Source organism: Triticum aestivum, chromosome 6A (assembly GCF_018294505.1).
Source record: "Triticum aestivum cultivar Chinese Spring chromosome 6A, IWGSC CS RefSeq v2.1, whole genome shotgun sequence".
Taxonomy (NCBI): Eukaryota; Viridiplantae; Streptophyta; class Magnoliopsida; order Poales; family Poaceae; genus Triticum; species Triticum aestivum.
Window position 1 is genome coordinate 322,730,126 of NC_057809.1, and position 72,089 is coordinate 322,802,214.

Here is a 72,089-nt window from a genome sequence, read left to right on the forward strand (position 1 = left end):
AGCTGGTCCATCATCTACCAGCAGAGCCTGCGCCGCTACCATAGTCGTAAGGTCAAGCCAAGATCATTGCAAGAGGGAGACCTTGTGCTCCGGCTAATCAAGCGAATAGCTGGCCAGCACAAGCTCTCGGACCCTTGGGAAGGCCCGTTCATCATCAGAAAAGCTTTGGGAAACAACTCCTACTACCTCATCGATGCGCAGAAGCCCAGAGCACGCAAGAGAGACGACTCCGGCAAGGAATCAGAGCACACGTGGAATGCAAATCTCCTCCAAAGATTTTACAGTTGAAAGCACTATGTACCACGCCATCTTTTGTACTAAACGCTACAACATCGGGACCCTCGAGCGGCACTCGGGGGCTACCCTCCTTATCTATATGACGAGTTATATGTCTATAAATGTGTTATTTGTTATTCTGCATGGCACCGGGTTCGACTAGTCAGCCCGGGGGCTTGCCGCCTTGTTTAGTCGGACAAGTAATGTGCCGGCACCTAAGCCCTCTCTTGCCATCAGCCGCAGCTCGCAGAGCGACTCTCTGGCTGGCAAGAGTTAAAGGCAGGAATGGGTGCCCACATGAAAATGGCTAAGGACCAAAGCATTCGCATTGGCCAAGCCGGCTCCCCACCTTCCCGACTGGCTGTCGAGCAGCCGGCTGGCCGATTTCTACAACTTAAACTTGCTACGGACTACAACGGCTAAGTACTTGCCTTCCCAAAAAACGGCCAAGTACTAGACCCAACCACAGACCGCAGAGCGGCTGGCCGGTTGGCAAGACGACAGTAAGGGAAGGCGGCCAAGGAAAAAGTAAAAAAAAGAGTAGAAGAGCAAGGCAAGCTAGAAATTGGCAAAGATAATTTACATAGCAAAAGGCCCTTGGCCAGCATTCAACGGAATTTGAATACACCCCCAGCTGGTGGAACTGCGCGAATCTAACAAGTCTGTTTGAAAGAAAATACAAAGCATGAAGAAAAAAGATAACTTGACCGCCTAGGCCAGAGGAGCAGAAGCCGGATCAGAAGGGTCAGCAGAGGTCGAGCCTCCGGATGGTGGAGTGGCCACCTGGTCAGTCTCGGTGTAATGCCCCAACACCGATGTGCCAGGTGTCCTCCAGTTATGCGCCGTCGTTGCCATGTCATTTTCTTGCGTGTTGAATCTTGCCATGTCATCATCCGCTTTGCATATACATGTTTTCAAAACTTGCACCAGTCCGGTTTCCCCCAGTTCTCTCCGTTGTCTGTTCTGAGCCCAGACACACTTGCATGCGCCCGCGGCACCTCCGAAATAGTATTTTATAAGTGGCCGGAAAATGTTCTCGGAATGGGTTGAAAGTTGATATGCGGTGTTGTTGTGTTGTTAGTAGGCCGCCTGCCAAATTTAATCGCATTCGGAGTTCATTTGATGACCCAACGGATATATATAGCAACATTTTAGCCGGTCTTTTCGTCGAACGTTTTCGGTCTCCGGAAACTGCCGTCGGGTCTCTCTCTCTCTCTCTCTTCTCTCGTGCAGCCCTCGGCCTTCTACACAGTCACAACCAGCCCACCTAGGCCTATCTATCCCCCTCTCGATCGGATCCATCGGTCGCAATCGGAGGCTCCGAAAACCCCTACTAACCCCCTTGCCTCCATGGTCTTTTGTCAGACCCCCTCTCCGCACAATTCTCAGACCCCCTCGTGCATCCGAAAACTTCCCTGAACCCGACCGGGCACTCACGACCGTTGAGTCCGGAACGTCACCCAACATCCCTAAAATGTCTTCCTTTATTTGTTGTAGTCGCCCACCCTTATTTTCTCGACCGTCTGATTTGAATCGGAGGGCCCAAATGCACCCCAAATCCACCTGCTATATACTTGAGGTCCAACCCTAAAAATTAGGAGCCTTGTCCCATCCCTCCCGTCGCCGCCGCGAGCCAACTAACCACTCCTCTTCCATGTCGGGATCCTCCTAGATCCACCTCATAGCCAGCCCGAGCTCCACCTCGTTTTCGCCACCGGACCAATCCATCGATCCACCTCCCTCCATCGATCTCCGAGCGCCCCTGCAGCCTCCCGCATCTGATCCAGGGAGATCATCACCCTCCCGAGCTACTCCACGCCGTGATCCTTCCAACGAGCCCTGTGCCCCTCCTCCAGTTCGCCTGCCGTCGTCCCCGGCGAGCAGTTCTGCCGGCAGCCACCAGCAGGTCAGGCCACCTCCCCTCATTTCTCCTTTCTCCATCCTTCTCTCTTTCTCTGATCTCTCTCTGACCAGGAACCGTGAAGGACTCCAACACCATGGCCACGCTCGATCTGCTCCAAGGCGCGCCGCTTCGCCAAGTTCCTCGCCTGTGTATTCCCGTTGAGCGCCAGGAATAACCGCAGCAAGCTCCGCCGTCGCGCCATCTTTAGGCGCTCGAGCACGAGCTCAACGGTGCCCCATCTTCCTCCATGTCGTATCCCTCGAGCAGCCGATGATTGAGATCCGCAACCTCGAGCCTCCCCACGCCTGCACGTCTCCTCCTCCCGCTGCTCCATGTCACCCTTCCGCGCCGTGCAACGCCCGAGGAGAGCCGACCTCCTCCCGATCCAAAGCTCCGCCGTCCCGCGACCCGCTTACATCGCCAAGCGCCGCCGACCTCCGTTCCATCCTGCTGTTGCCGCCAAGTTGCACCCATGCCATCCCCGTTGCCAAGATCGCCGAATCTCGCCGCCCCACCATGCTCATGGAGCCGCAGCGCCCGCTCGTCCTCAAGGTCGCCAGCGTGCATCCCGCCAAGTCGTTGCCTCGCCGGAGTTCCTCCGCTTCGCCTGTTGCCGACCCCAGCTACCTTCGCGTCGACCTGAAACTCCCCAGTCCCGCTTGCCCGTGTTGATTGCGCCGCGTCCTCAAGTGACCGTCAGGTGGGCTCCAAGGCCCAGCTTCGTACCCACTGCCCGCCTCCCTCCTCCATCAAACGGGGCGAAGCCCATGTGTGAGCTGCCCCCCAGCGCATGTTCCTGCTAGTCCCAGGAACAGTTTTGGCCCATTGCCTTTTTTTCCTGCTTCTGCATTTTTTCCTAATTAACCAGAGAGTGCAGTTTTATAGAAAAGACCGTAGTTGTAACACCCTGGATGTAACTTGGCATATTTGTAACTCCGACTCTTTCCATTTTCGGCTTTAAGTTATGAGATTCCCTTCGTGATTGGGTTTTTGTCTTCCGTTTTGCATTTTGTTCATGTCATGCATTTCATATCATGTCATCATGTGCATCACATTTGCATTCGTGTTCGTCTCATGCATCCGAGCATTTTTTCCGTTGTCCGTTTCGCAATCCGACACTCCCACATGCACCGGCGCACCCCTCTTGTCTCTTTTCATGAGCTAGTGTTAAACGTTCATGGAATGGACCGAGGTTTGCAAAGTGGCCTTGGTACACCACCGATAGACCGTCTGTCAAATTTCATTCCATTTGGAGTTCGTTTGATGCTCCAACAGTTAACCGGGTGACCACAAAAGCCCCTTGTATGTTGCAGACTAACACCCCTCCAAAACAGCCCAATAACCCATCTAGACCACTTCCATGTCCTCCATCATCGGATGACGATCGTGTGGGAAAAAACTACACCTCATTTGGACACTCCAAACTCCCTCTACCTATAAAAACGCCTCCTCCTCCGAAAATTCGGACGAACCCCTAGTGTTCCCCATCCTCCGCGCGCCGGACATGTCCGCCCGGCGCCGAACATGTACGCTGACGCCCCCTCGGCGAATCGCACGCCTCCACGTCACCGCGCCACCGCTCACCGCCGCGCGGGCCCGCCAACCCAGAGCCCTCGCGCGCCGCCCGAGCTTCCCCACGCCGCCGCCAAGCTCCTTCGCCCGCCGCCTCGCTCTGCTCCAGCTGTCGCACCGTCGCACAGCGCCTCGCCGGCCCCGGAGCTCGAACCTCCTCCCGCGCGCGCCCGGCCGTCCCCGCCGTCTTGCGCCGCTGCCGCCTCTAGACCCGGTCGTGGGAACACCTCCCCCTCCTCTCCGGCCATCTTCCACCACGCGGCGACCAACTCCGGTGAAGATCCAGCGAGCTCCCCGGCGAACCTCGTTTCGCATGCCTTGAACCCTAGATCTATTTTTTGGGAGGTGATGAAATTCTTCTAAGTCCCGAAAATCCCTAACATTTCTATGCCATGTTCATTGCATCACATCTCGGTATCCGTGACTCCGAATCATGCATATCATATGTCGAATTGTTTGTCTCGTTGAGATCTTCATGGTAGAAGCATTTCCATGGATGTTCCTATTCATTATGATGCCATTTTCATTGATGCAAGATTTCTATAAATTGTTAACTGTTGGTACTTATTAGATCATGAGGTATTGTCATTTTTGATGCATGTTGTTGCCCTCGTACCCCCCTCCGTCTGCAACTACCCTACTGCATCTTCCACAACTCCTGTTTGTTCCCGTCTAAGGCCTCGCCGTGGTTCTCCGCCTTGTTTCGCTTGATGTGCCTACCGCCACCTGGCATTGTCAACATGGTCAACAACCGAGAGGAATCAGGAGATAAATGTATGTGGAGCGGCTGACATTAGGGACCCACCAGGGTCATTGCATTACGCAAGCAGGTGCCTCGTTATTACAAGCCAAACAAATACTTCCTCCTAATTGTTTGACAACTAGGTGCCACGCCATTGTCAATGTAGTCAATAAATGAGAAAAATAGACAACGAGCAGATAACACCAGGTACCCAGCAGCTCGCCTAGTTGTTTTTTAGTTTTAGAGATGGAGCACAACTGAATGTTGTGCGGGGGTTGTGGCCTGTCTAGCCCATGCTTAGGCTTTTATTTAAGCACATGACCAGCCCAGTTGGTATCTTTTTTCTTTCTGAAAATACCTAGCCCAGTTCTTTTTTTTGGAGAATACCCAACCGAGGCCTCCTTGCTTTTCTCAGCCATGCTGAGCTGCAAATCTTTCAAGATGAGGAGGGATGTAAGTAGTAAGAAATGGGCTTCCCCAAAACATGGGCTACAAGTTGTAAGAAATGGGTTGTATAGTTTTAAACCAAAGTCAACCGACAATTACATTTGAATATTGTTTTTTCTAGATTTCTCTACCCTTATAAAAATCAGAGTTGGTGATGATGGTGTGCCTGCCATCCTGCAATATAGGTCGTCCGATCTATATCTAACGGATAGGAAGGAAACTATGACAATTTACCCGCACTCCTCTCCACATTTGCAGATATGGCCTTCCCTCGTTCATCCTTTTCTCCCACAAGCACTAGTGCAGAACCGGGCAATAGCACCGGTTCGTAAGGCCCTTTAGTGCCGGTTTAGGAACCGACACTAAAATTTCGGCACTAAAGGCCCCCCCTTTAGTACCGGTTCAGCACGAACCGGTGCTAAAGGGAAACCACGTGGCACGAGCCAGCTCCAGGGGCCGGGATCCCTTTAGTACCGGTTGGTAACACCAACTGGTACTAAAATGTTTGGGGGGTTTTTGGTTTTATGATTTCTTTTTCATTTAATTTTGTGTTTTCCATTTTAATTCTTTTTCGTTTGCTGGTATTTTACGGTACTACACATTGTACACGTTATGCATATATATATATATATATATATATATATATAGAATTTCTAGTAGAACCAATCATATATATATCATCAATGTCTCACAAACCACCATATTAATTTACACATACACACATGTATAGCTATATACAATTTCTCCTACATATGCATGTTGCCTTCGGAGCCAGTGGCATTAGCCTAATTGGTGCCTTCGGAGCACGATGACAATTGGAAGTGGTTCATGACCTGTCGATGGGGCGGTAGCGGGTAATAGTATTCTCCCTTCGGATTTATGACCTGGTCGAGCAAAAATCCCGCTATTTCCTCTTGAAGTGCTTCTACGCGCTCCGTTTCTAGGAGCTTGTCCCGCACCTCTTTGAACTGTTAAGAAGGAGATCAATATGCATGTGTATTAGTTGTGTGACTAGATATCGATAATGGTGTAAAAATTGTGAATAGTGTTCTGACAAGCGTACCCATTCCTGTCTTTGAGATCTGCTCCTTTCGGACGCCATCATGCGAATGTTCTCGCAAACGCAGAATGCACACAGATCAGTCCCCTGCGCCTGCTTCAGGGCCTTTATTACGAGAATGGAATTTAATTTGATCAGATAATAATTAATCAAGCATGATAATTAAAGAGATGGCAGCTAGCTAGCTAGCTAGTACTACTTAATTACTTACCTTGGATCGAAACCATTTCAGCTGTGGTTTCCATTCGCCTTCCGTGACGCTGATGAACCTTGCCCAAGCCCTGCCCGCCGACAAAGAAAATGAATAAAGGGGTTATTAAATAGTTCATATCATGAAATGACGAACTAAATAGGCCGAGATATATAGTTAATAATGATTGAAATTACCTGTTGACTATCCCAAACAAGATGTTATAGTCACTATTTGCTTTGAGTAGCGAGTCCAGTATTTCAACTGTTCCGGCGTCAACTTTAATGATACACAAGATCCAGTGAAATCTGCATGCACACACGTTTGCATGTCTTAATTAAGCGGGCATATGTAAGCAAAAACATGTAGCTAGCTAGTAGGCAAAAACAGAGAATTTGTAGTACAAGAAAGTGTGACTCACTGGAAGTTGTAAGGAAGTAGTATATCTTCATTGTATTTGAGGCGCTTCAAGAACTCTAGCATGCTGTCCTCTACCTGCTTTTCATAATACTTGTTCATTTTCCATGTGTATTCATTAACGGTGTTTGGGTCAATGAACCCAATGCCATAGCGTCCACCTTTTCTCATTTCATACATCTTCATCCTGCATAATACCACAGAAAAGAATATAGTGAGGATAATTACAGGTAATGATTGATCAAAAGGATCACTACAGCTAGCTTGAGACTTAAATTACAGAAAGAAATCACTTACAGACAATAGCAACTGACGATAGATTTGTCGAGTGCGTCTTGATTGTATAACTGAAACAGTTCAGAATACTCAACGGCCACAGCTTTCTCATGGTAGTAATCATCCTTCTTGACATACACCATGAGGGACTCTCGATCGGATCTCTTGGTAATGTCCATGTACCATTGATGCAATTCATACATTCTCGTTGGGAGCTTCTTGACATCTTCTGTCTCGACCAAAGGTTGGCCCCGGACATATTTCCGTTTTATTTCCTCCTCTATAATCACAGGAATGTCCTCGATCTCGAGGAGTTGTCCAACAGTGATCTTGAGTTCTTCAGCCTGCATTATATGCTCCTGGGTTATTACCACATCGCCCACCTCGGGAACGTAAACTGTTTGGCCACAATAATATTGGGCGCGCGTACTGTCACGTGTTGTTGGCGGCACAACAAGCGGGGGGATCGATTGCGCCGCCTGTTCTCCCAGCTGGGCAACGGTTTTCCCGCATTTTTGACAGCTGCTTGTTGTTTGCTCAAGCTCGAGCTCGCCTCCTTCTATAGACGTTGTCGATGTAACTTCCTGATGTGGCGCTCATAGTCTGTGTCAACAGGCTTAGGAGCTGGTGGTTGAGCCATACGAATGAAGTGGTCAACTGCTTCCACAGGCACTTTCTCCCTTGGCGGCGGTGGCGGTTTCGGTCCAAAATGGGCGTCGACATCTACCCGCACTATGGCATTGGTTTGCTCCTCAGTCCTGTCGTAAGCCCTCACAGGAAGAGGAGTAGTGAGGTTTGGACCATATTTATATCGCTTGCCTCCGCCTGTACTTCCTGTACTATGACCTCGACTGGTACCGCTACGCACCATAGCTGCGGGGTGTCTCTTCTGCGATTGCTGAGGCGGCGGAGACGGCTGACGGGGCTGAGTTGGACGAGGAGGAGTGGCCTGAAGCTGTGCCGGACTTGGAGGAGGAGTGGCCTGAGGTTGTGCCGGACTTGGAGGAGGAGTGGACGTCTGACGCTGTGTCGGACTTGGAGGAGGAGTGGCCTGACACTTTGCCGGACTTGGAGGAGGAGGAGTGGCCTCACGCGTTGGTGGACTTGGAGGAGCGGGAGTCTGCTGACTCGGTGGCGGACTTCGACGAGGAGTCGGGTGACGCGGTGTCGGTGGCCTTCGAAAAATGATGCAATCCTTTCTCCATAGGATGATACGATGTTTGGCATCTCCGAGTGTGTGCTCCTCGTCACCTCCAGGAATGTCAAGCTCTAGCCCCGAATATTGGGTCCACCACCTCATCAACCAAGACACGAGCATAGCCCGCTGGAATCGGGTTGCAATGGAAGGTTGCCTCGGGGGAATTTGAAAAAGCAACGGCGTCCGCCACCTTCATGGATATGTTCTTCATTTTGAAGTGTAGCTCGCAGTTAGTGTTCTCCGTGATGTCATCCACGGGGTATCTATCCAGCACTACTGCGTCGCCCGGGGCGGAACCCACGCTGCTTCTCGGCATGGATGGGGCGGTGGTATCCAATGCTGGATCATCCGCTAGCTGCTGCAGCTGCTGAGACCCCCTTTGCTGGCTAAGTGAGTCGATCTGCTCCTGCTGCCGCTGGAATTTAGCTGCCAATTCCGCTTGACTTGCTTCTAGGCCTTGAAGGCGTTCATAGTCCCGCTTCCTCTGCTCCTCCTCCATCTTCCTCTTCTTCTCCTCCGCAATCTTCTTTCTCGCACGGGTTCTGTAGTCGGCGTTCCAGTCCGAAAACCCCTCATACCACGGAATAGCGCCCTTGCCTCGTGTTCTTCCCGGGTGTTCAGGATTTCCCAGGGCACGCGTAAGCTCGTCGTTCTCTCTGTTGGGCTGGAACACCCCCGATCGAGCCTCTTCTATTGCAACAAGTAGCGCATCGTCGGCTCCGTTCAGACATGCCTTCGTCGAAACATTGCCTGTCTTCGGGTCCAACTCCCCCCCATGCGCATAGAACCAAGTCCTGCACCTGGGGGGCCAGCTCTTAGTAACCGGAGTGACACTTGCATCCTCCATCTCTTTCTCAGACTTATCCCACTTAGGCATTGCCACCGCGTAGCCACCTGGCCCCAGCTTATGGAACTTATCCTTTTTTCGGCATTCTTCTTGTTTATTCTCGACCGTTCCTTAGCTAATTCTGAATCCTTGAATTTCACGAAATCGTCCCAATGAGCACTTTGATTCTCTAGTATCCCCTCGAATACTGGAGTCTTCCTTCCTCCCTTGACGTACTTCTCCCACGTCGTTCTCTTGTGGTTCTTGAATGCAACCGCCATCTTCCTAAAAGCAGCGTCCTTGACTTTCCGCACATCTGCTTCTGTGAAATTATCTGGTAGGGTGAAATGTTCCATGAGAGTATCCCAAAGCAGTTTTTTTATTCTCGTCGACAAAAGTAACATTTGGACGTGGCTTTGCTGGCTTTCTCCATTCTTGAAGGGAGATCGGGAGTTGGTCCTTCACAAGAACTCCGCACTGACGAACGAACTTGTCCGCAATCTTCTTAGGCGCTAATGGTTCGCCATTAGGTTTGAATGCCTCGATATTGTACTTTACGCCCTCCTTCAACTTTTTGTTCGGGCCTCGTTTCGTCCTTTTGCCTGAAGATTTGCTCGATCCGGATGGCTGAAAGAAGAAAGATCGATTCGTTAATATATCTTCAACTCATTTAAAACATGCGATGATCACCAGATTCCTGCTTATATAAATATATATACCTCGCCGGTGTTTGTTGTTTCAGGATCAACATGTTCTTCGTCGTAGTTCATGACTTCATCTTCTCGGTCGTCGCGATCGAATATCATATCACCCTCTCCGGTGTTGTTTAGAAATTCGGAGCCGTCAAAATCTTCTTCATTCTGATCATCATCTGGCCCGCGTATGATATCGAACATGGTCTGTTCTCTCTCTCTGTCGGTATTGTCCGCCATAGCTTTTATTTAACTATGCCAAAAGAAATATAAAACAATTTAGTATAATCTCGAATAATAGATATAATCTCGAATACATCGTCTCGAATAATAGATATAATCTCGAATACATCGTCTCGAATAATAGATTTAATCTCGAATACGTCGTCTCGAATAATAGATATAATCTCGAATACATCGTCTCAAATAATATATATAATCTCGAATAAATCATCTCGAATATTATATATCGAATACATCACTAGCTAGCTAGCTAGCTAATAAAGATCGAATACTAGAGAGTAATCTAGGCGGTGGACAACCAAAGTGAAGGAACCATCACTGGATCATAGCTCGGGTGATCTCCCCAAAGAACCTGCCAGGTATTGGAGAACCTGACGTCCATAGCAGCCATGTAGCGATGGACGTGCTCGTCCTCCTCCCTGACACGGCGACGTACCACCTCCGGCGGGGCCGGCTCCCTCCGCACCGAAAGTGGCCCACGCGAATGCCACCAAAGGAGATGAGGGTCGACGACGGGACCCGGGGCCGGGTTCCTCACCAAGCGTCGCGCCCCTGAAGGTAGCACCTCCCAGTGCCAGCCCGGCGGAGCCCAGTCCCGGACATGGGTCCTCTGAAGCAGGACGTCGTCGCGAACGGGTCGACGGCGAGGATGCGGGCCGGGCATCGTCGACAACAAATACTATATGCAAATGTAACACTAATTATGCTATCATTGCATATGTCAAAATTCTATATGCTATTTCATACTAATTAAGCATCTAACACTAAAAACAGAAAAAACAACTTCTATACATCCATTAAAAACAGAAAAACAACATTATATAAAAAATTCCATACTAATTAAACACTAATTATATCCATCTAACATGCATTCATACATATATACTAGTGAAAAAATAATAATCTGAAAAATCTAAACTAATTAAACATACAAAATACGTATATACTAATTAACTTAAGGAAATGTGCGTGTGTGTGTGTTCATCATGCTTGTGTGTGTGTATGGGCTCGGGGAGGGGCGGCACCCATGGTGGCCACCGGGGGCGAGGGAGAGGGGTTAGAGGGGAGAGCTCACAGCGGGGCGACGGCGAGGCGACGGCCCGGGGCGGCGGCACGGCGACGGCGCGACGGGGACGGGCCCGGGGCGGCGATGGAGACGAGGGCGGCGACGGCGACGGGGCCGGCGACGGGGACAGGGGCGGCGACGGGGATGAGGGCGGCGACGAGGATGGGGGTGGCGACGGCAACGGCGCGCGACGGGGGCAGCGTAGGACGGGGGCGGCGACGACGTCGATCAATCGGGAAGAAACAGAGGGAGAATGAAATTTTTCGAAGTGATGTATATATAGAAGGCACCTTTAGTACCGGTTGGAGCCACCAACCGGTACTAAAGGCCTGTTTTGGCCAGGCCAAGCGGCGGGAAGCACCCCCCTTTAGTACCGGTTCGTGGAACCAACCGGTACTAAAGGCCCCCCTTTAGTACCGGTTGGTGCCACGACCCGGTACTAAAGGGTGTGCGCTGCCAGGCGAGGGGCAGAAAAGTTTAGTCCCACCTCGCTAGCCGAGGGGCACTCGCACCTGCTTATAAGCCCCGCCGTCGCTGCTGTCTCGAGCTCCTCTCTTAAGCAGGCCTTCTGGGCCTACCTCTTCTGCGATGCCCTGTTGGGCCTACTGGGCTAGCGGGCCTGCATCCTGGCCCAACTTGAATTTGGGTTTCTAGTCGTATGCAGGCCGCTGTGGCCCAGTAGGTGGGCTTTTTTTCTTATTTTTTTGCTTTATTTATTTTTGTGAATAACTTAACTTTGAAAATAGATTTTTCAGTGATTCTTTTTTCTTATGTTTAATATTAGTGTGTTTTATCATTATATTCAATTTGGTAATGCTTAGGTTATTTAAAAAATGAAATGCCTTTGTAACGGATGAGTTTTCGTCCGAAACCCTGATACTTCGAAACAGATTGTCCATTTTGTACACGAAGTGCATCCAGTTTTTGCGGTAACCCTCTCTACTTTTTTGCACATGCTATGTGGGTGAAATTATGATACCATGCCAACTTTCATCCTTTTCTGAGTTCATTTGAAATGCTTTTCAATTTCAGGGTCATTTAGCTGAAAAAATCAGTAAATGCATGAAAGAATTTGCTTGCACATAAAATTTCTTCGCGTTTCAAATGCCAAAACACATAACTAGCTACCCTAACTATTACAGAGATTCCCTCCTGGGTGTGAAACACAGAAGAAAGTGATGATAGTTAAGCCGATCACATCCCAGATCTTTGGGTGTGAAACTTTTTCTTCGCGTGTGTCCTTTTGCGTCGTAGCCATGGAAAATCTTCATCATTTAACGGGATGCTCGGGTCAATATTCACTGTGAATGGAGCAATTTCATCAAACTTTTCATAATCTTCTGACTTGTCTGTCTTGTCATCCACTCCCACGATGTTTCTCTTCCCAGAAAGAACTATGTGCCGCTTTGGCTCATCGTACGATGCATTCGCTTCCTTATCTTTTCTTTTTCTTGGCTTGGTAGACATGTCCTTCACATAGAAAACCTGTGCCACATCATTGGCTAGGACGAATGGTTCGTCTGCATACGCAAGATTGTTGAGATCCACTGTTGTCATTCCGTACTGCGGGTCTTCCGTTACCCCGCCTCGTGTCATATTGACCCATTTGCACCGAAACAAAGGGACCTTCAAACCACGTCGATAGTCAAGTTCCCATATGTCCTGTATATAACCATAATATGTTTCCTTTCCCGTCTTGGTTTCTGCATCAAAGCGGACACCACTGTTTTGGTTGGTGCTCTTCTTATCTTGGGCGATCGTGTAAAATGTATTACCATTTATCTCGTACCCTTTGAAAGTCATTATATTCGAAGATGGTAACTGGGACAGCAAGTACAGGTCATCTTCAATAGAGGTGTCATGCATGGTACGTGCTTGCAACCAGCTGGCGAAACTCCTGGTTTGTTCACGTGTAATCCAGTCATCAGACCGCTCCGGGTGTTTGGAGCGTAGCAAATTCTTGTGTTCATCCATATACGGAGCCACCAAGGCGGAATTCTGTAGAACTGTGTAGTGTGCTTCAGTGAGAGAATGTCCGTCCATACATATTATTTGTTCCCCTCCTAGCGTGCCTTTTCCATCCAGTCTGCCCTTATGCCGCGATTCAGGAACACCAATCGGCTTAAGGTCAGGAATAAAGTCAATACAAAACTCAATGACCTCCTCATTTTGACGGCCCTTGGAGATGCTTCCTTCTGGCCTAGCACGGTTATGAACATATTTCTTTAAGACTCCCATGAACCTCTCAAAGGGGAACATATTGTGTAGAAATACAGGACCCAAAACGTTAATCTCTTCGCATAGGTGAACTAGGACGTGCGTCATGATGTTGAAGAAGGATGGTGGGAACACCAACTCGAAACTGACAAGACATTGCACCAAATCATTCTGTAACCTTGGTATGATTTCTGGATCGATTACCTTCTGAGAGATTGCATTGAGAAATGCACATAGCTTCACAATGGCTAATCGAACGTTTTCCGGTAGAAGCCCCCTCAATGCAACCGGAAGCAGTTGCGTCATAATCACGTGGCAGTCATGAGACTTTAGGTTCTGGAACTTTTTCTCTGCCATGTTTATTATTCCCTTTATATTCGACGAGAAGCCAGACGGTACCTTAATACTGAGCAGGCATTCAAAGAAGATTTCCTTCTCTTCTTTGGTAAGAGCGTAGCTTGCATGACCCTGATGTATGCCGTCTTTTCCGTGCATACGTTGCTGGTCCTCCCGTGCCTCAGGTGTATCTTTTGTCTTCCCATACACGCCCAAGAAGCCAAGCAGGGTCACACAAAGATTCTTCGTCACGTGCATCACGTCGATTGCGGAGCGGACCTCGAGGTCTTTCCAATAGGGCAGGTCCCAAAATATAGATTTCTTCTTCCACATGGGTGCGCGTCCGTCAGCGTCATTCGGAACAGGTTGTCCACCAGGACCCTTTCCAAAGACCACCTTCAAATCCTTGACCATATCATGTACATCAGCACCAGTACGGTGGCGAGGCTTCGTCCGGTGATCCGCCTCACCTTTGAAATGCTTGCCTTTCTTTCTTACGGGATGCCTGCTCGGAAGAAATCGACGATGTCCCAGGTACACATTCTTATTAGCCAAATATATACTGTCGGTATCGTCCAAACAGTGCGTGCATGCGCGGTATCCCTTGTTTGTCTGTCCTGAAAGGTTACTGAGAGCAGGCCAATCATTGATGGTCACGAACAGCAACGCCTTTAGGTCAAATTCTTCCCCCATGTGCTCATCCCACGCACGTACACCTGTTCCATTCCACAGTTGTAAGAGTTCTTCAACTAATGGCCTTAGGTACACATCAATGTCGTTGCCGGGTTGCTTAGGGCCTTGGATGAGCACTGGCATCATAATGAACTTCCGCTTCATGCACAACCAAGGAGGAAGGTTATACAAACATAGAGTCACAGGCCAGGTGCTATGGTTGCTGCTCTGCTCCCCAAAAGGATTAATGCCATCTGCGCTTAGACCAAACCATACGCTCCTTGCATCATCTGCAAACTCCTTCCCGTACTTTCTTTCGATTTTTCTCCACTGCAACCTGTCAGCGGGTACTCTCAACTTTTCGTCTTTCTTATGGTCTTCTCTGTGCCATCGCATCGCCTTGGCATGCTCTTTGTTTTGGAACAAATGTTTCAACTGTGGTATTATAGGAGCATACCACATCACCTTGGCAGGAATCTTCTTCCTGGGGCACCGGCCCTCAACATCACCAGGGTCATCGCGGCTGATCTTATAGCGCAATGCACCACATACCGGCCAAGCGTTCAAATCCTCGTACTCACCGCGGTAGAGGATGCAATCATTAGGGCATGCATGTATCTTCTGCACCTCTAACCCTAGAGGGCAGACAACCTTCTTTCCTTCGTACGTACTCTCGGGCAATTCGTTATCCTTTGGAAGCATATCCTTTATCATTACCAGCAACTTTCCAAATCCCTTGTCAGATACACCATTCTCTGCCTTCCATTGCAGCAATTCCAGTGTGGTGCCCAGCTTTTTCTTGTCACCTACGCAATTCGGGTACAACAATTTTTTGTGATCTTCTAACATGCGCTGCAACTTCTTCTTCTCCAAATCACTTGCGCAGTTTCTCTTTGCATCGGCAATGGCCCGACCTAGATCATCAACGCGCTCATCTGATGCCTCTTCTTCAGCTTCTTCCCGCATTGCCGGCTCAGCTTCTTCCCGCATTACCGGCTCAGCTTCTTCCCCCATTGTTGTATCATCGTATTCAGGGAACCCATGGCCAGGATAGCTGTCGTCGTCCTCTTCTTCTTCATTGTCTTCCATCATAACCCCTCTTTCTCCGTGCTTGGTCCAAACATTATAATGGGGCATGAAACCGGACTTAAACAGGTGGACGTGAATGGTTCTTGACGTAGAGTAATTGTGACCATTCTTACAGCGAGCACATGGACAAGGCATAAAACCATCCGCCCGCTTGTTTGCCTCAGCCGCAAGCAGAAAAGTATGCACGCCCTCAACGAACTGGGGAGAGCATCGGTCATCGTACATCCATTGCCGGCTCATCTTCATTACACAACACCGAATAGACCAAATTAATACAAGTTCATACATAAAGTTCATACAACACTTAAATGCAACAAACAAATAACTCTCTAGCTAAAGCATTTAAATGCAACAACAAATACGATCAAGATCGCAACTAAGGTAACAATGGATCCAACAGCATAATGATACCAAGCCTCACTATCGATGGCATATTTTCTAATCTTTCTAATCTTCAAGCGCATTTTCTCCATCTTCATCTTGTGATCATCGACGACATCGGCAACATGCAACTCCAATTCCATCTTATCCCCCTCAATTCTTTTCAATTTTTCTTTCAAGTACTCGTTTTCTCTTTCAACTAAATTTAACCTCTCAGCAATAGGGTCGGTTGGAATTTCCGGTTCACATACCTCCTAGAAAAAATTTCTATGTCAACTTGATGGGCATAATTTGTCATAAGCACGAAATGCAACTAGTTTTAAAAGAGAATATACATACCACATCCGAATCATAACAAGGACTAGGGCCGACGGGGACGGATATCAAAACCATGGCACTATATGTATAACAAACAACGTACGGGTAAGATAATTATACGAGTCACTATATATCCAAATCACACAAACATCAATTTTTATATAAAATTTCATGAACTAGAGGCTCACCACAAGGTGGTGCCGGCGACGGGACGGTGCGGGCGATCGACGGTGGCTACGATGGAGATTTAGAAGGCACTAAGTAAACCACACCTACATATGCAAACTAAGTGTTATTTTTGACCTCAAATTGCATATAAATCAAATACTAGCACACACATATATATATATATATCCTCCCAAATTACTAAACTCACAAATTAATCACTATATAAAGCATTGCAAGAGCTAATCTAGCAATGAGAGATGAAAGGACAATTGCTAACCTTTGTGATCATTTGAATGGATGGGGGCCTTCAAATCTTGACAAATTTTGCGCAAAATGTGTGATGAGCTCGAGAGGAAGACAGGAAGAACAGAGAGGAGAGGGGAAAGGGGAAGAACAGAGCGAGCTCGGGTGGATGAAGGGTTTATGTAGGACGACCTTTAGTACCAGTTCGTGCCAAGAACCGGTACTAAAGGGGCTGGAGGGGCACCTGTCTGACAACATCCTGCCACCACTCTCATTAGTACCGGTTCGTGGCATGAACCGGTGCTAAAGGTTCACCATGAACTGGTACTAATGAAAGCGGCCCGGCTAGCCGTTGGAACCGGCACTAATGTATACATTAGTGCCGGCTCAAATACAAACCAGCACTAATGTGCTTCACGTTTGACCCTTTTTCTACTAGTGAAGATAAACTACTCATACAAATGCATCTTGATATTCCATGCAACGCACGGGCATCTTTGCTAGTCAAGATTTTAAATTTCATTATTTTTTGTGGATAATTTTTTTGAAATTTATTTTGATATATTTTTTAAAAATTATTTTTAACATAACTCAAAATTTCATGATTAAAAGAGTTCGGACCCCACCAAAATATGCAAAATTTCATTGAATTTTTTAGCAGTGCCTAGAATATGGTTTGTAATGCTAATAAAAAGAATATGGGATTCAAAATATCCTTAAGAATTAGAAAATGGGCTGTAAATTATTGAAAATAATGGCTAAAGGGATGTACGTTGTTTTCCATAGATTTGGAGGCTGACTTCTGGGCCTACTAGGTTGACAATGAGGCTGACTTCCGGGCGCACGCAAGGCTTTGTCAACTTAGTCAACATAGAGCATGACTGTTGGATGTCCATCCAATGGCCGTCGTGCTTCTTCAATCTCGGATCTTCCTGCTCCAGCCGCCCAAACCAGCGCCGGCGGGTCCACCTTCTCCCTCCTCCTGTGGCCAGTTATGCTGCCGCCAGGCCGTCCCTCTAGCCACCTGCACATCCTATTATTTTCTGGCAATGTCAGCCTCACCCCGCAGCTGACCAGTCAGCGGTCGTACTCCCCTCAATGTGGGCATCCACTACTGTGGCTTCGCCGGCTCCAGGTCATTCCCTTCCTGGGCCTCACCCTAGATCTATTTTCTGGGAGGTGATGAAATTCTTCTAAGTCCCAAAAATCCCTAACATTTCTATGCCATGTTCATTGCATCATATCTCGGTGTCCGTGACTCCGAATCATGCATATGATCTGTCGAATTGTTCATCTTGTTGAGCTCTTCACGGTAGAAACATTTCCATGCATGTTCCTGTTCATTATGATGCCATTTTCATTGATGCAAGAGTGCTATAAATTGTTAACTGGTGGTACTTATCAGATCATGACGTATTGTCATTTTTGATGCATTTGATGTGTCCATCATATGAGCTTGAGGTCTAGATGTTTCTTGAGCTACAACATGCCATCTTTATAGAGGTGCTTCTCTCGCATTTTTGTGATCTATGTGGTGACTAGAACAAGCATGCAAAGTATGCTCCACAATGTTGATGTTCTTAGGGACTTAGGATTTTGCTAAGTCACTTCCTGTTGTTATTTTGATGCCATGTAAACTTGATGCTACAGTGATATCCATGCCTATTTTGGGTTACTTCAGTAAGGATGTTTTGAACATGTGGTTATGTTCTGTCCATCCATGTCCCTGTTCGCAATTATGGAGTTGTCTAGCATGTCATTTTCTTGCTCTAGTTTTGCTATAAAATGTTCCTTGCAGAATGTTAACATGTTAATCAATTTTGCCATGGTTGTTGCCAGTGATCCATGCATCCTTTTAACTTGTTCTTGCCATGGTTAGCTTCCTGAACGTGTCATCATGATATTGGTATGCCTATTTTGGCATGAAATGCTTTTTGGTGAGTGGTATGAGCTCGCAAAGTTGCTATCATAAATCTGTTTATGCCATGCTCTGTTTTTCTGCTGTCTGAAACTATTAATAAAAATTGCTATGTTTACATGGGTGCCATCATATCTTCTATGCCTTTTTGGCTCATGTTCAGTAAGGGACTTTTGGTCTATGCATTTAGTAGAATTATGCCATGCCTTGGTTTGCTATGATATCTTCCTGTAGCATGTAGTTTGCTTGCTTTCAACTTTGCTTCCTGGTCTTGTTTTTGTCATGTTGTATTTTTCAGTCTGTGAAGCTGATATCTTTTGCACTTTTTCCATGCTTGTTTGAACCTGTTCTAGCGTGATTTAGCCAAATCTCAATGTTCATGTTTTGTCAAGCATCTCTTGTGCATCACTGCCATATGCTTTGTTTCTATGTAGGAGTGCAGTAGCTTACTTTCTCGTTGCATTCTAAGTGGCATCATGCTGTTAATCGCATAATCGTGTCATTCTTGTTTTGCTTGCCATTTGCAAACCGTGCATCCGTTTCTGGTGATCTTTATATCGATTTCAACCGAAATCATACCATCTTTCCAGCGGCACACCTAGTTTGCCAATTTGATGCCTTGTTCATTATTTCCCTTTGAGAGCACGCATATGCATTCCATATCATGTCTTGCATATCATGCCATGTATTGCATCATGTTGCTTGTGCATTGCACCGTGATTAATTGTTGGTCCTTTGCTTGTGTTCTTCCTTTGTGTAGATCCGGGAGACGAGTACGTGACCGAGGAACCTGTTGAGTACACTAACGAGGATCAAGCTTTCGACAACTCTGAGAACTTTGCAGGCAAGATGACCGTACCCTCGAAATCACTTCTATCTTTGCTTGCTAGTTGTCCGCTCTATCGCTATGTCGCGCTACCTACCACTTGCTTATCATGCCTCCCATATTGCCATGTGAATCCTCTAACCCACCTTTCCTAGCAAACCATTGTTTGGCTATGTTACTGCTTTTTCTCAGCCCCTCTTATAGCATTGCTAGTTGCGGGTGAAGTTGAAGTTTGTTCCATGTTGGAACATCGGTTTTTTTGGGATATCATTATTATATCTTATTACTTTAATGCATCTGTATACTTGGTAAAAGGTGGAAGGCTCGGCCTTATGCCTGGTGTTTTGTTCCACTCTTGCCGCCCTAGTTTCCGTCATACCCGTGTTATGTTCCTTGATTTTGCGTTCCTTATGTGGTTGGGTGTTATGGAAACCCCTTAACAGTTTGCTTTGAATAAAAATCCTCCAGAAAGGCCCAACCTTGGTTCTAACATTTTCCACCTAAGTCTTTTCCCTTTGGTTCCGCGGACTCAAGGGTCATCTTTATTTTAAACCCTCGGGCCAGTGCTTCTCTGAGTGTTGGTCCAAAACAGAGCCACATGCGGTGCCGCCCCTAGGCAACTTGGGGTATCTTTGGTTGCCGTACGTAGTGTTCATCCGGTGTGCCCTGAGAATGAGATACGTGCTACTCCTATCGGGATTTGTTGGCACATCGGGCGGCTTTGCAGGTCTTGTTTTACCATTGTCGAAATGTCTTGTAACCGGGATTCCGAGACTGACCGAGTCTTTTCGGGAGAAGGAATATCCTTCGTTGACCGTGAGAGCTTGTGATGGGCTAAGTTGGGACACCCCTACAGGGTATAAACTTTCGAGAACCGTGTCCGTGGTTATCTGGCAGATGGGAATTTGTTTAATATCCGGTTGTACATAACTTAACACTTAACTTAATTAAATTGAATGAACCACGTGTGTAGCCGTGATGGTCTCTTTTCGGCAGAGTCCGGGAAGAGAACACGGTCTTGTGTTATACTTGAACGTAAGTAGCTTCAGGATCACTTCTTGATCACTTCTAACTTCTCGACCGTGTGCTGCTTCTCTTCTCGCTCTCTTTAGCATATGTTAGCCACCATACATGCTAGTGCTTGCTGCAGCTCCACCTCACTACCTTCTCCTACCCATAAGCTTAAATAGTCTTGATCTCGCGGATGTGAGATTGCTGAGTCCTCGTACCTCACGGATACTTCCAAACAGTTTGTTGATGCTCAAAAGTGGCACGTTTATAAAGAGTGGCTTGAAGCTATGTCAAGATTAATTCAAACTTACTATTGAAAGTCATCATGAAATGGCTCTTTTCAAGAAGATGAAGATGAATATGAAGATGGTCGAAAACGGAGCTTGGATGTAAAAGTTATGACAAGTTCAGAGATCCTCATGTCGACACAAGATTAAATAATGTCCAGTAACCCAATGAATATGGCTTCAAATGGAGAAAGTATCAACAAGAACGTTGTGCGTCTCGTCGAAACGATAGATTTTGATATAAAGATCGTCCCAATCCGATGTCATATGCAAAAGTTAGAGGCCACACAGCGCGACCCTCCAATGAGCAAAATATGACGCCCGGAACCGGACACATATGTGAGTATGTCTGGTGAGCTGCGTGAATAATTGGCTGTTTTGCGCGAGCGATTTGACATTCGAGATGGCCTCTGATGAAAAAACGTTCAACATGAAAGTTGTTCCTCTCGGCGAAACGGTCAATATTTCTTTTGGGCTCATTTCCATCCGAGGTCGTTTACCACCTAAAAAAAGACCCATAATGTGCAGCAAATTTTAGACTGAACAATTTTGGAAAGTTCGGACAAAACCAATCCGAATTTGACTAGGGTTGTGCACGTGAATCCAAGCCTTTTCCTTGCATGGGAAGTCCAGCCCCCTCTTATATACCTAAGGGGTGACGGCCGATTGAACACACAATCACAAACACATCTACAACTTTTTCATCTACATATTGTCCTTCCCTCGTACTTGCTCCCTCGTTCTTCGTCGTTCTTCGTGTTGGAGAGCTGCGAATCGCGAGGCTCTAGGGGCGTCTTGGCTGACCTAGGGCAGCCAATAGCCACCGCACTCCCCGATGGGGTCCATCCCGGGAGTGTAGGGTTTCAGGTCCTCAAAAGCTCTCGCCGGTCGACTTGCGAATCGCGTTTCCGGTGAGATTCCTTCGATGTGAGCTGCGGTGCATCACCCCCGGCGTCGAGGGTACACGTGACGTGTTCGTGTGCGAACACACTTTTTGGCGACTCCGCTGGGGAAAAAGAGTAATCATCATCATCCATCATGGTCGATCTTCCCAAGCCATCTGAAGTGGATGCCGATAACATCATCAAGCCCAATTTTGAGGAATTATCGGTAGAACATCGCCAAGCTTTTGAGGAGTACAAGAAGGCACGTGAAGAGAAGGAGATGCAAGAGTTCCTTGCTAAGTTCAAAAAGTATTACCAAGGCAACATCACTTCAATTGAAGAAATCAAGTTTCCTCCTCTTCACAATGAGCAGGTAGAACCGGCTGTAAGCAAAATCTTCTCTCCTGAACAGTTGGCTGAAATTACTACTCTTATTGCTCAAAATAATGATCTTATTTACCAAGCTATCATAGACAATATTACTGCTCGAAATAATACTCCTCAGTCATATCATGGTAGTGGTAGTATGTCTGCTAGTGTGGAAAACTTTAGTCCAACTTTACCTATTTCATCGGCGCCGCCCGTGCCGTTGAATTCTTATCCTAGTCAGACAAACCAACTTGTTGCTCCACCCTTTAATCCTGCCATGAATGTACCAAGTTCAATGAATCCAACTGCATTGCTAGGTTACGGTTTGGCGAGTCCAAGTGGATTACTGCCGAACTATGGTACAACATACACACCACCATATCTTCCGACTAGCACTGTACCAACTGTTAGAAATCATATTCACCATGCGCCACAACCACACGCAATGTCAGTCAATACGAATGATATTTGGGCTAATGTCAGAGACGAAATGTCTAGGGTGTTTCGAGAGCATTGTGGGGTTGAACTACCTAAACCACGAATTTCCAGGAAACCATATCTAGAAATTTTTGATGCCGTGCCATGTCCACCCAGATATAAAGTTCCAGAGTTTGTTAAGGTTAGCAGAGAGGGAAAAAAGACTACATGGGAGCATTTTAGTCAATACTTGGCACAAGTAGGTGAGGCAAGTTCACGAGACGAGTGGAAAGTATGTTATTTTCCTTTATCTTTAACTGGTACTGCTTTCTCGTGGTTTTCTGCATTACCACCCGGTTCTATTACTACATGGTTTCAATTGGAGCAAAAGTTTCATCATCACTTCTACAGTGGTGACAATGAGCTTAAACTATCTCATCTTACATCGGTTAAGTAAAAGCATGATGAATCGGTCTCCGATTATGTCAAAAGATTTAGAGATACAAAAAACCGGTGCTATAGCTTGGTGATAACTGAGAGAGATTTGGCTGATCTTGTGCTTAGTGGGTTGAGAACTCATATTAGAGAAAGCCTAGAAGGACTTGCGTTTTTAAATATCAACCAAGTCTTGCAAAGGGTTTTGGGTCAGGAAAGCTGAAGCAAAGTCTTAAAGAGGTGCATAGATATAAAACTGATCGTCCTAAGATGAATATGGTTGAGTATGATAGTCATCAGTCGGACGATGAGGGTGATATTTATGCTGCTAAATTTGTTTGGCCATCTAAGGCCAAACTGTTTACTTGCAATGATTTAAAGCTGATTCGTAAGAATCATGATGAAGAGATGAAATTGACTTTCAACATTGCTAAGTGTGATAAAATATTTGATGCTTTGTTGCAAGCCAAGATTATTAGTATATCTCATACTTCACCGCCGTTCGAAGGGCTGAAACGGCGTGCTTATTGCAAGTATCATAATTCTTTTTCTCATGCTGCTAATGATTGTAATGTTTTTCAATGACATATACAATCGGCCATTAATGACAGACGATTGAATTTTTCTGAGATGCAAGTTGATAAGCATCCTTTCCCAGTGAACACCATGGATTTGGAGGGGAAGAAGATGTTAATTCGGCCCAACATAGCCGAATCAGCTAATAAAAATAATATTGTCATTGGTGAGCCCAGGAAAAATAAGGACAGCGACAAGGTCTTTGGGAGACAAGTTGTGCTTGACAAGCAACCCGGTGGAAAGGAGGTAATCAAGATCACCATCAAGAATCCTACACTCGGGGGGGGGCAACTACAAGTGCAAGAGAACACTCATGTCAAATTTGTTAAGCCCAAGAGTCCAGAGGTTGCCAAGTGGAAGACGAATGAAGCTAAAGTGCAGCGCAAGGGAATCAAGCCAACTTTTGATATGCTGTTGTCCAAGTATGCCAATCAAGCGGTCGGTTCTAGCTCTAACCGGGCATTAAACTTGAAGCGCTCAAGGTCACCTCCTGGGGAAGAATTTCAGCATCATGCAAGGCCAAATGGGTCATGGGCACCGGGACCATGGATGGCGCCACCCCCCTGTGTGCCATACTACATGGGACGCTACAATGGAGGATGGGGGCAGCCCCCAATGGCCCCTTATGCTTTTCATCCGGGTTGGGCTTAACCAAGGAGGCCCGTTCATGAGAGGCTTTTTTATCCCACATGAGGCCATTTGAATAACGGTGTCAATTGGCCAATGCAAGATAATCATGGAAGGGTTGGCAAGAAAGTGTGGCATGCTAAATCACTAAGTGCTGAAATTTCAGAGCCTGGCAATCAAAAGGAGAAGAATACTAGTGCTGAAACTATTATGATAGGCACTAAAGAGTTAACAATCAAAGAGTCGATTATTGGTGATAATTCTGCTGATTCTAATAAAGATGTGGTTGCTGTCCAGCAGGGTCCCATGGCTAATGATCATAAAGCTAGAACAAGCAAGGCCAAGTCGAGGGATCCAAAATATACTCAGCCTAAGTGGTGTCCTTCCGGTCTGACCAAGGCGCAAAAAAGGAGATTGCAGCGCATGAGGAGTCATGAGAAGGAGGAACAAGAAGCAGAAAAGCTAAGGGATAAATTTTTCAATGAAAGTCGTCCCATGGTACCCCCAAAACAAGTGTGGAGGCCAAAGCAAAAGGAAAACATAGCAGCTTCTGCATTGATCATAGCAACACCTACACCACCAATGGAGGACGATGCGGCTACTATTACATCGTCCACTTTGCCTACTACTTCCTCTTCCCTTGAAGATATTTTGGAGTCAGTGGACATGCTTGCGGAAGAAGATGAAATGCTTGATTATGAGTCTACACCGGTTCATGAAGGTATGGATATTAATATGGTGTATTACTTACCCGCTGAATTTCGTGCTATAGATGAAGAAGGGGAAGTAGCTCAACTAGATTTTGGTCCTAAAAATTTAATATTTGAGAAGCCAAAAGAACCGTTGACGCACTTGAAGCCATTGTTCCTTAAAGGTCATATTAATGGATCGACGGTTGCTAGAATGCTTGTCGATGGTGGTGCTGTGGTTAATCTTATGCCATATTCGGTTTTCAAAAAATTGGGGCTGCGTGATGAAGAGTTAGTAAAGATCAACATGGTGCTTAATGCATTTGAAGGCAAAGAGAAAACTGAAGCCAAAGGTGTAATGCATGTGGAGCTTACGGTGGGAAGCAAAACTTTGGCTACCGCATTCTTTGTCGCTGAGGTGCAAGGTAACTACAATGTGATATTAGGCCGCGATTGGGGTTCATGCAAACCAATGCGTGCCATCTACTATGCACCAGTTTTAATTCAATGGGTTGATGATGAAATAGAAGTCATTCATGCGGATAATTTGGCTTGTGTTGCTTTGGCTGATGCATCAGTGGATTGGCAACATCCCAATGCTACTTGCCTGGCAGGGCGCGACTTATCAGAATATGATTTTCTAAGCACCACGAAAAGTGGTTTTGTGCCCGTTTCTTTAGAGTCGGTTGGCGGTAATCGGCTCCAATGTATGATGTATTTAAATGGATCCTAACTCAGAGTGGTTACAAAAACGTCTTGTAGAATATCGGTCCGATGAGAACGATATGTATGAGTCCATAGAAGAGTTAGATGATATGGATAAACTAGGACAAGGTTTTACATTGGCCGATCCATTAGAAGAGATAGATATTGGAGATGGCTCAATTCCTAGGCCGACATTTGTAAACAAAAATTTAAGAGCCGATCATAAGGCTAAGTTGATCGAGCTATTACAAGAATATGTTTGTTGCTTTGCATGGGAATATCATGAGATGCTAGGTTTAAGCCAAGAGCTAGTGGAGCATCGGTTACCTATAAAGGCCGGTTTTAGGACATATAAGCAATCGGCCAGAAAGTTTAATCAAAAAACATAAGACCGGATCAAGGAAGAGATCGGTCGTTTGATTAAAGCTAATTTTATTAGACCTTGCAGGTATGCCGAGTGGATTTCTAACATTGTACCAGTAGAGAAGAATGGCTCCGGCAAGTTGAGGGTGTGCATTGATTTCAGAGATTTGAATAGAGCTACACCTAAAGATGAGTATCCTATGCTAATAGCCGATATGCTTATTAATGATGCTTCTGGACATAAGGTCATTAGCTTTCTTGATGGTAATGCGGGGTATAATCAGATTTTTATGGCCGAAGAGGACATGTCCAAAACAGCTTTTTGATGTCTCGGTTTGCTTGGTTTATTTGAGTGGACAGTGATGACCTTTGGATTAAAAAATGCCGGTACCACGTATCAAAGGGCTATGAATTTAAGTTTTCATGATTTACTTGGTGTTATACTTGAGGATTATATTGATGATATTGTTGTCAAATCGGATGCTTTTGAATCTCATCTAGCCGATTTGCGCTTAGCTTTTGAAAGAATGAAGAAATATGGGCTGAAAATGAATACTTTGAAGTGTCCCTTTGGTGTACTGGCCGGGAAGTTTCTGGGTTTCATTATTCATGAAGATGGCGTGGAAATTGATCCAAAAAAGATCCAAGCTATACAAAAAGTAGAGGCTCCAACATGCAAGAGAGATATGCAAAAATTCCTTGGCAAGGTCAAATATTTGAGGAGGTTCATAGCCAATCTATCAGGGAAGGTTGATGCATTTACTCCTATCCTTCGGTTAAAGAATGATGTTGATTTTACTTGGGGGGCAAAACAACAAGAGGCATTTGATATAATTACGAAATATTTGTGCACTCCTGCGGTTATGAAAGCGCTCAGGCACAGGGAGCCATTTAGACTTTACATTGCAGCAGAAGAAGGTGTTATTGATGTTGTTTTAACTCAAGAGACCGAAGGGAAGGATCATGTTATTACTTATTTAAGCAGACGCTTATTGGACGCCGAGACAATGTATACATTTATTGAGAAATTATGCTTATGCTTATATTATGCTTGTACAAAATTGAGACATTACCTAGTGCCTAGTACTTGCATTGTAGCTTGTCAAACCGATGTCATCAATTACATGTTGCATAGGCCAATTCTTAGTGGTAGAATTGGCAAGTGGGCTAATGCTTTAATTGAATATGATTTGGCTTATGAATCTCTAAAATCCATGTAAGGCCAAATAGTTGCTTATTTTATTGTTGAGCATCGGATTGATGACAAGCATGATATTGATATAAACCTTGTCTTGTTAGTACCATGGAGATTATATTTTGATGGTTCGGTTTGTAGCAATGGCCAAGGTGTTGGTATTGTTTATATATCTCCTCATGGTTGTGTTTTTGAAGCCTTGTGCCGCTTAGAATATTTTTGCACAAATAATCAAGCCGAATATGAAGCATTGTTATTCGGCTTAGAGATGTTGCTTGCCATAGGTGCTACACATATTGAGGCTTTTGGTGGTTCGTTATTAGTAGTGCATCAAATATCCAATGTTTTTCAGTGTTTTGACGAATCACTTAATGTTTATCTTGATAAGTGTCTCGATATAATTTCTACTTTGGATTATTTTAGCATTGCTCATATATCTAGACATGAAAACTAGAAAGCAAATGGGCTGGCACAACAAGCATCCGGTTATCATGTGGATCATGGAATGTTTCATATTTCTCAAAGGCCGATGTCTAGTATTGTCAACAGAGCGGAGGCCGAACAGGAGCCCACCGTTTCGGCCACTAATGAAATATTCAATGAAAGAGAAAATCAAGACTAGAGGAAACCCATTGTTGATTATTTGCGTGATCCTAGTAGAAGGGTGGACAGGGCTGTTCGGCATATGGCTTTTAAATACACAATGAGAGATCATGGTCTCTATCGCCGAACGGTTGATGATGTTCTTCTAAAGTTCTTGGACGAGGACCAAGCGAGAGTTGCTATGGGGGAGGTCCATGAAGGTATTTGTGGCACTCATCACTCGGCTCCTAAGAAGAAATGGTTGCTACGACGTGCTGGATTTTATTGGCCGACTATGATTAATGATTGCTTCAGATATTACAAACGGTGTGAAGCTTGTAATTTTTTGGTGATATTCAGTTGGCTCCCGCTTCTATGTTACATCCCATTATCAAGCCGTGGCCTTTCAGAGGATGGGGTTTAGACTTTATTGGAAAAATTCATCCGTCTTCCTCAAAGGGGCATTGGTTCGTATTGGTGGCAATCGATTATTTCACTAAATGGTCTGAAGCATTACCTCTTAAGAACATGACACATGTGGAGGTAATTAAATTCATAACCGAGCACATTATTCATAGATTCGGCATTCCTCAAACATTGACTACAGATCAAGGGTCATCTTTTATGTCACACCAAGTCAGAGAATTTGCCGAATGTTATAACATAAAGTTTCTCAATTCCTCGCCATATTATGCCCAAGCCAATGGACAGGCTGAGTCTAGCAATAAAATTTTAATCAAACTCATCAAAAAGAAGATTGAGGATAATCCAAGGAGATGGCATGAGCTACTGTCCGAAGCTTTGTGGGCGCACATAATCTCAAGGCATGGTGCTACAAAGGTAACTCCATATGAGATCGTATATGGTCAAGAGGTCGTTTTACCAGGAAGTGAATTCGAATGCTTTGAGAATAGGCAAACAGAATGATTTATTGGTGGACTTTTATAACTTGATGATGCACAATATTGATGAAGTCGCTGATAAATGTTTGGCTGCTCTAGAGGCCATAGAGAGAGATAAGTTGAGGGTGGAAAGAGCTTACAATAAAATGGTCAAGTTGAAGACTTTTCAAGTTGGCGATCTCGTGTGGAAGGTGATTCTACCAATTGGTTCGAAAGACAGAAAATTCGGGAAGTGGTCTCCAAGTTGGGAAGGTCCTTTTAGGATTACAAGAGTAGTTCCTGGAAATTCATATTTGGTGGAATCCCTACAAGGGGCATTGTTACCTCGAGCTCTCAATGGAAAATATTTAAAGAAGTACCACCCAAGTGTGTGCAAGAAGCCTAGATAGGCAACGGCCGATAAATAACTATCGCCCTTAGCATAAACATGGCCGATATATACCTATCACCCTAAGAACATATAAATGGCCGATGGAGTGTTGACATCGTCCTTAGAACAAACTAGGTACACGTTATTTTTCGGCACGCTAGCTTTGCCGAAAAACAGGGGGGCATGTGTTGATGCTCAAAAGTGGCACGTTTATAAAGAGTGGCTTGAAGCTATGTCAAGATTAATTCAAACTTACTATTGAAAGTCATCATGAAATGGCTCTTTTCGAGAAGACGGAGATGAATATGAAGATGGTATAAAACAAAGCTTGGATGTAAAAGTTATGACAAGTTCAGAGATCCTCATGTCGACACCAGATTAAAGAATGTCCAGTAACCCAATGAATATGGCTTTTGATATAAAGATCGTCCCAATCCGAGGTCTTATGCACAAGTTAGAGCACGCACAGCGCGACCCTCCAGTGAGCAAAGTATGACGCCCGGAACCAGACACATATGTGGGTATGTATGATGAGCTGCGTGAATAATTAGCTGTTTTGCACGAGCGATTTAACCTTCGAGATAACCTCTGATGAAAAAACGTTCAACACGAAAGTTGTTCCTCTCGTCGAAACGGTCAATATTGCTTTTGGGATCATTTCCATCTGAGGTCGTTTACCACCTCAAAAAAGACCCACAATATGCAGCCAATTTTAGACCGGACAGTTTTGGAAAGTTCGGACAAAACCAATCCGAATTTGACTAGGGTTTTGGACGTGAATCCAAGCCTTTTCCTTGCACGGGAAGTCCAGCCCCTCTTATAAACCTAAGGGGTGACGGCTGATTTAACACACAATCGCAAACACATCTACAGCTTTTTCATCTATGTCTTGTCGTTCCCTCGTTCTTGCTCCCTCGTTCTTCGTCGTTCTTCGTGTTGGAGAGTTGCGAATCGCGAGGCTCTAGGGATGGATTGGCCGACCTAGGGCAGCCCATAGCCACCGCACTCCCCCACGGGGTCCCTCCCGGGAGTGTAGGGTTTCGGGTCCTCAAAAGCTCTCGCCGGTCGACTTGTGAATCGCGCTTCCGGTGAGACTCCTTCGACATGAGTTGCGGTGCATCACCCTCGGCATCGAGGGTACACGTGATGTGTTCATGTGCGAACACAGTTGCAGGTGCCGAGGATACCAATGCAGGTGATGATACCGAACTGAAGTGGGAGTTGGACGAGGATTCGGGCCGTTACTATGTTTCTTTTCAGTAGTGGAGCCCAGTTGGGATGATTGGGGATCTAGCTTTTGGGGTTGTCTTCCTTTATTTTGGTTATGTAGTCGGACCTTTCTTTGGACTTCGGATGATGTATGGATTATTTATGTATTGTGTGAAGTGGCGATTGTAAGCCAACTCTTTATCCCTTTCTATTCAGTACATGGGATTGTGTGAAGATTACCCCTCCCGCGACAGACCTACCATGCGGCTATGCCACTAAGTCGTGCCCCGACACGTGGGAGATATAACCGCATTGTGGGTGTTACAAGTTGGTAATCAGAGCCTTCCCCGACTTAGGAGCCCCCTGCTTGATCGAATCGCTGACGCTGTTGAGTCTAGAACAAAATTTTTTGAGTCCTAGGATTATATATAACGGAGAGTAGGATTCTTTTTACTCCTCAGTCCCTTCGTCGCTCTGGTGAGGCCTCCTGACGTAGAAGTTTTGACTCTCCTCTCCTGAAATTTCATGAAAAAAATTTAGGATCATGCGGGTATCTTGGAATCGTTACGATAGTCTTGTGACGAGAACGTTGTTCTTGGTGCCTCCTGACATTTAGGGGTTGTGGCAGTGTCCCGGGGAGTTGAGCTCTGAGGTGTTGTCGTCACAATTTTATCGTTGCAGTTCTGGAATACCTGAGTTCGCCGAGTACTGGGGCAGTAGTTCGGGAGTATTGCCATAACTCGTATAACAGATGCTTTTCGAAGGTTGAGGTACATGATTTCCAAAGGTTTCTTGGTTATGTGTTGAAGGATGGATAGAGCTAGATGTAGGAATTGTTAGTTTGGGTGTGATCGACCTTTCGGTCTCCGTGTTCCGAGGCCACGTCTGCACATGCTAGGCTCGTCAAGTTAACCCTAAGTGTTTTCGCTGTGTAAAACTGTCTTACACCCGTTGTATGTGAACGTAAGAATCCATCACACCCGATCATCACGTGGTGCTTAGAAGCGACGAACTGTAGCAACGGTGCACAGTTAGGGGAGAACACTTCTTGAAATTTTTGTAAGGGATCATCTTATTTACTACCGTCATCCTAAGTAAACAAGATGCATAAACATAATAAACATCACATGCAATTATATAGTTGTGACATGATATGGCCAATATCATATAGCTCCATTGATCTTCATCTTCGGGGCTCCATGATCATCTTGTCACCGGCTTGACACCATGATCTCCATCATCATGATCTCCATCATCGTGTCTTCATGAAGTTGTCACGCCAACGACTACTTCTACTTCTATGACTAACGTTTAGCAATAAAGTAAAGTAGTTTACATGGCATTATTCAATGACACGCAGGTCATACAAAAAATAAAGACAACTCCTATGGCTCCTGCCGGTTGTCATACTCATCGACATGCAAGTCGTGAATCCTATTACAAAGAACATGATCTCATACATCACAATTCATCATTCATCACAACTTCTGGCCATATCACATCACATGATCAATCGCTGCAAAAACAAGTTAGACGTCCTCTAATTGTTGTTGCATCTTTTACGTGGCTGCAATTGGGTTCTAGCAAGAACGTTTTCTTACCTACGAATCACCACAACGTGATTTTTTGTCAACTTCTATTTACCCTTCATAAGGGCCCTGTTCATCGATTCCGCTCCAACTAAAGTGGGAGAGACAGACACCCGCCAGCCACCTTATGCAACTAGTGCATGTCAGTCGGTGGAACCGGTCTCACGTAAGCGTACGTGTAAGGTTGGTCCGGGCCGCTTCATCCCACAATACCGTTGAGCAAGAAAAGACTAGTAGAGGCAAGTAAGATGACAAAATCCACGCCCACAACAAAATTGTGTTCTACTCGTGCAAAGAGAACTACGCATAGACCTAGCTCATGATGCCACTGTTGGGGAACGTTGCAGAAAATTAAAATTTTTCCTACGGTTTCACCAAGATCCATCTATCAGTTCATCTAAGCAACAAGTCAAGGGAGAGAGTTTGCATCTACATACCACTTGTAGATCGCGTGCGGAAGCTTGCAAGGTGATGATGGAGTCGTACTCGACATGATTCGAATCACCGATGACCAAGTGCTGAACGGACAGCACCTCCGCGTTCAACACACGTACGGGACGGGAGACGTCTCCTCCTTCTTGATCCAGCAAGGGGAAAGGAGAGGTTGAGGAAGACAGCTCCACCGGCAGCACGACGGCGTGGTGATGGTGGAGAGGCAGTACAACGACAGGGCTTCGCCAAGCACACAACGGAGGAGGAGAGGTGTTGGGGAGGGGAGAGCTGCGCCTTAGAGGGTGGTCTGGCTGCCCTCCCCTCACCCCTCTATTTATAGGGGGAACGGAGAAGGGGGCCGGCCCCCTAGAACCCATCTAGGGGGGGTGCGGCGGCCAAGGGGAGAGGGGGAGAGGGTGGCTTGCCCCCCAAGCCAAGGGGGGCGCCCCCTCTAGGGTTCCCCCCTCAACCCTAGGCGCAAGGGCCCAAGGGAGGGGGTGCGCCCAGCCCACCAGGGGCTGGCTAACTGCCCCACGCAGCCCATGTGGCCCCCCGGGAGGGGTGGCCCCTCCCGGTGGACCCCCGGAACCCTTCCGGTGGCCCCGGTACAATACCGGTATGACCCCGAAACTTCCCGGTGTCCGTTTGACAACTTCCCATATATAAATCTTTACCTCCGGACCCTTTCGGAGCTCCTCGTGACGTCCAGGATCCCATCCGGGACTCCGAACAACATTCGGTAGTCACATACTAGTCTTCCTAATAACCCTAGCATCACCGAACCTTAAGTGTGTAGACCCTACGGGTTCGGGAGACATGCAGACATGACCGAGACGCTTTTAGGTCAATAACCAACAGCGAGATCTGGATACCCATGATGACTCCCACATGCTCCTCGATGTTGTCATCAGATGAACCACGATGTCGAGGATTCGATCAAACCCTGTACGCAATTCCCTTTGTCAATCGGTATGTTACTTGCCCGAGACTCGATCGTCGGTATCCCAATACCTTGTTCAGTCTCGTTACCGGCAAGTCACTTTACTCGTACCGTAATGCATGATCCCGTGTCCAACACCTTGGTCACATTGAGCTCATTATGATGATGCATTACCGAGTGGGCCCAGAGATACCTCTCCGTCATACGGAGTGACAAATCCCAATCTCGATCCGTGTCAACCCAACAGATACTTTCGGAGATACCTGTAATGCACCTTTATAGTCACCCAGTTACGTTGTGACGTTTGATACACCCAAGGCACTCTTACGATATCCGGGAGTTACACAATCTCATGGTCGAAGGAAGAGATACTTGACATTGGCAAAGCTCTAGCAAAACGAACTACACGATCTTTTATGCTATGCTTAGGATTGGGTCTTGTCCATCACATCATTCTCCTAATGATGTGATCCCGTTATCAACGACATCCAATGTCCATAGTCAGGAAACCATGACTATCTGTTGATCACAACGAGCTAGTCAACTAGAGGCTCACCAGGGACATATTGTGGTCTAAGTATTCACACGTGTATTACGATTTCCGGATAATACAGTTATAGCATGAATAAAAGACATTTATCATGAACATTGAAATATAATAATACTTTTATTATTGCCTCTAGGGCATATTTCCAACACCTCTCGGCCGGGACGTTTCTTGCCGGATCCCCCAGCACCTTCCTGGGCCTTCTCCTTGTCGCGCCGCTCGTATTCAGCTTTCTGTTGCTCAATAAACTGCTCGACTCTCTTACAGTTCTGGAGATCATGGCCCTTGGTGCAGTGGATCTTGCAATACTGCTTGTTGGTGCCGTCCTGCTTGTCGGCGACCGCCACCTCCGCGGCAACCTCCTTGCCGGAGTCACCAGCTTTGGCTTCCTTGGCGCCACCACCGTTGCCGGACTGCTCAACAACTAGCACCTCTTTGCCTTTCCTCCTTCTGTTGTTCCGCCGCTGGTTTTTCCTTGCCGGGGCAGCATCTTCACTGTCCGATCCCCCCGCTCCTACATTCTCTCCGGGGAGTCTTCTCCCTTCCTCAACACGTGCACATTTGTCGGCTAGTGCATATAACTCACTGACATCCCTGATCTTGCACATCGCCATTTCCTCCCGCATCCTGCGGTTCCGCACGTTTTGATGGAACGTGCTGATCACCGCGGCAGGGTGGACGTCTGGGATGTTGTGCTGCACACTGCTGAATCTCTGAATGTACTTTCGCAGGGGCTCTCCTTCCTTCTGGGCGAGCAAATGGAGATCACTCTCCTGGCCATGAGGCTTGTGTCCGCCTGTGAAGGCGCAGACAAACTGATGGCACAGATCAGCCCAAGAGGATATGGAGTTGTCCGGCAAGTGCATGAGCCAGGATCTGACGTTGGGCTTGAGCACCAGCGGGAAGTAGTTCGCAAGGATCTTGTCATCCCGTCCCCCGGCAGCCTGCACCGCGATGGTGTAGATGCTGAGGAACTCTGACGGATGCGTCTAGCCATCGTACTTCTCCGGTACATCTGGCTTGAAGTTCTTCGTGCTGGGCCACTGGACTTGCCGCAGCTCACGAGTGAACGTAGGGCAACCTACCGCGTACGGCAGATCGCCTGGTTCCCCTGGCGCGCCAAAGATGTCGGGGAAACTGATCCACGAACACCTATGGGGCCGGCGGACCGGGCCCCTTTCGGTTCGGTGGGGGGCGGAGATCGCACGAAGAGCAGATCGAGGCGAAGCACACGAGCAGTTTACCCAGCTTCGGAGCTCTCCGGAGAGATAACACTCCTACTGCTGCTTGTCTGGTTGTATTATCTTGTGTTCTTGCTCTAGAGAGAGAGCGTAGTGTTTTTCTGGGTCCCGAACTAGTCGAACCCAACCTCCTCTATGTTGCGCATGGGCCTCCTTTTATACGCTAAAGGGGTCACCAACAGGTGGCAGCGCAGGGAAGGGCACAAATGTAAAAAGTGAGGTGGTTGGTACAGTTACTTGTACAGTGCACCCTACCTAACCCTGACGGCAGGGGACAAGGGCATTAAATGCCAGTCTGAGTCGCCCAAACAGTGCAGAAAAAGGACCGTTAGGGGCGCCACCGTTCGCCATGATGGCAATCTTGTCAGCTTCGCATGCCACTGCGCACCGCTGGCTGCACAGCCTCCCGCCACGCGCGCCTGGAGAGGCCCCCAGAGCGACACGTTGGCGGATGTGCTGGAGCGTGGGCACAGAGTGGCCGCCTGTCGCGGCAAGCGCCTTGCCGCTGCTGCTATCTTGTCGGGTCCGGAAGCTTGTCGCTCACCGGGCTTCGAAGTGCCTTGGTTGGCCTTCCCGGCAAGCTCCTCTTGCCGGGGCCTTGTTGCCTTGCCAGAGCGCGTGGCGTGTCGCGGCAAGTTCCTTGAAGTTCCTTGGTTGGCCTTCCTGGCAAGCTCCTCTTGCCGGGGCCTTGTCTCCTGAGCTTAAATACTTTGTTCTTGAATGGCTCCAAGGGAACCACGGAGGATCTTGGTGTTAGCCTGGCAAGCCTTGCCGCGGGGTGCTGCAACTGCCCATGCACAAGTTCGGGGTACTAGGGTACCCCTATTCTAGTACACCGACAGTTCGTTTGCTCGACAGCTGAATTAAGGTTCTGCTTGAGAAGGCCGCTCTGTACTTCTGCTGCTAAGGCAGCTGTGTGCTCTTCTGAATAGAGGGAGTGTTCCGTTTTTCCATTCACTGTTATCATGCCACGTGGGCCGGGCATCTTAAGCTTGAGATAAGCATAGTGTGGCACTGCGTTGAATCGGGCAAATTCGGTCCATCCGAGCAGTGCGTGATAGCTGCTGCGAAAGGGGACTATGTCGAAGATTAACTCCTCGGTTCGGAAATTGTCCAGAGATCCGAAGACAACCTCGAGCGTGATTGAGCTTGTACAGCGGGCCTCTACACCTGCTTTGATTCCCTTGAAGGTAGTCTTTGTGGGTTTGATCCGTGATGGATGAATGCCCATTTTGCGCACTGTATCCTGATAGAGCAAGTTGAGGCTGCTGCCACCGTCCATCAGGACTCGCGTTAGGTGGAACCCATCAATTATTGGGTCCAGGACTAGTGCGGTTGAACCGCCGTGACGGATACTGGTCGGATGATCCCGGCGATCAAAAGTGATCGGGCATGACGACCATGGATTAAATTTTGGGGTGACGGGCTCTATCGCGTAGACGTCCCTGAGTGCGCGTTTGCGCTCCCTCTTAGGGATGTGGGTAGCGTATATCATGTTCACCGTTTTGACCTAAGGGGGAAACTTCTTCTGTCCCCCTGTGTTCGGCGGCCGGGAATCCTCGTCGTCGTCTTTGCTTTGCGATCCCTTATCCTTGTTTTCGGCAATTAACTTGCCGGCCTATTTCAAAACCCAACAATCTCTATTGGTATGATTGGGTGGTTTGTCTGGGTGCCATGAATCTGGCATTGGATGATCGAGTATGCGGTCCAAGCTAGATGGGCCCGAATTGTTCTTTTTGAACGGCTTCTTCCGCTGACCAAGCTTAGAGCCACTAAATCCGGCATTGACCGTCGTATCATCGGTGTTGTCATTGTTATATCGACGTTCGTACCTGTTACGTCAAGACTTGTCGTTGCTATTTTTAGCTTCAGGGGTGCCGGCGGCGCTTGCATTGTTTTTGCTACGGGCCAACCAACTATCCTCGCCCGCGCAAAAGCGGGTCATGAGTGCCGTGAGGGCCGCCATTGACTTTGGCTTCTCTTGGCCGAGGTGGTGGGCGAGCCATTCGTCGCGGATGTTGTGTTTGAAAGCCGCTAGGGCTTTGGCATCCGGCCAGTCGACTATCTGGTTCTTTTTAGTTAGGAACCTGGTCCAGAATTTCCTGGCGGACTCTCCGGGCTGTTGAACTATATGGCTTAAGTCATCGGCATCCGGAGGTCGAACGTATGTACCTTGGAAGTTGTCAAGGAAGGCTTCTTCCAAGTCCTCCCAGCTGCCGATGGAGTTTTCGGGCAGGCTGTCCAACCAGTGTCATGCTGGTACTTTGAGTTTCAAGGGGAGTTATTTAATGGCATGAAGGTCATCTCCGCAGGCCATATGAATGTGGAGGATGAAGTCTTCGATCCATACCGCGGGGTCTGTGGTGCCATCATATAATTCTATATTCATGGGTTTAAACCCCTCTGGGAATTCATGTTCGATGACTTCGTCGGTGAAGCAATGAGGGTGTGCGGCGCCTCTATATCGGGCTGTATCGCGACGTGGCTCTAATGGGGTCCGTCTGCGGCTTTCAGCCCACGCATGACTAGGTTTGTCACGTCCGAACAGATGGCCGTCGTCGCATGTCGGGGCACGTCCTCACGATCCGTAGATCGATCTGGTATGTCCTTCTTTATTGTTCAGGTCATGTCAAAGGTCATATGTATGACTGTGAGCTGATTTACCTCTGCCTCTGCGATGAGGCCGGGCGAGATGGTGTTCGGCTTGAGTTGCCTCTTTGTCCCGGCCATGTGGTGGTCGGTCAGCCGCATTGCGCAATGGTGGTATGTGTTCCGGTGCATCGTCATCGAACTGAGGTAGTAATTTGCGCTTCGGGTAGCTTTTGGCCGGGCTCTTGAGGCCGTATTCTTCGGCTACTAGGACGTCCGCCCATTTATTGTTGAGCAGATCTTGGTCAGCTTGAAGCTGCTGCTGCTTCTTTTTCAGGCTCCTTGCAGTGGCTATTAGCTGGCGCTTGAAGCGCTCCTGCTCAAGAGGTTCCTCAGGCACAATGAATTCCTCGGTGCTGAGGCTCACCTCATCCTTGGAGAGCGGAAGATAATTACTGTCCTCCAAGTCCTCGTGTGTGGCCTGTTTACCAGGGCTAACCTGCCCATCTTCCCGTTCATCTTGTTCGGTAGCTGCGTTAACGGGGTCTTCGTTGTCTTTAGCACCTTCCGGAGTGTTATCTTTTCCTATGCCAGCGTTGCTATCTTTGCTGTGGCGTGACTTACAGCGGCGCCGCTGACACAGTTGTTTCGATTGTATCTCAGGAGGTTTATCCTCAACTGGATCCTTTTTGTCATTGGCTTTGTTCTCCTTTGGTGCATCCACCATGTATACGCCATACGAGGAAGTGGTCATCCAGCGTCCGGTGAATGGCGGGTCATGGGCCTCTTCTTCTATTGTATCGTCGTCCATACCGTCGATGTTGTCGGAGCCATAATCGAGCATGTAAGTGAAGTCTTCGACAGTGGATATGAAGTGGGTGGTGGGTGGGGAGCGAAATTCCCTGTCATCAGCTTCTAGTTCGAACCAGATATAGTTCGGCTGTAAATCCCACACTAAGTATAGATTTTTTTAATGAGTTTAGCACGTCGCCCAAAGGCGAGTGCTGGAAGATGTCTGCAGCGCTCAATTCGAAGATTGATAAACGATCAAGTTCGGCGTCCGCGGACTCACATGGTTCGGAATTTATTGCCGGAGACGAGTCCGGAGTTCCGGTGGCACAGATATCGTGTGAGGCTAAGTCCATGTGCGGCTCCAACGCTGGGGAATCTATGGCCTTCATGGTGGGGTTGAGCCTCCGGTCCTTGGATGGCGCAGTATGCTCCGGATCTAAGGCAGAGTGGTTGCAGGAAGTATCTCCTGGATGCGGTCCGATGACAGATTTAGGTCATGTCCATCAGGGTGACCAGGAGAGGTTGCCGCGGTCTCGAATCTGGCGAAGATCATGTCTCCACGGATGTCCGCAACATAGTTCTAGCTCCCAAATCTGACCCGGTGGCCAGGGGCATAGCTATCGATCTACTCTAGATGGCCAAGCGAGTTGGGCCGCAGTGCGAAGCCGCCGGACACGAAGATCTGTCTAGGGAGGAAGGTCTCACCTTTGACAGCTTCGTTGTTGACGATTGAAGGGGCCATCAAACCTTTCGGGGATCGATGGTAACAAGAGACAGGGGACACAATGTTTTAACCAGGTTCGGGCCCTCTCTATGGAGGTAATACCCTACGTCCTGCTTGATTGATCTTGATGAATATGAGTATTACAAGATTTGATCTACCACGAGATCGTAATGACTAAACCCTAAAAGTCTAGTCTGGCTATGATTATGAGGATTCAGCCTATCTACGGACCTAGCCCTCTGGTTTATATAGACATGAGAGGGATCTAGGCTTACACATGGTCGGTTACAAAGAAAGGAATCTTCATAGTTGGTCGCCAAGCTTGCCTTCCACGCCAAGGAGAGCCCTATCCGGACACAGGTGGAGTCTTCGGTATTCATATCCTTATGGCCCATAAGTCCGGCCCATATCCAATAGATCGTACACCCGAGGACCCCTTAGTCCAGGACGCCCTCACCAAGGCCGTAGGTTGGGCGGCGTCATCAGCCGCGGGCGCGGGGTCGATGGCGAGGAACTTTTGCATCAGGGCATCCAGTTGGTCCTTCATGGCTTTGGCGGAGGCGGTGTAGTGCTCCTCGTCCACAGGCTCAAGCAGGGATCTAAAGTCGATGTTGGGGTCGCGATGATGGAGGTGGCTGAAGACACGCGTCATAGCCGTAGCGGAGAGCGCACGGCCTTCCCCCTCCAACACGGGGCTGACTCCATCAACAACGCCCTCGAGCGCCGTGACAAGCTAAGGGAGCAGCTCGGTTGGGCCTTCCCCAGCGGTCCCCAATGGCTCCTTCAACACCCTCCCGTAGAGTTCCTGCAATGCCTTGCGGGACCTCTGCTCAAGAGAGTCCAAGGAGGCATGATTGTTGGCAAGGATTTTTGCCTTGGCCTCCAGCCGGACCTTCTCCTCCTCCACCTCCTTCTTCAGCTTCTCCAAGCGATCGCACTCTACAGCCTGCTCCCCCACTAACTGCTCCAGCTTGGTGTCACCACCGATGACCGTGTCTTCTCAAGCCTTCAGCTCCACCTCCCACGCCTCGCACCGACGAGCTTCGGTGGCACGCTCGTTGTGCAAGGTCTCCAGCTCGGCCTCCGCCACCCGGAAATGCTCCTTGGCAGCCTTAGCATCCTTCAACGCCACGTTGCGGGCGGCCACTGCCAGGTCGGCAATCTGTTTATCTCCCTTGGAGGCCGCTAAGGCGTGGCTCCATGCCACCCTGATGGATGTATCTGATCGCAGTCACCCAAAGAACAACTCCAGGCGACCCGATGCCAGGCGATGTTCAGTGCCTTGAAGATCATCGCGAAGTTGGGTCAGCATGGAAAGAACCTCCTTCAAGGCACCAGGTGTCAGGACCCCGATTCCAAGTCACATCGATCTAGCCGGTAACACCTCATATCACTTTGCGGCCTCACGCACGGTATCCCCATGGGTGTCACCTTACCATGGCCCGGGACCGTTTGAGCCTTTTGGCTCACGTATATGATAGTGTCGCTAGCATCCATATGACAGAGAACCCGGGCCGACATGGCTATTCATGAACCCAAAGCGACACTAACCTATGGGGACAGGCATACATGAATCACATCGAGCATGTCGTTCAACAGCGCGTGAATCTGGGCTGTAGCACTGGGCTAACAGGACTCCAGGGAACCCGGGCTGTAGCAGGCTAGGAAAGACTCCGGATGTCACCGCGTGACATTTCCCTGAAGGGACAGACATAGGAATGGAGTGAAACACATGTCGGCCAATCAAGTGTCCTGAGCAGTAGTGCTGGGCTAGCAGGACTCCAGTGAAACGGGCTGTAGCGGACTACTATGGCTCAAGGAGGCACTAGACTACATTTCCCCATAAGAGAGGCTGCCAAGGATAAACAACTAGATTGTCGGATCCCACACATACCAAGCATTTCAATCATACACACAATATGCTCGATATGTGTAAATACAACATGGCATCAAAACAAAACTCTACAACTCAAGTACTTTATTTAAAGGCTCCGGAGAGCCATACATAACATGTTCATACAGGTAGGGGTCACATGACCCGACACTCAAGTCATACAAGCATACAAGCACATGTGGAAGCAAATGAGTATGAGTACAGACACTAGAAAGAAAGAAGGCTTGGCGAAGCTTGTCTATCTACATAGGGCCCTCCATGGCCAGAATCACCACCTGGGTGGCAAGTTACTCATCGACGTCGAGGTCTATGTAAAACCCATCGGAGGGGGTGGTGTTGTCGTCCGAAAACAGTAATTAAAGCAACATGAGTACAAAGGTAGTCAGCAAGTCTTACAACAGATCCTACTATACATGCTCATTCTCAAGAAGGTGGTGGAGTTATTGCAGCAAGCCAGCTTTGACTCATGGCTAAGCTATCCTACGAGACAACACTGTAAAATAATTTTCGCACACGAGTCCACTAATCACCAACACAATACTCCACCGGGGATCCTCCCTCGTCATCCTACGAGAGGGCCATCCTCGGTACTCACACTTATCTTGAGTTTTTAGTAGTAACCATTAACTTGTCTATGAACTGTACAGGCAACCACGTAGTCCTTTACCGCGGACGCGGCTATTCGAATAGATGATGTTAACCCTGCATGGGTGTACTTCTTCATACACGCTCTCACCACTTATCGTTGTTTACACGACATGTACTCGGCAACCTGCAAGCGGAAGCCCAACGAGGGTGTCGGCCACGGCCTACCTAAACACTCAAGTCTCTTGTCCAGGTTTATCACCTATCCAGGTTCCATCCGCAGGGAGTCCGGCCGAGGTTTCCACATACGGCCCCGAACGATGTGAACAGGGTTCCCGAGACACCAAATGGGTGACTCGGTACACCGTGCCATGGTGTATCTACCGCATGATAGCCCACCCCTAGGGTCAGTTCTACGCACGGCCGCCAACACATAACCTACAAACACCAGAAACTAGTTGCAACTCATGGACAGAGTACTAGGGTGATTAAGAAGCCGAGAGGGTCCATTGGATTCGGGCCCAATGTATGGTAGTAACTAATTCTTGAATCACACAATAAGATCTCAGTTCTTAGGGACGGCCTCAATGATACAACCCACCATGTACTCCTACATGGCCTCTCATCGATACCTTTACCAAATCATGTTCAACGCATCCCTCACATTACCGACATAATCATTTCACTCTAGCCCATGACCCAGATGAACCAGACCTGACACAACTGTAAGCATAGTAGGCATAGCAAGGTAGGAAACACATACATGGCTCAATCAACTCCTACACATGCTAGTGGGTTTCATCTAGTTACTGTGGCAATGACATGTCATGCAGAGGATAAGGGTTCAACTACCACAGTAAAAGAGAGCAGAAGCGGGAACATGGGATTGTATCGATATGATCAATGGGGTTGCTTGCCTAATGGAGTAGTAGTAGGGTACTGCCCTTCAGTTGGATACTCGGAGGCAGAACCTACCACGAAAGGCACCACAGAACACAATCATCACATGGCAATATGCAAAAATATGATGCATGCTATGACATGGCAATATGAGGTGTCCTGCCTAATGCAATGTGAAACAAGTTGGTATGGGTCCATTTGAATCAATGATTCAAATGGAAGCTTATGTTCTTAAGCATTATAAGTGTATTATCTTGTTTCACCTAAACAGCAAGGTTAAAGTGTTTTGTCATGCATGAAACCATTACATATGGAAAGATTGAATTTTCCTGATCAAATTTCATATATAAATCTTTGCATTTGGAGTTACAGATTAAAAGTTATGAATTTTTGAAGTTTGTAATATTTTCTGGAATTTCCTGTATAAGAATAATTCCAGTAATTGTGTTATTGTGTCAGGGTGATGTCAGCAGGTCAAAGGCGCCAGCCTAGGTCAAACCTGACCAGTGGGTCCCGTCTGTCAATGTAACAACTAACTAACAGAGTTAGTTAGTGTTTCGTTAGCACTAATCTAGGTCAGTTAGGGCCTGGGCCCACATGTCAGTGAGTCAACCCATTAACTAAAGTAATTAGCGTTAACTAATCTAAATCTAAATTAAATAGGGGCATGTCCCACATGTCAGTGACCCTGGGGGGTCAAACTGGGTCAGCGGAGTCAAACTCGCCTGCGTTTAGCCGCCGGCGAGGCCAGACGCGGCGGGGCAGTGCGGGTTTTGCACTCCGACGACCAAATGGACGGCGGAGACCTCCTATGCGTAGCTGGGAGCGAGCCGCGTCGAGTGGTGGCAATGGTTGGGCTCAAGGTCACCGGAAACGATGCCGGCGACGAGTGTTGCGGCTGCCGGAGTTCGGGCGAGGTCAAACTAGCCGCTAGGAGGCACGACGAGGAGCGTGCGGGGCTGCTACGGGCTCCTGCGAGTGCGGTGAAGATGATGACGTGCTCGGTTGCGAGCCAACGTGGATGTGGCCACGACAGCGACGTACGGTGGTGGCGGCGGGTGCGGCCGAGCTTGGTGCGGTCGCTGCGGTGCTCGAGAAGCCAAACATAGAGGATGGGGAGGTGGCTGAGCTCATGGTCACGTCGAGGCAGACGGCAAGGTCAGGGACGAGCTGGTGCTGCGGTGAAGGCGAAGGGGATCTCCAGCGGCCTGAGTTGGGGAAGACGGGGTCGGGGCGACTCCAGAGCGGGCGAGCGCTCGGGGCTCGGCCTGGTCGACGATGGCGGAGCTCGTGGACATGGTGATGCGGCATGGGGACGATGACGAACACGGTTACTTCGGAGGTGCGGTGGCAGGGGCGTCGGCCATGGTGGGAGAGGGCAAGGGAGAGAGGCAGAGGAGTGAGCTGGGTGTCTGCGGGGTCAGGGCGGCGATGTGGAGCTCGCCCAGGTGTCCAGGGGCGAGGGCGGCAAGCAGCTGATGCGCTGGCGAGCTCACGCACGCTGTCTTCACCTCCCTGCCTGCCTGGCGGGGATGAAGCAGCTGGCTGGCACGGGCCAGCACAGTGCTGGGCTGCCAGGTGGGCCGACAGGTGGCTTTGCCAGGTTAGTTTCCTTTCTCTCTTTTCTGTTTTCTATTTATTCTGTTTTGTGTTTTGAAATAGTAAAAATACTATTTCATTTAGGAAAACCCTGAAAATATTCAGAGGCACATTTGAAAAATTTCTCAACAGCCTAAAATTACTTTCAGGATTATTTGGGCATTTTAAAATATTTATAGGATTTAAATTGCCCAAATGCAATTAGTAATGAATTAATCCAATGACCTTATGATTTCCTAGAAAATTGTGCACCATTTTTGTCAAAGGTTTTAACCCAAAACAAAAAGGGTGGACTTTTTAGAAGGGCATTTCAGGTTCATTGAAAAAGTTTTTAGTAAACCCTAGTTGTTCCACAGGGGTGCTGGGGGTTCTGTCATCCCCATTTCAGTTTTCTGGGAAAATAAACATGATGCAACACTCTAATGCATGAACTAGCTAGGGTGTGACAACTCACCCCCCCTCAAAAGAATCTCGTCCCGAGATTTAGGATCCGTTGGGAAGAAGGTGGGGTACTCGAGTCGAAGACGATCCTCCCTTTCCCAAGTGGCATCTTTTTCAGAGTGGTGTGACCATTGAACCTTAAGAAACTTGATGTTATGGCGTCGAGTGGTACGCTCGGCTTGATCAAGGATACGAACGAGATATTCCCGATATGAGAGATTATCTTGTAGATCAAGCGTTTCGTGGTCCACTCCATGGATAGGATCTGTGAAGCAACGCCTGAGTTGAGAAACGTGGAAGACATCGTGAACTCTGGAAAGATGTGGAGGTAGTTCCAATTGGCTGGCAACTTCTCCTCATTTGGCAAGAATGCGAAAGGGTCCAATGTAACGAGGAGCCAATTTGCCTTTGATACCGAAACGATGGGTTCCCTTTAATGGAGTAACCCGAAGGTAAGACTTCTCGCCGACTTCATAAGTCATGAGCTAATGTTTACGGTCATATTGGCTCTTTTGACGCGATTGGGCTGTTTTCAATTTCTCACAAGTAACGCGAACCTGCTCTTCTGCTTCCTGAATCATATCCGGGCCAAAGAGTTGTCTTTCCCCGGTTTCTGACCAGTTAAGAGGCGTTCGACATTTTCGTCCATAGAGAACTTCGAAAGGAGCTTTGCCCAAGCTAGCTTGATAACTATTGTTATAAGCGAACTCCGCGAATGGAAGGCATTTCTCCCAATCCATTCTGAATGAGATGACAGAAGCTCGGAGCATATCCTCCAGGGTTTGATTTACTCGCTCTACTTGACCACTTGATTCGGGGTGGAAGGCGGTGCTAAAAGAGAGACGAGTTCCCATAGCATTTTGGAAACTTTCCCAAAATTGGGAGGTGAAGAGACTCCCATGGTCTGAGTTAATTTCCAATGGAACACCATGAAGAGACACTATTCAGGAAATGTATAGGTCAGCTAGCTGGCTAGCGGTGATACTCTCACGAACAGGTAGGAAGTGGGCTACTTTGGAAAGACGATCGATCACGACGAAGATAGCATTATTTCCTCTCTTGGTCCTGCGAAACCCAGTAATGAAATCCATAGTGATTTTATCCCATTTCCATTTAGGAATAGCCAAAGGTTGAAGGGTGCCAGCAGTCCGTTGATGCTCTGCTTTAACACGACGACAGACATCGCAACTAGCAATGTATTTAACAATTTCTCTCTTCATCCTAGTCCACCAAAACCTCTGGCGTAGGTCTTGATACATTTTAGTACTACCAGGATGAATTGCGAGAGGGGATTCATGAGCTTCCTTAAGGATCAGCTGCCTCAGGTTTCATGCTTTGGGAACCACCAAGCGGATTCCAAAGTATATGACACCTTGATCATCAACGGAGAAACAATTCGCGACTCCTTTCTTAATGTTTCTCTTGATACGGGAGATTCCCGGATCTACCTTCTGTGCCTTGATGATCTGATCCGAAAGGGTAGGTTTCGCCACCAGGGTTGTGACGCCCCAAGACCGGAGCTTCAGATGCTTTCCATGTTTTCGAGTGTTGTCGGGCGTTTTGTTTTGGTTCGTTGCATCATGTGCATTGCATCATGTCATCATGCCATCTTTTTCTCAAAGTCAAATAAAAACTCAAGTAAATAAATGGCATGGATCTTTGGTCCATTTAAATCGAGGGGACTCACATGGTGATGTCTCTTTATAACATATATCCTCCCACTATTATTAGGGAGCTATAAGTAATATTCCATTAACTTTGGAATCACCATAACACACTTGCAATTTAATTCCATGCCTCTTATGCTTCAAGTTGCACCTCCAAACTTTGCCAACAATTCTTTTCCCATTTTTCGAGGCTCCTCCTAAATTCTCAATATTTTTGGACCTACCGAAGGCCCACTTCTTATTCAAACTCTTTTGGATTTAAATTCAAATGAGTTCGAATCCAATCTTCATGCACACGTTCACTTCTATTTTCTTGGCCCAAGCTCATTTTTGCGAGTCCGGGAAAATATCCAAGTGCCCAAATTCCTTATCCAACCTTTTCTTTCTCTTATTTATGCCTTTGCTATTTGCTATTTTGGCAAATAAAAGGAAATGAGGAAGAGAGTAGGAGAGAGAGAGCAGCCCAGCAGGCCCCTGGCAGTTTTCCTCTCCATTTGGCCGGCCTCCCAATGCCCACTCCCCAGCTAACCCTAGAGCAGGGAGAGAGCCCATCTTCTCTCCCTCTCGATCCCATCTCTCCCTCTCGTCCTCATCCAGCGCCGCCTCCCACCTCGTCTTCTCTCCCCAATCCCCTCGTCCTCTCCCTCGTCTCTTTTCCCTGCTCTCCGCCGCCACCCACTCATACCATCGCGCACGCCTCCCTAATCCGGCGTCCTGCTTCCTCCTCCGCCGCGCCAAGTCCCTCCTCCTTCCCGAGGCCGCCACCGGCGCCCCAAGTTCCCCTCGTCCTCGACCCCCATCTCTCCCTCGACCAGGCCTGCCACCGCCATCGCGAACGTCGCGGCCCCGCGCCCTCAAGCTCCGGCGACCGTTGCCGCTCCGTGCACCCTGGACATCCTCCTGTGCCCCTCGACTCCTTCCCCTCGACCTTGAGCTCCTCTGTCAGCGTCGCGGATCTCCGCTTCCTCTTCCTCGCGTGGCATGGCTCCCTGCCGCGTGCCTTGATGCTCGCACACAAAACCCTCCCCGCGTGCCCCTGCTCCCTTCGCCTCCTCGCTGCTGGCTCCGCATGCGCGGGAGCACGCGAGCAGCAGCAGTCTGAGCCGCACCCTGCCTGCACCGTGCCATGGCCGACCAAAGACCAAGAGCCCTACTCCTCTTGGACCTTGTCAGGTCCACCCCGCTCCGGCCACAACACCGGCAAGACCACTGCTACATCTGTACACCGCATTGTTGCTCGTGGCATGTCAAGACCGTCTTCGTGGATTCACACCAAGTACCACTACCGCCAAGTACCTCTTCGCAAGGCCAAGTACCTCTCCGAATGAACGTGAACGACTGCCGTCGCAAGAACGGGACCGGAAAGTCCGAAGACCCCAAGTACCACAACACCGATGACATGAACATCTATGGAATGTGTACGACTACACGGTGTTGCGCCAAGTACCCCGATGGCCAGGGCCCTCGGATCCGTCAAGCTAATCTATGTACCGAGAACAACTACCATCTCCGAAGAACCATGTAACGGAACCGTCAAGTGCGACTATGACCCATGTACAACAACGCGGAATTCCTCGGACGCCAAGTTCAACGATGCGTCAAGTTCCTTGCCGTGACCCCAAACATCTACGGAAACTCGTGCTACGATAAACATGTACCACTACCTTCGTCAAGATCGCGAGAACCTCTACCATTGACCCTAGAGCATGCAAGAACGACTACTTCCACTACGAACGTTCCGAGAACGTCTACTTCCACTACACCGCATCGAACTCGAACCCCTCCGATAAGGCACGCTTCGAAGGTATAACCCAAGTCGACCGCCCGTGTACGAATGCATGTGTAGTTTGAGATGCATGTTCGGATGTTGTATCCTCCCGTGATCGTTAGATGTTTCCCTCGCTTGTCACCGTCGTCGACCCGTGGCAACCCGGTTACCAGGATCACCCCACCATCTTTTGCACGCTCCCGTCACTTCCATTTGCACCGGTATCCCTGTGGGCTACCGGATAACCGATATGTTTCCGTGGCATCATTTTCGTATTCGTCGCCATGGCACCCCTTTCGTTTCCGCCATGATGACAAATGCTTCTTAATGCTCTTGTCAACTTTTAATAATAATTGCATAAAACTTGTTCACGTCATCCGCATCATGATAACAACAATTAAAATGTTTAAATTGTTGTTGTAATAAATTACCGGATTTGTGTTTGTTACATCCGGCCCCATTTAAAGTGTTTAGATTGTGTACTTTTGTTTTGCTTCACCCATGCCATGCTAACCAACATTTAATATTGTTGGGTACATAAACAAGAGCGAACTAAATAATTATTGTGGTGTTCCGTTAATATGCAACCCGTTGCATATTGTGCTCCACTTAATTTGTAGGTTTTCTTGTGCACTTTGCCATGCCATGCTTCTTTAAACCGGACATGCATCATACTTGTTTGCGCATCATGCCATGATTATGTGTTGGTTGTTTACCATGTTGTGTACTTCTTTTCCGGTGTTTGCTTCTTCGGGTTGGTTCCAGTAACGTCGCGTTTGTGAGGACCCGTTCGACTACGCCCGTTTTTTCTTCTTCACGGACTTGTTCTTCTTCCTTGCGGGATTTCAGGCAAGATGATCATACCCTCGAAATCACTTCTATCTTTGCTTGCTTAGTTGCTCGCTCTTTTGCTATGCCTATGCTGCGATACCTACCACTTGCTTATCATGCCTCCTATTTTGTTCAACCAAGCCTCTAACCCACCTTGTCCTAGCAAACCGTTGATTGGCTATGTTACCGCTTTGCTCAGCCCCTCTTATAGCGTTGTTAGTTGCAGGTGAAGATCGGAGTTTGTTCCTTGTTGGAACATGGAGATGTTGTTCCTTGTTGGAACATGTTTACTTGTTGGGGTATCACTATATATCTTCCCTAATTAATGCATCTATATACTTGGTAAAGGGTGGAAGGCTCAGCCATATGCCTGGTGTTTTGTTCCACTCTTGCCGCCCTAGTTTCCGTCATATCGGTGTTATGTTCCCGGATTTTGCGTTCCTTACACGGTTGGGTAATAATGGGAACCCCTTGACAGCTCGCCTTGAGTAAAGCTCTTCCAGCAATGCCCAACATTGGTTTTACCATTCGCCACCTAGCCCCTTTTTCCCTTGGGTTTCGCGGACTCAAGGGTCATCTTTATTTTAAACCCCCCCGGGCCAGTGCTCCTCTGAGTGTTGGTCCGACTGAGTAGACTGCGGGGCCACCTTGGGGCAACTTGAGGGTTGGTTTTACTCGTAGGATGTCTCATCTGAGTGTGCCCTGAGAAGGAGATATGTGCAGCTCCTATCGGGATTTGTCGGAACATTCGGGCGGTGTTGCTGGTTTAGTTTTACCCTATCGAAATGTCTTGTTGTACCGGGATACCGAGTCTGATCGGAATGTCTCGGGAGGAGGTCTATTCCTTCGTTGACCGTGAGAGCTTGTCATGGGCTAAGTTGGGACACCCCTGCAGGGATTTGAACTTTCGAAAGCCGTGCCCGCGGTTATGGGCAGATGGGAATTTGTTAATGTTCGATTGTAGAAAACCTGAAGTTGACCTTAATTAAAATGAATCAACCGCGTGTGTTACCGTGATGGTCTCTTACCGACGGAGTCCGGGAAGTGAACACGGTGTTGGAGTTATGCTTGACGTAGGTTGTTTTAGGATCACTTCTTGATCATACTTGTATCGACCGTGCTTTGCCTTCTCTTCTCGCTCTCATTTGCGTATGTTAGCCACCATATATGCTAGTCGCTTGCTGCAGCTCCACCTCATACCTTTTACCTTACCCATAAGCTTAAATAGTCTTGATCGCGAGGGTGCGAGATTACTGAGTCCCTGTGGCTCACAGATACTTCCAAAACCAGCTTGCAGGTGCCGATGAGTCCGTGCAGATGACGCAACCAAGCTCAAGAGGAGCTCGATGAAGACCTTGTCCTTTGTGTTGTTTCGTTCTAGTTGATCAGTAGTGGAGCCCAGTTGGGGTCGATCGGGGACCTTTGTCGCATTTGGGGTTCTTCTTTTATTTTGGTTCCGTAGTCGGACCTTGATTGTATTTGGATGATGTAATGCTTTATTCATGTATTGTGTGAAGTGGCGATTGTAAGCCAACTATGTATCTTTTTCCTTATGTATTACATGGGTTGTGTGAAGATTACCTCACTTGCGACATTGCTTTCAATGCGGTTATGCCTCTAAGTCGTGCTTCGACACGTGGGAGATATAGCCGCATCGAGGGCATTACAAGGGTGGATAGGAATCCTTGAGGAACAATGTGAAGGTTAAACTTACGACATTCCTCGTGGAGAAGTGGTTAACTTTGTTGTAACATCAGGTTGTTACAATAAGATTTACGACTTAGCGCATCAGCCATGACATTGGCTTTGCCCGGGGTGTAAGTTATTCCTAAGTCGTAATCCAAGATCAACTCGACCCAACGTCTTTGCCTGAGATTCAAATCCGGTTGGGTGAAGATATATTTCAGACTTTGGTGATCAGTGAAGATCTCGCAACGATTACCGAGAAGGTAATGTCGCCAAGTTTTAAGTGCATGGACTACCGCTGCAAGATCTAGATCATGTGTGGGATAGTTTTCCTCATGGGGGTGTAATTGTCGTGAAGCATAGGCAATTACGTAACGATCTTGCATGATTATGCAACCTAGTCCTTGTCGCGAGGCGTCGCAATAGATAATGAAGTCCTTGGAGAAATCTGGTGGTACCAGTACGGGAGCAGATGTCAGGCGTCTTTTCAGTTCCTGAAAGCTAAACTCGCACTGTGGGGTCCACACGAACTTTTTATCTTTCTTGAGGAGTTCAGTTACATGTTTAGCAACCTTGGAGAAATTCTCGACGAAGTGGCGACAATAACTCGCTAAGCCATGGAAGCTCCAAACTTGCTTGACCGTCTCAGGTGGAGTCCAATCAAGGACAGCTTGAACTCGCTCGGGATTGACAGCAATACCCTTACCAGAGATTACATGGCCTAGATAGGTTACTTCTGGCAACCAAAATTCACACTTGGAGAATTTGGCATAAAGGTGATGCTCTCTAATTTTCGTTAATACCAGCCTTAGATGTTCGGCATGTTCTTCCTCTCTCTTGGAGTAGATGAGTATATCATCGAGGTATACCACGACGAATTTATCCAAATACTCCATGAAGACCGAGTTCATTAACCGAGAGAAGGTGGCTGGGGCATTGGTTAAACCGAATGACATAACGGTGTACTCGTATTGGCCATAGCGAGTAACAAATGCCATTTTGGGAATATCCCCATTTTTTATTTTGATTTGATGGTAGCCCAACCTCAAATCCATCTTGGAAAAGACTGAGGATCCAGCGAGCTGGTCATACAGATCGTTGATCCTGGGGAGCAGATACTTGTTCTTGATAGTGACCAAGTTGACAGGTCGGTAATCTACAACCCTCTGATCCGTTCCATCCTTCTTCTTGACGAAGAGGACGGGGCAAGCCCAAGGAGAAGAACTAGGACGGATGAAACCCTTTTTCAAGGACTCATCGAGTTGGTTTTTAAGCTCGGCTAGTTCTAAGGGTGCCATCTTATAGGGTCTTCTAGAAATTGGGACGGTCCCTTGAACAAGGTCTATCACGAACTCGACATCCCTGTCAGGTGGAACACCTGGCAGTTCTTTTGGGAAGACATCCGGGAAGTCTCGGACTACCGGAATATCTTGAAGGTCTGGAAGGGGGTTGGCATTTAGGGAGTAAATATGGCGCTTGGCCACTCGAGTTAAGACATTTACTGTCTTGCCCGATGGGTGAGTAAGTTGAACAGTTCTAGTAGAGCAATCAATCTTAGCATAATGGGCTGACATCCAGTACATACCCAAGATAATGTTTATGTCCGAGGACTTGAGGTCTATTAAGGATGCAAGGAAGACAAGTCTATCGACAAGGATTTCATTCCCATGGCTTACTCTAGAAGTTTGCCATTTGGAACCCGGAGTTTGAATTACCATGGAAATGGGCATGTCACAGAATGTCGTGTTATGCAATCGGTATAACTCTCAGATATGAATGAATGAGATGCTCCAGTATCGAAAAGAACAGATGCCGAATGGCAATTAACAAGGAGCGTACCAAGGACGACGTTAGGATCATCATGAGCCTCCTCAGCTAAGACATAGTTGACATGGCCACGTGTAGTGGTGGCTGGCTTGGCGTAGAATGTCTTTCCCGCTGGCTTACCACGGCCAACGGACTTTCCAGACTAATTGGGGTTGTTGTTCTAGGGACACTCTCGACTATAGTGACCCGACTCTCCACACTTGAAACATGTCACAACATTGGGGCGTGGAGCAGCATTAGCAGCGGGGCCACCATAGGGCTTAGGCGGTGCAAACTGCTGGTTGGGGCGAGGCGCCTCAAAGGATGGCCTTGGAATGAACCAGGCGCTTCTGAGATCCTGAGCCGGATGAAGAACCAAAATCACGAGAGTGCTTGCGTGAAGCGTCATAGTCAGTCTGCCCTGTCTCAGCACTGATGGCTGTATTGACCAAATTCTGGAAGGAGGTGCACTCATGCAGACGAAGATCGCAATGAAGCTCGGGGCTAAGTCCCTTGTGGAACCTTGCCTACTTCTTAGCGTCGGTGGATACCTCTTCAGGAGCATAACGTGCCAGATTCTCAAACTAACGACTACAAGCATCCACAGCCAGTCTGCCTTGGGTGAAATTGCAGAACTCTTCCCTCTTACGATCCATGAGACCTTCCGGGATGTGATGCTCAGGGAAAGCCTCACTAAATTCAGCCCAAGTAATGATTTGGCCAACCGGACGCATAGCCTCAAAGTTTTCCCACCAAAGGCTAGCAGGGCCTTCGACGTGATAGGCCGCATAGGTAACCTTATCAGCTTCGGCTACGTTGGCAGAACGTAGCTTGTGGGTGATGTGGCGAAGCCAGTCATCCGCGTCAAGGGGCTCAACGGAATGATTAAACTTTGGTGGGTACAACTTGATAAAGTCATTGATTAACACCAAGTCGTTTTGCTGATGACGTGCAGTGTTCTGCTCAATCTGCTCCAGCAAGCGGTTAGTCTCACGCTTGTTTCTTTCTGCCTCTAGCATAACTTCGGCCAGAGAAGGTGGGTGAGGCAGATTCTCACCCCTAGCTGCACTGGCTTCCCCCTGCTCCCGGGTAGCAGGGTTGCTGCGGGTGTTGACCATCGTAGGAAAAACAAGACAATGGTTTAGACAAGGATGGCACAATCTTGGCAAGGAAGTGCAGAATGTAATGGATAACATGGAATGCTGAGATGTTCATTGCACGACATGGTAATATAGAAACTACCATATATATACCATTGGTCATACACACCGTACATAGTTTAGTACAAGCCCAGGCTAGAGTACAACTATGGTGAAAGACATTACATCTCATCGGAGGCATTCCAAGCTCCTATACATTATTTTTCTACACCTCCAGAGCGTGATACACACAAAGTCGTATCCCACGGTCACGCAGGACTGTGGAGAATACAACTATTACAGTACTAGTGAAACTACTACTAGCTCAGATGGGTCCGTAGTAATCCTCATAAAAGTCACCACCAAAACCTGGAAGCGGAACATGATCATCTGGGAACAGACGGTCCTGTGGAGCTTGCGGACCATAGGGACTCGGATGTGGCCTTGGTCCCACAAACTGTGGCAGACGGGGACCACGAGGAGGGGTGATGCGTCCTACATCACGCCACACCATACAATCTGGCAATCCAGACCGCACAGGGTACAGGTCCCTCGGGTCCATGTATCCTTCCTGCACAGCAAGTGCAAACCGAGTCAAAGTGGCCCAGTGATCAGAACGAGAGTTGAAAAGCTCCATACGCAAGGCCCGATTTTCGCGGTCCTTATCCTCGAGCATCTCGGCAGTGGTGCGGAGTAGTGACTCCTCATGTGTAGAGTCATAGTACAAAGCCTGATAGTACCCCTGTGCTCCAGGGAGTGAGGCTGGCATGTAGCGGAAATCGGTGTTCTGAAGCAAGGCAGTCCTGGCTCGAATGATGGTCATCATTGAGTAAGCTGCATCCTGCACAGACATCTCAATAGTAACCCCAAGCCCATAAGAGCAGTGGAGGGGTTCAGTGGCTCCAGGATAAGAGGGATATATCCTGACGGTACAAAGGTACTAGCTCTGGTTGAAGTCTTGGAACTGCTCCTCGATGGTATATTCCGGATACCATCAATAGCTTGTCTCGACCATCACTCGAACCAACATGGCCGTGTGACCGGGTACATCGAGGCACCGGGTCAGACGAACCACTTGGTTCTGGGAACGGTTGGCCATCTGAAAGCACAGAATAATGCAAAGGCATTAGAATTTCTAGGAGAAATCGGATAGCATAATGGCTGTAAATGCTCAGAAAAAGATTTGAGACATTCACAACAGTTTGCAAAACCACTGAACAACATCATATCAAGGTTCTGGTTCAACTGACAACATACTAAAAGTAGTAGAAATTGTACTGAGGCTTGTAACAACATTCCTATAAGCTACTACGGATTAGTAACACGTGAACCTGATAGAGAGAAGAGAGCCTAGTCCTTAACCCATGTAGAATGAGAAGAGAATGACTCAGATCAGAGGGCATAAGGTAAAGGAGTAAAAGAGCCTTACGTTCCCTTCCACAATCACTTCCCCTACATATAACTAAAGCATTATTAGACTCGACATCGACCAGTTTGGCTCAACGAACCTACAGGCAGTCCGGCTCTGATGCCAGCGCTGTCAGGACCCCGATTCCAAGTCACATCGATCTAGCCGGTAACACCTCATATCAATTTGCGGCCTCACGCACGGTATACCCACGGGTGTCACCTTACCATGGCCCGAGACCGTTTGCGCCTTTTGGCTCATGTATATGATAGTGTCGCTAGCATCCATATGACAGAGAACCCGGGCCGACATGGCTAGTCGTGAACCCAAAGCGACACTAACCTATGGGGACAGGCATACATGAATCACATCGAGCATGTCGGTAAACAGCGTGTGAATCCGGGCTGTAGCACTGGGCTAACAGGACTCCAGGGAACCCGGGCTGTAGCAGGCTAGGCACGACTCCAGATGTCACCGCGTGACATTTACCTGAAGGGACAGACATAGGAATGGAGTGAAACACATGTCGGCCAATCAAGTTTCCTGAGCAGTAGTGCTGGGCTAGTAGGACTCCTGTGAACCGGGCTGTAGCGGACTACTATGGCTCAAAGAGGCACTAGACTACATTTCCCCATAAGAGAGGCTGCCAAGGATAAACAACTAGATTGTCGGATCCCACACATACCAAGCATTTCAATCATACACACAATATGCTCGATATCTGTAAATACAACATGGCATCATCACAAAACTCTACAACTCAAGTACTTTATTTAAAGGCTCCGGAGAGCCATACATAACATGTTCATACAGGTAGGGGTCACATGACCCGACACTCAAGTCATACAAGCATACAAGCACATGCGGAAGCAAATGAGTCTGAGTACAGACACTAGAAAGAAAGAAAGCTTGACGAAGCCTGTCTATCTACATAGGGCCCTCGATGGCCATAATCACCACCTGGGTGGCAAGTTACTCATTGACGTCGAGGTCTACGTAAAAGCCATCGGAGGGGGCGATGTTGTCGTTTGAAAACAGTAATTCAAGCAACATGAGTACAAAGGTACTCCGCAAGTCTTACAATAGATCCTACTATACATGCTCATTGTCAAGAAGGTGGTGGAGTTATTGCAGCAAGCCAGCTTTGACTCTTGGCTAAGCTATCCTACGAGACACCATTGTAAAATAGTTTTCAGACATGAGTCCACTAATCACCAACACAATACTCCACCGGGGATCCTCCCTCGTCATCCTACGAGAGGGCCATCCTTGGTGCTCACACTTATCTTGAGTCTTTTAGTAGTAACCATTAACTTGTCTATGAACTGTATAGGCAACCAAGTAGTCCTTTACCGCGGACGCGGCTATTCGAATAGATGATGTTAACCCTGCAGGGGTGTTCTTCTTCATACATGCTCTCACCACTTATCATCGTTTACACGACATGTACTCGGCAACCTTCAAGCGGAAGCCCAACAAGGGTGTCGGCCGTGGCCTACCTAAACACTCAAGTCTCTAGTCCAGGTTTATCGCCTATCCAGGTTCCATCCGCAGGGAGTCCGGCCGAGGTTTCCACATACGGCCCCGAACAATGTGAACAAGGTTCCCGAGACACCAAACGGGTGACTCGGTACACCGTGCCACGGTGTATCTACCGCATCATAACCCACCCCTAGGGTCAGCGCTACGCACGGCCGCCAACACATAACCTACAAACACTAGAAACTTGTTGCAACTCCTGGACAGAGTACTAGGGTGATTAAGAAGCCGAGAGGGTCCATTGGTTTTGGGCCCAATGTATCGTAGTAACTAATTCTTGAATCACACATACAGATCTCAGTTCTTAGGGATGGCCTCAATGAAACAACCCACCATGTACTCCGACATGGCCTCTCATCAATACCTTTACCAAATCATGTTCAACACATCCCTCACATTACCGACGTAATCATTTCACTCTAGCCCATCACCCAGATGAACCAGACCTGACACAACTCTAAGCATAGCAGGCATAGCAAGGTAGGAAACACATACATGGCTCAATCAACTCCTACACATGCTAGTGGGGTTCATCTAGTTATTGTGGCAATGACAGGTCATGCAGAGGATAAGGGTTCAACTACCGCAGCACACAGTAGTTTGAAACGTTGTTGTCTTAATGCAGTAAAAGAGAGCAGAAGTGAGAACATGGGATTGTATCGATATGATCAACGGGGCCGCTTGCCTGATGTAGTAATAGTAGGGTACTGCCCTTCAGTTGGATACTCGGAGATATCCTCGGAGGCAGAACCTTCCACGAAAGACACCACAGAACACAATCATCACATGGCAATATGCAACAATATGATGCATGCTATGACATGGCAATATGAGGTGTCCTGCCTAATGCAATGTGAAACAAGTTGGTTTGGGTCCATTTGAATCAAAGATTCAAATGGAAGCTTATGGTCTTAAGCATTATTAGTGTATTAGCTTGTTTCACCTAAACAACAAGGTTAAAGTGTTTTGTCATGCATGAAACCATTATAGATGGTAAGATTGAATTTTTCTGCTCAAATTTCATATATAAATCTTTGCATTTGGAGTTACAGATTAAAAGTTATGAATTTTTGAAGTTTGTAATATTTTTTGGAATTTCCTATATAAGAATAATTCCAGTAATTGAGTTATTGCGTCACCATTGCGTCCGGGTGACGTCAGCAGGTCAAAGGCACCAGCCCAGGTCAAACCTGACCAGTGGGTCCCGTCTGTCAGTGTAACAACTAATTAACATAGTTAGTTAGTGTTTCGTTAGCACTAATCTAGGTCAGTTAGGGCATGGGCCCACATGTCAGTGAGTCAACCCATTAACTAAAGTAATTAGCGTTAACTAATCTAACTCTAAATTAAACAGGGGCATGGCCCACACGTCAGTGACCCTGGGGGGGTCAAACTGGGTCAGTGGAGTCAAACTCACCGGCGTTTAGCCGCCGACGAGGCCAGACGTGGCGGGGCAGTGCGGGTTTTGCACTCCGACGACCAAATGGATGGCGAAGACCTCCTACGCGTAGCTGGGAGCGAGCCGCGTCGAGTGGTGTCAATGGTTGGGCTCAGGGTCGCCGGAAATGACGCCGGCGACGAGCGTTGCGGCTGCCGTAGCTCGGGCGAGGTCGAACTAGCCGCTAGGAGGCACGGCGAGGAGCGTGCGGGGGTGCTATGGGCTCCTGCGAGTGCGGTGAAGATGATGACGTGCTCGGTTGGGAGCCAACGTGGCTGTGGCCATGATGGCAACGTGCGGTGGCGGCGGCGGGTGCGGTCGCTGCGGTGCTCGAGAAGGCAAACGGAGAGGATGGGGAGGTGGCTGAGCTCACGGCGGTCACGTTGAGGCAGACGGCGAGGTCTGGGACGAGATGGTGCTGCGGTGAAGGCGAAGGGGATCTCCGGCGGCCGGAGTTGGGGAAGACGGGGTCGGGGCGACTCAGAGCGGGCGAGCGCTCGGGGCTCGGCCTGCTCGACGTAGTCGACGACGGCGGAGCTCGTGGACACGGTGACACGGCACGGGGACGACGACGGATGCGGTTACGTCGGCGGTGCGGCGGCAGGGGCGTCGGCCATGTTGGGAGAGGGCAAGGGAGAGAGGCAGAGGAGTGAGCGGGGTGTCTGCGGGGTCAGGGCAGCGATGTGGAGCTCGCCCAGGTGTCCAGGGGCGAGGGCGGCAAGCAGCTGACGTGCTGGCGAGCTCGCGCATGCCGGCGTCACCTCCCTGCCTGCCTGGCGGGGACGAAGCAGCTGGCTGGCACGGGCCAGCACAGTGCTGGGCTGCCAGGTGGGCCGGCTGGTGGCTTTGCCAGGTTAGTTTCCTTTCTCTCTCTCTTTTCTGTTTTCTATCTATTCTGTTTTGTGTTTTGAAATAGTAAAAATACTATTTCATTTAGGAAAACCCTGAAAATATTCAGAGGCACATTTGAAAATTTTCTCAACAACCTAAAATTAATTTCAGGATTATTTGGGCATTTTAAAATATTTATAGGATTTAAATTTCCCAAATGCAATTAGTAATGAATTAATCCAATGACCTTATGATGTCCTAGAAAAGTGTGCACCATTTTTGTCAAAGGTTTTAACCCAAAACAAAAAGGGTGGACTTTTTAGAAGGGCATTTCAGGTTCATTGAAAAAGTTTTTAGTAAACCCTAGTTGTTCTAGGGGGGCGCTGGGGGTTCTGTCATCCCCATTTCAGTTTTCTGGGAAAATAAACATGATGCAACACTCTAATGCATGAACTAGCTAGGGTGTGACACCAGGCGGAAACAGGAGAACCATGGCCCAGTGGCGTGATGGAAAGGGGGGAGGAAGCACTGGCGCCAGGATCGGCAAGTTAGCAGTGGCAAAGGGGCCCGGGGGTTCTGGAGCCTTCGGCGCCTCATCAGGCGAGTTGAGGGTGGGCGTCTCTGGAGATGGCTTAGCTACAGAGACCACTTCCTCCTAAGGCTGGGCCCCCGGGTCCCGTGAGGATAACCCTGCCACAGGAGCACGAGGCCATCACCACTCTTCTGTTCCGGGGGCGGTGCAGCCCCGGCAAGCTGCTGAGCTACAGGGACCACAATCATCTCCTTCTTCTTCTTCACAACTAAAGTAGGCCCAGCCATTCCAAAGGGAGGCATCAAGATACTACCACAAGAGCAAAGAATGAAGATCAGGCAGAGCACTTACTGATCCACGAGGGTGTAATCTCTCACCTCTTCAGAAGCACCATGCTCGTGGTCTTCACAGGCTGGAGCACGGGCGCATGAGCCCCAATGGCAGATAGGGTCGTGACGCCTGGGCCTGCATTAGCTCAGGCCAGCGGCAAGTCGAAGGTGCCACCTCGGGGGATCAACACCGACCGGCTCTTCTTCGGGACCCTCGACTCTGGCTTCTTCGGAGGACGCCCTTGGATCCCGTGGTGACCCCGACGGTGTGCCGGGCCTCCCGAGCTGGGTGCTCGTTGGCGTCGCCATCATCATCGGAAAGGACAAGGAGGGGCCGGGTTGGCGCGGGGGGGTCTCCCCCTCACCTTCCACAGTCTCCTCAGAGTTTGACCCTCACTCCTCAACTCGCCAGAAGCTGCCACCACCGGGGAGCCCGGGGGCCTGGTGGGTGCCAGCGGTACGAGCCCGTGCTCGCTGAAGACAGACATAGCAGTGGGATCTTCGCCCCATCAGGGCGACGGTATAACAGAAGATGAATATCTGGCGGGCAGCCCTGGTCCTTCCCGACCAGGAGGCGCAGGGCCTTGTCCAGCTCCTCGTCGGACAAGGCGTCCAAGTGTAGGCAGAGGTCGCCGCCCTCGTCCATGGGCTGCCACAAGGGGCGCGAGTGTGCCTAGAGTGGAGCCAGGCGTTGTGCTAGGAACTCCTTGGCAATCATGGCCCCCATCAACTTCTCCGCCCTCGGGGATCGGTGAGCTTCGTGTGATTCCATCCCTCGTGGGGCACTGGCATCCCAGTCTGCAGCGCCGGGCGAGGGTAGGAGCGCTTGGCGTCCATGAGGATCCACTTGTTCCTAAAGTCGTTCACCTTCTTCCCAGCTTTCAAGATCACGTTGCTGCTGTTGGCTGAAATGAAGTTGGCGCACCCCAAGCACTGGCCCTCCTTGAGCCACAGGGAGAAGATATGTTGGAGTAGCACCATGGACGACATCACCCCCACGAATGCCTTGCAGTAAAAGGCAAACATCGACAGGAGGAGGACGGAGTTGGGATGAAGATGGAGTGTGTGGAGATTGTTGTGACAGAGGACGGCATAGAAGAAGCCGGAGAAGGGGGGGCCAGCCCCGCAAAGACGTTGTGCAAGAAGAAGGGATAGAAGGTACCACCCAAGGTTTCAGGCTTGGCAGAGCCGGCCCGAAGCACCATCTCTGCCCCTCGTCACTGCCACCCGCCATCACCAAGAGCGCGGCAGTGAGGTACTTCTCCGAGACCGTGGACGTGCTCAAGGAAGGCTCGAACCACAAGGGAGAATGCACGGCCTTCTCCCTGTCGGTGGCCATCAGCTGCGGGCTGGGGGAAGAGTTTCGATGGATCTAGGGCTCTCTGGGCAATGAGGAGAAAAGGGATCTAGAGCAAGACAAAAGGAAGGCAATGAAACCTCTACAACAGGCGCCAACCTTTTTGACAGCTAGGGACGGTTAATGAAATAGCATGGGGAAGGGGAGGCACCCACGTCCCATCAATCGCCACGCGTTGACCAAGGTCGCAGGCGGTTGGGGCCCATAGTGCTCCGCACTTGCCCTTTGGCTTCGCTGCGAAGCTAAGTTAGAGCGCACCTTGGACCCGGGGGCTACTGTCGGCGTCCTAGGAATAGGGGTACCTAGACTTGCCTGCCTACAGCCCACGGTGTGGCTCCATCAATGGCTAGGTACGGCCCAGTTTCAGCTACAACGATCCAAGACCCCCGCGAGGGGCCAAGCCTCGCGAGGCGGACGACACCAAGACCTCCCTGGGGGGCGGCCTCACTAGACTTGCTCCCGAGGAGCGGAGATATCAAGGCAAGGTGCACCTCACGAGGTTCACGTGACGTGAGCCATGACGACCAAGGCCAGGCGGGTGCCAGTGGGTGTAGTGTACTAGTTTCCTCTTTGGTGCCAAGGAGGCAAGCGTAGGCGCGGAGTCTCGTGGCATCAAGCAAAGGTTTCCATATCGGTGCAACGAGACCAAGACCGCCAGGACGACAGGACCGAGGTCATTGTGGAGCCCACTGCAGCGTCACCACCACAACCTTTGCTGGCAAAGACTACTTTTGTCATCATAACTTGTACTAGTCGCCCCCCTTTGAATTTGGCCGTTGTGGGATCCCTTCGCGCCTACATTTGGGAAGAGGATCAAGGCCACTATAAATAGGACTTAGCCACCACCATAGAACACCTCACCTCTCACCCCCTAGCTTATCAAGATCAAGAACACCTCACCTCTCACCCCCTAGCTTATCAAGATCAAGAACACCTCACCTCCTGAGGCTGTTTGACCACTATACTTGTTCATCCTCGGATCCTCGAGGCAATCCACCACAAAGCTGGAGTAGGGTATTACACCGCAAGGTGGCCCGAACCAGGATAAACTGATTTGTCTCTTGTCCCTTGGGCTCGTCGAGTTAGGCTGTGGAATTGTTGTGCCGGTAGGTTGGGAAGAGGAAGTTATTCATACACACCCCAGTGTTTGAACCTCTCAAGGGTCTGCGGAGCCCCGAATCCGACAGATTTCGAGCTTGGCGCTTAGGGTCTTCCAAAAGTAGCTAAGGAACTTGACGTCGCGGTCCGACATAGTAATCTTGGGTACTCCATGTAGAGAAAGATTTCCCTACAAAAGAGATATGCAACATGTGAAGCATCATCTATCTTGTTACATGGAATGAAGTGTGCCATCTTAGAGAAACGGCCTTCTACAACAAATACCAAATCTTTTCCATTTTGAGTTCTAGGCAATCCAAGCACAAAATTCGTACTAATATCTTCCCATGGGTGATATGGAATAGTAAGTGGCATATAGAGACCATTGGTGTAGTTTGAGACGTGAAGATACATCTTATGCCAAAAGTAGTTCTTGGAGAGCGTAGCAAATGTCCTGTCGCGTCCAAAGTGTCCCACAAGTCCTCACCATGGGCCTCTTGCAAAAGCAACAAATGAAGAGAAGCCTCGGGGATATAAAGCTTGTTAGCTCTCATTAGATAACCAACCTTGATATAATATCGCTCCCAAGTGTTATGCGTTAGACATTTTGAATAAGGAATAGCAAATGAAATATCTTGTGCATACAAGTCTTTGATGTGCTCAAATTTTATGATATTCAATTCAAGTTGAGTTACAAGCATAAATTTGTGGGAAAGAGAGTCCACCACAACATTTTCCTTACCTTTCATGTACTTGATCACATAAGGAAATGACTCAATGAAATCACTCCATTTGGCATGTCGCTTATTCAATTTTGTTTGACCTTCAAGGTATTTAAGCGTCTCATGATTCGTATGGATGACAAATTCACCAGGACAAGATTATGCTCCCACACATGCAAAACTCTCACTAAGGCATATAACTCTTTGTCATAAATGGGATAATTAAGTTGAGCTTTGGAAAAAATTTCGCTAAAGTATGCAATTGAGCGCTTCTCTTGCATTAACACACGTCATATGCCATTACCACAAGCGTCCCAATGCACTTTAAATGTCTTATCGAAGTTTTGTAATGCAAGCAATGGAGCATGCGCAAGCAAGTTATTAATCTCATTGAAAGCCGTATCTTGGGATGGTCCCCAAAGAAATGATGCATTCTTCTTACTCAATGCGTTCAATGGTGATGCAATAGTGCTAAAGTCCTTGACGAATATACAATAAAAATCAGCTAGGCCAAGGAAGCTACGCACTTTTTGCAAGTTAGTTGTTTGTGGCTGAATTTTAATACCGTCAATCTTAGCCTCATCAACATGCACACCCTTAGAAGAGACAACAAATCCCAAGAAAACAAGCTTTGCAACACCAAAAGTGCATTTTTCCATATTTGCATAAAGTTGCTTGTTTCTAAGAACTTGCAAAACATACCTAAGATTCACGACATGATCCTCTAGATATGGACTAAACACAAGTATGTCATCACAGTACACCACAACACGTATGCCAATGTATTTGCGAAGAACATAATGCATCACACCATAAAAGTGCTAGGTGCTTCAGATAAGCCCATAGGCATAACTAACCATTCACATAAGCCAAATTTGGTTTTAAAAGCTGTTCTCTGTTCTTCGCCTTGTTGAATGTGAATTTGGTAATAGCCACTTTTAAGATCATTTTTTGATAAAATGGTGGCTCCTCTAAGCTCATCTAGCATATCATCAAGGCGTGGAATGTGATGTCTATAACGAACTATGATAGCATTTATGGGATGGGAATTGGAACACATGCGGAAACTATCGTGTTTTTTAGGCACAAGAATAACTGGAATGGTACAAGGACTTAGGCTCTCACATACATGTCCATTCTCAGTGAGGTGTTGTACTTGCCTTTGTATTTCCTTAGTTTCTTCTGGGTTGACGCGGTATGTTCTGGGTTGATGCGGTATGGTGCCTTGTTCGGCAAAGGTGTGCTGGGGATAAGGTCAATGCGGTGTTCGACACCGCGAAGTGGAGGTAGTCCGGGTGGAAGCTCATTGGGAAACATGTCTACGAGCTCCTATAATAGATTAGAGAATAGTAGAGGTAGATGGTGAGAGGTGTTAGTTACTGTGGCTTCATCTTTGCACACTAGGACATAGTGAAAAACACTCAATGTGATCTCACACACAACTCTCATATATCTTTTGGTGGCTAAAAGCACTAAGTTTTTCCTATCGCTCATCATGGAGGCACTCAATTTCTGGTTGTGGCACTCATTCTGTTTTTGGTTGCTCACTCTCTCACCATTCTCTCCATGACGGGTAGATGCTTTCTTGTCGGTGATCACTTGACTTGGTGACATGGGTCGTAGCACATACTCCTTTCCCTTCATCTTGAAGCTATAGTGATTGGTACGCCTTGTTGGGAAAGTTGCATGGAAAACAAAAAAAATCTACGCACACGCAATGATCTATCCATCGAGATGCATAGAAATGGGGGGAGAGTGTGTCAGCGTGCCCTTGTAGACCAAAAGCGGAAGCGGTTGATGTAGTCGAACTACTTCTAGCTCCGACCGATCACGTACCGAATGTACGGCACCTCCATATTCTGCACACATTCAGCTAGGTGACATCGCTCACCTTCTTGATCCAACAAGACGTCGAGGTAGTAGATAAGTTCCGTCAGGACGGTGGCATGGTGACGGTGATGGTGAATTGATCCTCGCACGACTTTTCCTAAGCACTAAGAAAATATGACCAAGGGTGTAAACGATGGAGCGGGGCGCCACACAGGGCTAGGTAATTGTGTGTTGTGTGCTACCTGCCCCCTCCTCTTATATATAGGTGGGAGGGAGGGAGGAGCAGCCATAGGAGGTGCCCAAGTAGGAGGAATCCTACTTGGAGTCCCTCCCAAGCCGCGCGCCCCCCTGCCATATATAATCGAGATGGAAGGAAAGAGGGGGGAGAGGGAAGGAAGTAGGAATCCTAATCCAAACTTTCCTTGCCCTCCCCTCTTTCCTTCTCCTCACATAGGGCTGGTCTCTATAGGGGCACACCAGGGCTGGTGTGTTCCCTCACTTGGCCCATAAGGCCCATATCTTTGCCGCGGGTGCCCGAAACTCCTTTTCGGTGACTCGATAAGTACATGGTACCCTCGGGAACACTTCCAGTGTCTGAATACCATCATCCTATATATCAATCTTTACCTCTCGGCCATTTCAAGACTCCTCATCATGGCCGTGTTTTCATCCGGGACTCCGAACAATATTAAATCGTCATCGAACATTAAGCGTGCGGACCCTATGGGTTCGAGAACTATGTAGACATGACTGAGACACCTTTCCGGTCAATAAGCAATAACGGAACCTGGATGCTCATATTGTCTCCTACATATTCTACGAAGATCTTTATTGATCGAACTGTTAAGACAACCTACGTTATTCCCTTTGTCCACCGGTATGTTACTTGCCTCAGATTCGATCGTCGGTATCCACATACCTAGTTCAATCTCGTTACCGGCAAGTCTCTTTACTCGTTCCATAATACATCATCTTATAACTAACTCATTAGTCACTTTGCTTGCAAGGCTTCTTATGACATGCATTACTGAGAGGGCCCAGAGATACCTCTCCGATACTTGGAGTGAGAAATCCTAATCTCGATCTATGTCAACCCAACAAACACCTTCAGAGATACCTGTAGAGCATCTTCATAATCACCCAGTTACGTTCTGATGTTTGATTGCACACAAGGTATTCCTCCGGTATCCAGGAGTTGCATAATCTCATAGTCGAAGGAAGATTTATTTGACATGAAGAAAGCAATAACAATAAAACTGAACGATCAATATGCTCAGCTAACTGATGGGTCTTGCCCATCACATCATTCTCCTAATGATGTGATCCTATTCATCAAACGACAACAAATGTCTATGGTTAGGAAACTTAACCATCTTTGATTAATGAACTAGTCTAGTAGAGGCTTACTAGGGACACAATGTATTGTCTATGTATCCACACATGTATCAAGTTTCTAGTTAAAGCAATTCTAGCATGGATAATAAACATTTATCATGATATAAGGAAATATTTAACAACAACTTTATTATTGCCTCTAGGGCATATTTCCTTCACGCCTGTTGTGGATGACGTCGCAGTCGAATTGCCAAGGCCGTCCAAGTAGGAGGAGGCAAACAGACATGGGAACCACATCAGACTCCAATGTGTCTACGTATGTTCCAATCTTGAAGGAGACTTGAATGGTGTGCTCCACTTGAATGGTGTCGGAGTCGCTAAGACATGGGACCTTGTAGGGACGAGGATGCTTCATCTTGACGAATTGTAGCTTGGAACATGGCTCTTCACTTCCCAAATTGTGGCAACTTCCTCCGTCAATGATGACCTTCACGGAATGTCCATTGATGCCTGCTTTGGTGTGGAAGACGTGGCAACATTGGTCTTCATCTTGTTGGTGTTGAAGTGTTAAGACCTTAGAGACAACAAGAGCGGGGCTCGAAACATTGTCACAAAAGACTTGATCATCTTCCTCTTCTTTCACTCGCCAGTGCGTGGCCACATGCCAAGTGTTTCCACTTCTTCCTCACTCATGGAGTCAAGGGTGCCGTCATCGTTGGCGACCATGGTGCACCAAGTGGGGCATTCAAATGTGTTGTGGCCTCGACCTTGACATGTGAAGCATTTGATGGAACTCGTCTTGAAGGTCTCATCTTTTGTAGTAGGGGATGATGAAGTGCTCGGCTTGATGTTGCTTGTAGTAGGAGGATGACTTGAGGATGTCAAGGTTTTCTTGTAACTTGACTTGTCGTCGTTGCTTGGTGAAGCTTTCGTCGAGGTAGAAGGCGTCGTAGTCATTGGAGCTTGATATGTATGAATTGTAGGTCTTGGAAGAGTATTTGGCGTACTTGTAGTTGTCTTGCACTTGTCGCTTCGCCTTGGAGGCTTGGTGCACGAGCTCGACGAGGTTCGAGTATGGTTTGAAATCCATAATCTTCTCGATTGGATGGTTAAGTCCATTCAAGAATCGTGCCAAAGTTTGCTCCTCATCTTCCGTGACATTGGCTCGTATCATTGTAATCTCCATTTCATTGTAATAATCTTCAACGGACTTGGTGCCTCGCTTGAGAAGTTGCAATTTCTTGAAGAGGTCTTGAGTATAGTATGTAGGAACAAAACGCGCTCTCATGAACTCCTTCATTTGATTCCATGTTGTGATGGGTGGGTCCCCTTTGTTTGGCGCCTCCTAATGACTTGCTCCCACCAAACCAGGACACATTCTTGGAACTCAAGGGATAGCATTTCAATATTCCTTTCTTCTTCATAGTTGTGGAGGCGAAATATCTTATCGACCTTCAATGTCCATGAAAGGTAATCTTCAGGATCATTGCTTCCGGAAAACTTAGGCATGCTGAACTTGAGCTTGCCGCAATGTTATTCTTCAGTGCGTCCTGGGTCATGGTGATGGCGCTGTAATATCCAAAAAATTGGGTTATCAATTTTGGTGTTGTTATTCCTTCCCAGCGTTCTTTTTCAAAATCTTTCTTAGGAGTTTGATGGATGATCCTGAGAATCCAGGGAATTTTGAACCTTTCAGAACCTTGCCCCTATCTTTGACAATGGCTAAGACCACATTTGTATCTCCCAAATCCCATCAAAACCCTAATTCCAATTTGGATTTTGAATCCTGCCTTTGTGATTACAATGCAGCCGTCATTTATTTTGCTTTGTTGATCCTCCAAATAAAATCCCCAGAGATCCTCGTACACCTACAAACCCTGGACATGCAAAAATATTGCCAAGTCATATGCAATATTTTTCATCTGGGATTAATTCCTTTTCCTCTCTTTTTGAGTAATTAAATTCAGAGGCATAGCTAGACATCTCTAAATTTTATGAGAAATTATGGAGATGATCTTGATGCCTATTCCAAGCTAGGGGTAAAAATATTGGCCATATTTAAATAAGGGAAATTGCCATTTCCTTATTGAAGCCAATATTGCATTTCGATCACTTTCCAAAGGAACTACCATTCTGGTAGCCTGGAGAATTCACTACAAAAAAAGACACATCTGTGATATTTTGGCCTGAACGGTTTTTTTGTATCATGCTTATGACACTTCTATGACGATAATTGTGACAAACCCAGTATCATCATAGATGTGGTGGGCTCCTACTTCTATGACAAAAAATCATGACAGAAAATGGGCTTTTCCTCCTAGGCGGGCCGGAGACGCAGCTGCATGACATTCTTTTGGCCGTCCATGACAGAAAAAACCATGGTAGAAGTGGGGCAGGGAAAATATCGGTGAGTTCCTGGTTACGGTGGGTGGTCGGGTCGAGCGATGCACAGAGGGATTACACATTTCTCTCATACACGTACGTGCATGGATGCGAGGCATTGGGCTCTAACTGAACCCGAGCGAGGCGTTTGCGTACTGAACCTGAGTGATTGCACTAGCTATGCGTTACTGAACCCGAGCGATCGATTGATCCCTGACTGTTAACTGAACCCGATCGAGCAATTCCTTCACTACTGCTGCTAACTGAAGCCGATCGAACCTGCTGCCTCTTGATGAATAGTGAGCATTGTTGGGGGTTGTTTGATCAGTTCCCGGTGGGGGTCGGATGAACATGACCCCGTGGTAATAGAGGTTGTTGCCGCTGGATGAACAGGATCCCGATCGAGCCGGTTGGGGGTGGATGAACAGGACCCCATGGAGGGTTGGTTGAACAGTAGCTAGTGGAGGGCTGGATGAACAGTAGCCGTGGAGGACTGGTTGAACTGTAGCCGGTAGAGGCTGGACGAGCAGGAGCCCGTGGATGAATAGTAGCTATTGGAGGCCGGAGGGAGACGCCGTGGATGAATAGTCGTAGGTGGAGGCTGGAGGAGGTCGACGGTGGATGAATAGTAGCTTGTGGAGGATGGAGCCACTACAGGAATCACGCACTTTGCTGTCTGCCATGGCTGACGGCAAAGGCCTTTGTTGTCAGCTAGCAAACGATAACATGTCCGGCTGAATAAGCTACGACAAAGGGCACTTTGCCATTGGTAAAGATGAAATGGTCTTTGTCGTCCGCCAGCAGACGGCAAAGAGCCTGGATGGCACACATGTCAGGTTAGGTCCGTTAGGAGGTTAACAGTGCGTGCCTTGCCGTCTGCTGGCATACGGCGAAGACCATTACATCTTTGTCATCTAGCAGCGGACGGCAAAGTGCACAAATACGGTAGCCCAGCCGCCCCCAGGTAGCTGCCACGTGGAAAGCTATGCAGTCTACTTCCAGGCAGCAAAGCTACCAAGGTCTTTGCCGTCTGCTAGCAGACGGCAAAGTGGCCAAATAGGCCAGCCCAGTGCACCCTAGGTTGCACAGGTGGCTTCCATGTGGTAGCTTTGTCGTCTGCTAGCTAATTGCAAAGCTCTTTGTCGTCTGCCAACGGATAGTAAAGAGCATGTACAGCCCCTGTTTTTTCTCTTTTTCTTAAATTCATTCAATTTCACATATATATACACACATTTGAGAATACTTTCAACAAGCATAACAACACATATACATACCAAATTATATCCCTGCCATATGGATATGATCATCCAACACATATACAGACCAAATCAAAAGTCCATATGCAACATATATAGCTGGCCAACATATCCAACAACAAGCATACAATGGTTTCGTCCATACATACATATATAGGTAGCAAATTTCACATTGTTCATCCTACAAAATCAAAACAAAAAGGAAGCACAAGGAGAAAAGTAGACTCCATCAACGCAAGCTTCCTCATCGAAAGCAAATCTGCAAATTGGTAAAGAAGAAAGTTAGAATAAGAAGAAGAAGACTAGAAGAAGATGACTAGCTAGAAGAATAAGAAGAAGAAGAAGAAGAAGAAGAAGAAGAAGAAGAATTTTTATTCTCTTTCTCCTCTCCTCTTCTTTATCTTCTTCTTATAATTAAGGTAGGTAAAATACCATTTTTTATCTAAGCTAGGTAAAAATGCTAAGTGTAGGTCATTTTAGAGCTAAGCTAGGTAAATTGGTCATTTTGGAGCTTAGTAAGGTTATTATGTCATTTTCGTGGAAAATAAGCTAAGTCTATGTCATTTTGGAGGTAACAAAGATTATCATGGCATTTTTGAACTAAGTATGCTAAGTATGTCATAAATGAACTGAAGAAGCTAAGTATAGGTCATTATTTAGCTAACCTAGGTAGTTATGCCATTTTTTATCTAAGTAAGCTAATTATGTCGTAAATGAACTAGGTAAGCTAAGTATAGATCATTATTGAGCTATGCTAGGTAGTTATGCCATTTTTAGCTAACTAAGCATATTATGTCATTTAGAAGGAAAAATGCTAAGTATAGGTCATTTTATAGCTATTCTAGGTAAAGTATAGGTCAACTAAGCTTATTATGTCAATTTGGAGAAAAATAAGGTAAGTATAGGTCATTTTTGTGGTAACCTAGGTGATGATGCCATTTTTAGCCAACTTATGTAAGTAAAGCTCACTTTTCATCTAACTTAGGTAATTATGCCATTTAGAAGGAAAATAAGCTAAGTATGCATTTGTAAAGCAAAACACTAGAGAAAACTTACCCCTCGTCACAACAAATGTGATGAAGATCGCAACTAAGTTAACAATTGATCCAACATCATAATTATACCAAGCCTCATTATGAATGGCATACTTTCTAATCTTCTTAAGCATCAGGCGCATTGCATCTATCTTCAAACGCATTACATTCATGTTCATATTGTGATCATCGACAACATTAGCAACAAACAACTCCAATGGCATCTTCTCTTCTTCAATTCTTTTAATTTTTTCTTACAAATACTCATTTTACTTTTCAACTAAATTTAACTTCTCGACCAGAGGGTCGGTTTAAAATTTCGGTTCACATCCCTCCTAGATTAAAATATCTCTATGTCAGCTTGATGGCCATAATTGTCATAAATGCGAAATGCAACAAATAGTTATAGAAGAGAATTTACCACATCCGAATCATAAGGCAGGCGAGGGCCGACGGGGATGGACATCAAGACCATGGCACTATGTATAAGAAAAAATCATACAAAATAAGAAAATTATACAAGTAACTATATAAATCATACAAGTAACTATATAAATCAAGTACAACATAAAAAATTGAATACCTAATAATAATCTGGATCGTCAGGATCAATAAATGCTTCGGGATCAATAAATGCATCGTCGTCATCACTATCAGTAATGACGTGCTCATCATCATCAATAATAAATGCATCATCATGTGGAAGGCCACATTTATGTAATCGGTCAAGCATTGACTGGTCATCCGTAGGAGTAACCTCTTCTAGTTCATGCTCTTCTTTTTCCAGCTCAGGGGTGAAGTCGGGTTCACTGTCATTGTCTACTTCAATGTTCTAGCATGAAGTAGAGCGGTTCCTGAAACGTTTTTTTGGAAAGACGTGTTTCTTGTAAGAATTCTCCTTAATATATGTCTGGGTTAATGTGAGGTTCATAATCTTGTTCATTGGGGGAGATGGTCTAACACGTGGCGGCACTTCATAAACAACATCCCAACCATTGAGATTTGGATCACTTTGATAGGCACACGGTAGATAGAAAACTTGGGTTGCCTATTTAGCCATTATATATACATTGGCAACATCCAAATGGGTGCTTTGTTTGATTTCCACTAGCCCTAAGTGTTCATGAGTCCTTCTAGTCTCCTTCGGCTGGAACCAATAACATTTGAAGACTACGACGTTTGGTGGGTTTGCACCATAGAATTGAAGTTCATCAATTGCTTCAACTCTTCCACAATACTCGGTATCTCCTTCGCCGATAGCAGAGACACAACAATTTGTAGACTTTCGATTGGCCATAGATAGCTCTTTGCCATAGGTACGGAAGCGATACCCGTTGATGTCGTATTTGTCAAATGAATGGACCGTAAAGTCAAAACCATTAGCGACTTGTCTCAAATCAGCGTCCATAAACTCTGAATTAGCCTACATGTTTAATACGAAAGGGATTGTTGCATTAGCCACAAATTAGATGAAGTAATGAAACGGTCTAATGGAAATTACCGTTTGTTTGAAGCAAGAGATGAAACCAGGATAGCTGCCTCCATGCTTTGCTAGAAGCTCATAATCTTCGACGGAATCCTTTAGGATGACCACACCATACGAGAATTTGGAGACGTATCGACTGTATCAAATTTATCCGTGAATAAGAGCAGTTCAAAGGAATTAGAAGTTGTGAAAGAATGTACCAAGAACTTACTCGATGTACGACTGCACTTATGTTTGGTTGGTGAAAATATACAATGAAATGATATGCCATTCTTCGAAATCCAACATTAAGGAATTAGAAGCACCAGCTGGTGCGAGATCCCCTTCGAATAGGCTGAGGTTGGATCCACCATTTTTATGTTCGTCAGCACTGTACCGAGGCTTAGGATTATGCAAATGACGATTTTTGGCTTCGTAGTGTGCTATCATGAAGTTTGCCGCCTCCTCAGTAATGAATGCCTCAGCCATGAATGCTTCAATTCTATGTTTATTTTTACATTTTGCTCGTAGCATCTTCTGCATCCTCTCAGTTGCGTAGCACCAACGATTTTGCACGGGCCCCCCAATATTGCCTTGGTTGGGAGATGCAAAATCAAGTGCTGCATAGGATTAAAGAAGCCCGGCAGAAAGATTTTCTCTAACTCA